General features: G+C 53.0%; 1 protein-coding gene across 1 annotated transcript; it reads right to left on the reverse strand.

Moving 5' to 3' along the window:
* Positions 1-10,468: 10,468 nt before the first annotated feature.
* SLC9A1 (solute carrier family 9 member A1) lies at positions 10,469-57,433 on the reverse strand. The gene is made up of 12 exons (XM_028511837.2): positions 56,271-57,433; positions 23,616-24,076; positions 20,362-20,612; positions 19,283-19,500; positions 18,100-18,302; positions 16,006-16,095; positions 15,517-15,587; positions 15,248-15,421; positions 14,858-14,972; positions 14,602-14,703; positions 13,233-13,305; positions 10,469-12,606 (listed from the first exon to the last, which is right to left on the reverse strand). The coding sequence occupies exons 1-12, from the start codon at positions 56,620-56,622 to the stop codon at positions 12,269-12,271; spliced, it is 2,448 nt and encodes an 815-aa protein (XP_028367638.1). The 5' UTR covers positions 56,623-57,433; the 3' UTR covers positions 10,469-12,268.
* Between the last annotated feature and the right edge of the window lie 13,184 nt (positions 57,434-70,617).

Consider the following 70,617-nt stretch of genomic DNA (forward strand, 5'->3'; position numbering starts at 1 on the left):
ATAAGAAAATTAGTAATTCCTTAATATTACCTAATATCAGTCTTCAGATTTCCCTGATTGCTCCATAAATGTCTTATAGTGGGTTAGTTTGGCTCAAGATTCAAACAAGAGCCCTGACTGGTATTGCCCTGTGGGTTGGGCATGGTCCTGCAAGCCGAAGGGTCACCAATTTGATTCTCAGTCAGGGCACATCCCTGGGTTGTGGGCCAGGGCCCTAGTTAGGGGCATGCACGGGGCAGTCGGTTGATGTTTCTCTCTCTCTCCCTCCCTTCCCCTCTCTCTCAAAATAAAAATTAAAAAATCTTTAAAAAACAAAAGATTCAAACAAGAGCCACTCATTGTGTTTGGCTGATAGAGTCCTTAAATTTCTTTTCGCCCACAGTTATCCTCCTCTCTCACCCTCCCTCCCTTTTTCTGTCTTGGCACTTCTCTTGGAAGAAATGCAGTCACTGTCCCAGAATTGCCCACGTTCCAGACTTGGCCGCTTGAATCCCTGCGGCGGGTTTCACGTGTTCCTCCCCCATCCAACAGACCCTCCGCTGCTGTCATCAGACTCAGGGTTTCAGCAGCATTTCACACTGCCACCGTTTTCTCCTCGAGATGCCCCCCTCTCCTGGCTTTTCCGCTGCCTCTCTGGCCAGTCCACTTCAATCTCTGTCACCGTTTGCTCCTCTTCCAACCAACCTCGAAACGCTGGTGGGTCCTCAGGCACCTCCGTCCCTTCTCTGTCCACACTCTCTCCATTTAGATGCTGTAGGAATCATGCCATTTTATCTCTGGCTCACTCCGCCGAGCTCCAGATCCTTTAGTAGAGACTTACTTGAGGAGTCCACTTGGCCCTCTCACTGGCATCTCAAACTAAATGTGTGCTACAGGGAACTTCGGATTTCCTGCTCCCCAAACCTGTTCTCTCTCTAAGGGAATGGCACCTTCCCGACCCCCCCACCCCTACTCCACCACTGGAGCCTGGAACCTGGAGTTTTCCTTGACTCCTGCCTTTCCCTCACTTCTCACAGGCAGCCCTCGGCTCTGTCATTATACCTCTAAACCACACGTGTCTACATCGGCACTGTTGGTACCCTGGTCTCAGCCGCCATCATCTTTATCTGGGATTCTCTGGCCTCCTTACTGCAGATAAAATTTACACAGAGTGTGCATAAATCCTGTCTGTGCTCTTCAATGAGTGTGACAACACCCTCATCAAGATACACAGAGAACACTGCTACATCCCAGAAATTCCCCCTTGCCCCTTCCAGTCCATCTCAAATCCCACAGGCAGGCCCTGTGAGGGGCTGGAGTCTTACACTCTGTTTAGGCAAGGGTGGTGGCATGTTTCTGTAATGCTCCAGCCAATCCACACACCTTACTTAACACCACTTACTCCTACCAACAAGACCCATTTCTAACATGCAGTCTGCTAAGTGGCACAGCCTCTGGATGCATGGGAAATGAAATAAACCGAAGCTCTGCTGCCCTGGCTGGTGTGGCTCAGTGGACTGAGTGCCACTGGCCTTCCAAAGGGTCTCAGGTTGGATCCCCAGTCAGGGCACAAGCCTGGGTTGTGGGCCAGGTCAGCCCCCAGTAGGGGGCGCACAAGAGGCAACCACACATTGATGTTTCTCTCCCTCTTTCTCCTTCCCTTCCCCTCTCTCTAAAAAAATAAATAAATGAACAAAACTGAAGCTCCAGTAGGACTGGAGAATGGCCCTGCTGTCTATGCAAGGGCCAATAACCTCCACCCCCTCTTTCTCCTCTCAGTGTGAATTCACCATCAGAGCAACTGTCTGCCCCCGGAGCAGAGCTTAAACTGACGCACATCTAACATCACATTGTTTATACTCGAACTCAGATACTACACCAGCGTAGAACCAGTGCAGCAGGCTAGGCAAAGGGGCCTTAGGCGGCTGGCTGGTGGGTCTGGAAAGCCAGGGCTGGTGGTCTTCTGAAACGGTGAGTCTGGTTGGTGTCCTCCAGGGTGCACACCCAGGCAGCAGACATAGACCCCATTAGGGTGGCATCAGGAGCTCCTTTGGGCCAGGAAGGATAAACAGCCCCAAAGATATGTGGCCCCTTTCTCTCTCCCTGAAGCTCTCAGACATGCTACCCTGGACTCAGGGACTTCGGCTGCTTGGTTCAATTCCTATGGCCCTCCGTCTTGAAGTCCCTCCCCAGGACACCCTGAGGGCTAAGGAGGTGGGTTTCAGCTCTCCCCAGGTGTCCCCTCACACCCCATCCCTTCCCTGAGCACAGAGCACAGCACACAGTGGGCCCTCAAAAATGCTCCGTGATGGAAAATTGCTTTCCTCCTCACACGATCCTTTTACTGAGTTTATGCTGCGGGCAGAAATTAGGAATCCTGTTACAGACAAGGAGGTGGGTCTGCCCTGCCAGTGGGCCAGTGCTGACAGGACAGGAAGCACAGGGCTCTGGGCTTCCCTCTTTCCATATCAACGTGGACGCACGTGCGTGCGCACACACATGGACGCACACACATACCCACATTTGCATTCTCTGGGCCTATGCGCAAACTGGCACAGGGGCAGGTAAGCCTCGGTTTCCTTGCCTGTAAAATGGGGCTTCATGTTAGATGTTCCCCACTTGCCAGTGCAGGCCCACTCTTCACCCTTCTGCACTCTGCTCTGGTCGGCGGAGGCTGGCTTCCCCCAGAGCTGCAGCTCTCGCCGGGTTCTGGGACCTTCCCTTGCTCTCCAGTGGTAAAAGCCTCCTGCTGCTGCTGGCCCGGAGTGCTTCATCAGCCTTTTTGGTTCATTTAACTCTGCCCACCGCTTTGCAACAGTCCCTTCATCAAACCTTCCAAACACCCCATTAAGTGTGCTATTTGATTCGATCCATGACCCTGACTGCTACGGTAATGGGTACCAGGACGGCCCTGGGAAACAGATGCTTGGATGGGATTCTGGAACCAGGGACTCCTGGGCTGCTCACGCATCGTGATTAGTACATGAATAGCCTCTTTGATGGGGGTAATGGACAATGGCAACCTGTGGCATGCAGTGGCATCGCAGTTACCGACTTTATGATGATGGTGGCAAGAGACAGGCAGGTAACATACTGGGAGAACAAGTGCCTAGGCACTTAGTCACTATGGTGACGGTAGTGATTACAGAGACTGGAGTGGCCTTCCGAGGCTACATCCGATTGTCCTGGGAACCGCCCCCCCCCCCCAAAAAAAACAACAACAACACAGAAAGCCTTTAATTGAGCTTATACAGGGATATAATTCTCATTGCAGGCCTGGAGGCAATGAGAGGTGATGGGGGTGCATCCTGAGGAAAATTAGCAGCTCTGTGAGGCAGCTGCTCCCCATGAAACCACTGAGAGGTTTTTGTGCTAGGAAAGGCTAGTTTCCTTGGACTAAGGGCAGGGGGTACCGCCTTCCCCAAAAAAAGATTCAGGGTGTGTTGGGGTTTCTAAGTTCTACCCAAACATCCCAATCTCTTTCCTGGGGTCCCATGCCCTTCCAAATGGTGAGGTAGCTCCTCTCACTGGCTCTGCACCCCTGGGATCCTGGCAGCCAGGGCCCAGGCTTGGAGCTCTGCCACAGGTGCCCCGCGGCTCCCAGAGAGCAAAGATCCCTTCAGAGCCACCCTAGAGGTGTTCTGAATTTCTGCCCTTGCACTGAGACACAAGTTCAAGGCGTTCAATCTGTTCTAAGTCCACGTGGATCCAGTGGGACTACAGACCCATCCTGTGTCTGTAAATTAACTGGCAGAATCTCCCCGCTGATTTCCCGACTCATGGAGTGAGGGCTGTTAAGGGTCAAAGGGCTGAATGGAAGGCCCTGAACTACAACTACGCCACCAAAATAGCCAACCGAAAGAGCAATGCCACAGCCCTGAAGAAGTTTCAGAAATTAGTGCCACCATCAAAGGTCTAAAATCCATTTGGCTGGTGCAAAAACCAGGTGGACCTTGGAGAATCACCATGGATGACTGAGAAGTTAGCGTGATGTCAGTTGCAGCTGTGGTTCTAGACATGACATTTTTACTGGAACAAATCAACACAACTATTGGCCTGGCATACACTGTTGACACAGAATGTTTTTTTTATCCCCTTTCCACTAAGAAAAGATACCTGTGTATAGTACACACTTTTCACCCAAATTTTTTAGGGAAAAATAAGGATGCACATTTTACACGGGTAGTACTAATTCCATATCTATATTAATGTTCTTAATTCTTTTATTTATGCTTACGCATTAAAAGTGTAACTCTAGAAAGCAATAATGTTATCCGTATGCAAAATAATACCCTGGAATACAATACTTGGGTTTGTTTCTAAATATAAACATTAAATTTTAATTTAAAAATTAAAGACTGTTTTTAATTAGATTTAAATTAACTTCGATTTAATTTAAAAATTAAAGATCGTTTTAAAAGATTGTTTAATATAAAAACAAAAGATTGTTTTTCCTGAAAGTTTGGACCAAAAACGTGGGTGTGCACTGTACACAGCAAAACACAGTAATCAGAACTATTTGCCTTTGGGTATCAGGGACAGCAGCAGATCTTCGCCCTATGACCTCATGGCTGTGTCTCTTTTCCTGATTTCTGTCACATTATAGTCCAAAGGGACATTGATCATCTCAATGCAGTTCAAAACATTATGCTGGTCCGTTCTGTTGATGCCATTATGGTAATTGGGCCCAGTGAGCAGGAAATTGCAAACACTTTAGATTCTTAGTAGAACACATTTATGCCAAAGGAAGAGTGATAAATCTCACAAATACTGAGAAGCATGTTATGTAAACTTTTACAGTAAACATTTCAGAGTGTCCAGTGATCTGGGGCATGTCAGGATATCTCCTCTTGAAACTTTATTGTCCGCTACGAAGAAAGAAGCAAAACGTTGGATGGGACTCGAGTTCAGAGGCAACATATACATTTGTCAGTGCAGTTCCATGTATTTACTGGAAAACTTGTAAGACTGCAAGTTGGTGTTTTTTTTTAAAGATTTTATTTATTGACTTTTAGAGAAGGAGAGAAACATCGATGTGATGTGTGTAAGAGATACATCGATCAGTTGCCTCTCACACTCCCTCACCTGGAGACTTAGCCCACAACCCAGGCATGTGCCCTGACTGGGAATCGAACCTGTAACCTTTTAGTTCACAGGCCTGTACTCAATCTACTGAGCCAGACCAGGAAGGACAAGACTGCAAATTTTGCGTGAGGCCTGCAGCAACATAAGACTCTGCAGCAGGTCCAGGCTGCAGAACAAGTTGCCTTGTCACACGAGCTTTATTATTGGGAAGTGACTATGGCAGCAAAACATGCTAGTATGGACAAGTTCCGATAGGAAAGCCGAAATAGAGTTTCAGACCCTTAGGGTTTTGGATTAATTCATGCCCTCTCTGCCAATAACCAGTCTCCACTTAAAAACAGCTCCTGGCTCTTGACTGGGCGTGGTGGAGACTGAATGCCTGATTATGGGACCCCAAGTGACCCATGCAGCCAGAAGTGGCTGTTACCTGATCCATCTAATCATAAACTTGGACAGGCACGGTAGCATTCTGTTATTAAAGAATATGTATGAGATCAGGTCTGAGCAAACCCAGAAGGCACAAGGAAACTGCATGGGCAGATGGATCAAATTCTTACAGTAGCTGCTGCTTACAGTAGCCTGACTGCTTCCCCCTTAACCCGTGGATGGGGAAGTTGCTATGACCAGTTAACACAGAAGGAAAGGCACAGACGTGATTTCTAAGTGAGTCTGTGTGGTGCATTAGCATCAGGCCCAAGCGGACAACTACTGCATTAAAGCCACACTCAGGGTGTCTCTAAGAGGCAGTGATGAAGAGATATCATCTTAATGGGCAGAACTTCTGGTTACACTGATTGTCCGTTTTGCACGGGAGAAAAGATAAACTAAGGCACAGGCCTATTCTGGTTCATGGGCAGTGGCCAACAAGTTGGCTGGCTCATCAGGGACTTGAAAATACCAAGGCTGATGGTCAGGAGGTCTAAGGGCGGGATGCATGGATGGACTGCTGGAATGGGGCACAGGTAGTGAACTATTTTTAACCCACAAATTCCCTGAGAGGGCATCCATTTTGAAAGAGGCTCTCAGTAATCAGGTGGACGAGGTGACTCATTCTATAGATGTCAGCCTGCTATAGAAGCAGGCACCCTGGTTCTTGCTCAGTGGGTCACCATATAAAGCAACCATGGTGGCAAGGACGGGGGCTATTTGTAGTGTGGAAGGCAGAGTAATGCCTAAAAATGTCCTTGGGATCTGTGAGTATGCTATATTTTATGTGGCAAAGGGTGAATTAAGGTAGCAGACAGAATTAAGGTCGCTCATCAGCTGACCTTAGGAACATGGAGATTATCCTAAATTGTCTGGGTGGGCCCAAAGTAATCACAAGGGTCTTTAAATGTGGGGTCAAATGTGTGTGACGTGAGAGAGACTTGACTGGCCGTGACCGGTTCTGAAGATGGTCGGAGGGTGAACGTCAGGAATACAGGCAGCCCCTTGAAGCTTAGGGGCAAGGAAAACAGATTCTCCTCCAGAAAGGAACCCAGCCAGCACCTTGATTTTAGCTCCATGAGACTCACTTCAGGCTTCTGCCTTCCAGAACTGTAAGATAAATTTGTGTTGTTTTAAGCCACTAAGTTTGTGGTAATTTACGACAGTAGCCACGGAAAACGAACACACCTGGCCCAACCCATTCTCCTACCAACGCCGATCTGGCCACTGGCGGTGCCGAGTGCCTGAGCTGCCGGCGGCAAGGACCAGGCCGAGTTTTCCACGTGCTCACATTCCTCAGGGCAATGGTTCTCAAAGTGGGGCCCACGGGCCCCTGGGGTTCCCCAGGATTCTTCCATGGGTTCCGTGAGGCCAGCTCCACTTCCATACTAATGCCAAGACATTCTTTGCCATGTTCACTGTCATTCTTTCAGGAGCATATAGTGGGGTTTTCCAGAGGCTACATGACATGTGTAGAACAGACAGACCGGATGCTGAGGCAGATTTGAGAGTTGAGCTGTCTTCTCTTCAGCCGGATTCTAGATTCGCAAAAATGTCAAATAATGCTACTCTTCTCACGATTTTTGATCTGAAAGTTAATTTTCCGTTCAAATGTTATATTTATATTAACCTGAATTGGGTTTATTCATTTTAAGTAAATTAATATTTTAAAGCCTTAATTTTTAAAAAGATTTTATTTATTTATTTAAGATTTTATTTACTTATTTTTAGAGAGGGAAGGGAGGGAGATAGAGAGAGAGAGAGAAACATCAATGTGCAGTTAGTGGGGGTCATGGCCTGCAACCCAGGCATGTGCCCTGACTGGGAATCAAACCTGCGATGCTTTGGTTCGCAGCCTGCGCTCAATCCACTGAGCTATGCCAGCCAGGGATTAAAGCCTTAATTTTTAATTGAATGTATTGGTTAATAAAATTATGTTTCAGGTGTACAGTTGTATAATACATCTGTACATTGTATCGTGTGTTCACCACCCCAAGTCAAATTAAAACTTTAATGTCTGATCCATTAAAATAGATATAAACCACATAGACAGAAACCCTTTGTAATTTGAGTGTAATTTTTCAGTAATTTTTAATAGTATAAAGGACTCCTGAGGCCCAAAATTTGAGAGCCGCTGCTCTACAACGACCCACTGGCTACCTATTGGCAGGTTGACTGCACTGGCCCCTTCCTTCACAAAAGGAATATTTACTACTTCATGGCAGTAAATACGTATTCCAGACGGGAACTTCCCTGCCTGAGTGCTTCTGCCAGCACCATCATTTCTGGGCTTCCCCAGAATGCCGAGCTCATCACTGTGCCACCTGCTCATTGCCTGTCTTCATTTCAGGGTGAAGGGCCCAGAGCAGCGGTTTCGCCCACGGAAGGCACTGGACCTACTACGTGGCCTGTCGCTCGGAGCAGTTGACTGCATGGAACAATGTTACGGGGCCAGCCGGGAGACAACACCCGCAAGGTTAGTTGTTGATGGGTTAGATGCAGCACGAGCTTTCAATCAATGGCCAGGGCACAGCTCCACCTCTCACAGCAGGAACACAGACGCCCAGGGGCCACCGTGTGGAGATGGGAGTGGCTCTTCTCACTGTTATTCCGAACAGCCTGATGGAGAAATTTGTGCTTTCCATCCCCTCAACTTGGTGTTCAGCGAGTCTGGAGTCCTTGGTGCCCAGAGGAGGAATATTCCCTCCAGGGAACACAGATGTGGTCTCCTTAAACTGGAAGATCTTCTTGCTGGTTATTTTGAGCTTTGTAGGTTGCTGAACCAAAAGGCAGAGAGGGGGTCAACTGTACCAGATGGGGTGACTAATCCTGGTGACCAGAAGGAAAATGCAGGCTGGGCAGGAAAACTATGTCTGGCATCCAGGATTTACCGGGTGCCTCTCAGATCTCTCATGTCCAGTAATAACCATCAATGGGAACCTTGGCCGCCTGACGAACCTTAGGTAAGAACCTGAGTTGCTTACAGATAACGGTTTAGGGCACCCCACCAAGTAGAGAACCCGAGCAGCTGAAGTGCTGGCCGCTGGGAAGAGGAGCATGGGCGTGGAAGGACTCGTGATTGCTGCTGCTTTAGCACTTGGGACCAGATGCAGAAGGGCGGGGGGGGGGGGGCAGGGGGAGCTTCTGCAGCAGGTTTTTGTAATTTCCCCTGCTGTCTCGCTGAAAGAGCCCTAGCAACTGACTAACGATGTAAGTTAGACTCAAGGTGACGATGACTGAAGGCAAGGACATGGTGAATATGACAAATAGGTGGTGACCGATGGGACTGTTTCCTCTGTTGGGAAGACCGTTTCTCCCCCCATCCATTAAAAAAGTAGAGGTGAAACTCACATGACATAAAATGAAACATGAACAGTGAACCAGTGGCATTTAGTACCTTCGCAGAATTGTGCAGCCATTACCACAACCTATTTCCAAATGTTTTTCATCGCCCTGAACTGAAATTCTGTAACCATCAGGCAATCGGGACATGGGTTTTTCATCTAAAGGGCAAGAATGGCCCTGGCTGGTGTGGCTCAGTGGATTGAGTGCCTGCCTGTGAACCAAAAGGTCACTGGTTCAATTCCCAGTCAGGGCACATGCCTGGGTTGCAGGCCAGGTCCCCAATGGGAGTGGTTCAAGAGGCAACCTATCAATTTATCTATTGCATATCACTGTTTCTCCCCCTCTTTCTTACTCCCTTCCCCTCTAAAAATCTTTTTTAAAAAGACAAGAATGGATGGTGGGGGACAAAAGAAAATGTTTTATTTGGATATCCTGTTTCCCCTCTACCCGCTTCCCCCTTGCTCCATCTACTGGAGGGCTGACCCGGGTGGACCGAACTCAGTCAAGTCACTCAGATGCCTGTCCTTCTGGTTTTCAGCTGGGTGTGGCCAAGGACAGGCACCAGCAGGGTCGAAGTCAGAGTATTCACCCGATGGGTCCCTGCCTGGTAGGGACTGTGTCCTTTCCCTGAGGTAAAACTCCCTCCTTGCCTTTCAAGTCTAGGAGTTGGATGGCCTCCTGCAGCGTGAGCTCCCATCCCTGGTAGGCCCCCTGAACCCTACGCAGACCCCTGTTACAGTCCTAGTTGAAGGCTCTTCAACACCCCTTTGGGCATCCCATCCATTCCTTTGTGGGTCACCAGTTGGTATAGCAATGGTGTGGTCCTCCCTACAGTCCTTTGGTACTAAATACTTCAGCTTTTGTGAGACAAACCAACGCTATGCAGAGGCTGCACGAAGGAGATGCTTTCATGGACAAGCCAGGTTCCAAGGGTGCTGGGGCTGTGTGCCAAGGGCCCACTGCCCTCTGGTGGTCAGCTCCTGAAAACGCAGGAATCCAACTTTGGCTGAACTAAGCTCACTGGGGGCCTGCACTGTGCTAAGCCCATTACACACTGAGCACATTTTATTTAGGAGTTACTGTCTCCACTTTATAGGTGAGAACTTTTTCATCGCCCTTTGGTTTGAATAAGACAAAATCTTAACTTTGGACTGCAGGGCCCCTACCTCGCCTCCCCTCCCGTCACCCGGACGCAGTCACACCAGTCTCTCAGGTTCCAGGGGTGCTCGCTGTGCAGCTCACAATTAGAATATGTGGGCAGTCTCTAAAACCATCTTCACCTAGTCAACCTCAGCTCATTCTCTAGTCCTCCCCTAGGATATCACTCAGGAGAACCCTCCTCACCCTCCCCTCCCACCCCCAACCTTCCTTCACTGTCATTCACACACATCGGGTTTCTCCTGGTCTGTGCGTGTGACTAATGTCGCTCCTCCCTGGAGGCTGGAGGCAGCTGAAGCTAGAGAGTGCTCCGCTTTGTGTCCGGCTGTATCCCTGGTGCCTGGCGTGCAGTGAGCACCGCACCGGCAGCTGACGCAGATAAGGCGCTTCTCCATGCCGGCCACTGAGCTAAGTCCTTCAGGCCCCAGGCCACCCTACTCCCCAAAGTCCCTGTTCCCAGGAAACAGCCCTCAACTCTATCAAAAACTCACATGGATTTATTAGAATATGAAAAAGTTTGGTTTCTTCTGTATAGGCAGCAGAGCAGCAGCAGCTGTGGTGGCTTTGAACATGGTTGTCAACGTCACCTTTGCAATGGTGACTCCTGCCCAAACCAGCACTTGCATGGAGAGGGGGGCAGATGAGCACCCACTGCCTAGTGCGCTGGGAAGAGGGGCGCTCTGACTATTGCACAATCCTGGGGGACTGCCCTGGGGAGGAGGACAGACACCAGTAGTCCTAGGCCTGGCCATGGGGGCTTGGGGGTGGAAGTGTGTACCTGGGAGCAAAGGCTTCTGGGAGCCCAGGACTCTGCCCATCCACCAGCCCTGGCCGGGCAGGAGATGCTCAGTGGAGGTCTTCTCCCCTGAAGACAGCTCCACAGCAAGCTGGGTGCGGTGAACATAAGAGGGAGAGGTTCCCGGGACCAACAGAAGGGGTGAGAGAAAGAACAGGCCGGCAGGAACTGAGGGTCAGGGCCAAAGGCAAAGAAGGCCCAGCAGGCCCAGCATCCACGAGTCAGAGAGAACCATGATTGGGGTTAGGGTGTCACTTCTGAGATCAGAGCCTTGGGGCTACCATTATGAGTCCAGGAGGCAGAGGACCGATTTGGGGGAGTTTGGGCACACAGACCCAAATGAGAAAGGGTAATTCTTTGGAGGAGGACCAGAGCTGCATTCAGCCTGGGTTTTTAAAAAATGATTTAAAAACAGGAATGGCCTCTGTGCAAAGAGATCATACATGGACGTGTGAACAACCAAAAATAGATAAAAAGCCAGCACTTCCCGGAGCCCCAGTCAGTCCCTCCCCTGACAGCAGCCTCTGGAGGGCTCAGTGGTCCCTACTGGAGCAATTTAAAAAGCTGAGTCACACCATGGTCCACAGAGACCCAGCTCCACACAGAGAAGCTCAGAGATGTAGTTCTAAGTACGGGCATGTCAGGGTGGCTGGCCAGGATGACAGAGCTGGCAGGAGGGTGGGACAGCTGTGGGTCACCAATCCCTCCGCCCGTCAAATATCTGCTCCCCTGCCCTGGCCAGCATGGCTCAGTTGGTTGGAGCATCTTCTGTAACCAAAAGGTCACCGGTTTGATTCCAGGTCAGGGCACATGCCCAGGTTTCAGGCTTGATTCTGGGCTGGGGTGGGTGCATGCAGCAGGCAGGAGGCAGCTTCGACGTATCTCTCTGTCCCCCCACCCCCCGCTCCCTCTCCCACCCTCCCTCGCTTCCCCTTTCCCTCAAATGAGAAAATTTAAACCTTAAAAAAAAAGTCTGCTCCCCCTAAGAAAATAAAAACCTTAAAAAAAAATGTCTGCTCTCCCTAGCCTTTCCCCTGTAAATGGAGAGCCTGGCCTGGGCCAAGAGAGGCCTGGGCTCCTTCGCTTCCCAGGTGGGGCCAAGGCTGAGCCAGCGGCTCTTTGGTTAGACACTAAGATTGGTTTGAAGGAGGAGGGTGCTGGAGAAGGAGGAGGGTCACCAAGCTCTGGGGAACTCGGAGAGGCCCTCCCCTGGGGATGGGAGAGAGCCTGGATAGGAAGGGGCAGGGTCTGCCTCACAGCCCAGCAGTTCTGCCAGGTGAGTTGGAAGGCAGTTCCGGCGGAAGTGAAGGTGCTTCCCAGGAGGCGGGGAAGCCGTGCTGTGGTGGGCCCAGCTGCCATGCGGTCGGGGGCGGGGCGATCCAGGTCAGGAAGGACGAGGGGAGCCCCCCAACTCCCAGCAGCCCCCTGCTCTGGTGGGAGAGTCCGTGGTGGGACAGGCACCGCCCACGGGCCACAGCACTACTGCCCCTTGGGAATGAAAGGCTCTCCCTCCCCAGGCTCAGGGTGGGGGCCTGGGTCACTGAGGCAGCGCTGTATCCTCTGGGAGCTGGGGCTGTCGCTTGTCCCAGGGGTGAAAACGTCATCAGTGCCTGGGGAAGAGGGCTCCTTGGTCCTCATCACAATGCCTCCGTCGTCGTCGTCCTCATTCTCATTAGCCACTCTGGGGTCCCGGTTCAGCCCAAGGACCTTGCCCTTCAGCTCCTCGTTCACGAGGTCCACAGACTCGGGCGACTGTGGGGAGGCTGGGTCGATGGTGATAACAGGCAAGTCGGCCTTCGGCTCATAAGCCAGTGGATCTGGGGACCAAGAGCGAGGCACAAGTTGGCTGCTGCCCGAGAACCTCAGCCCATGCCGGCAGCTCCCACAGAATCTCCCGTGAGTGGAGCAATCCTGGTGAGTCTCAGGACCACTCCACGCGGACTTGAAGGGCCCTCACCAGGCAGTTCCTCTTCCCTGCAGGCTGGGGTCTCGGAGGTAGGACTGTGTTCCTCTCCTCAGACCAGGGGCTCCCACGGGTGTTCCTCCTCAGACTAAGAATTAGGGCTCCTTCTAGAGGCACCGTCGGCCCCCAGGGACCTGGGCCTGACAGAAGGCCTGCTCTAGTTTCCTCCCTGCATTGGTGATCCCAGCGGTGCAGACCCCTCCTGCCTCCCTGCTGGGCACCCAGCTTCCTCAGTCAGCCATGCGTGGAACAGCTCTGTCCCTGGGGGGGGCAGCAGGGCCGTCCCCCCAACTCCACCTGAGGTGGGAGGAGCTCAGGACTTGGGAGGAGGTCAGTGAAGGAGAAGCCTGTCCTCCCCACTGGCTCTCTGAGGCCTGTTCCTGCCGGAGCCTTATCTCAAAGGGACAGTGGCCCCGAGCGCCCAGCTGCAAGGCCCCTCACCAGGCCCCCCCACACCCCCCACCCCATGCCCTGCCTTACCTGAGCCGATGCGGGCCCGAGACATGGTGGGTGAGTCCAGTTTGTGGGCCGGCACTGTCAGGTAGTTGTTGATCTGACAGAGAAAGGGCAGGCGGGCGTGAGCTGGGGCAGCCCCTCCGGGTGGCACCGGAGGCTGGCGGCCACAGGCAAGTGAGGGGTGCTCTCCCTCTCGACAGTTCCTCACTAGGCTGTGTCATGCTGACACTGAGGAGGCTCGGCCCAGGCCCTCCGCAAGCCATGCATCTCCTGGGTGGCCCGACACTTCTGCACTGCTCTGCCACTCTGTGGTGACACTGCCGGGTCCCTGGCTCTAGCCACACCTGCCCCTAAGGTGCAGGCCCACAAAGTCAACTCAGGTGTTGGACACCTGGGTCCTGGATGGCCCCCAGGCATCTCAATGCAATGTGCTGAAAATAAACTCAGTTTCTTATCTTCTCTCATCACCTTGCTCCTCCCTTGGCGTCCCCCCTATCACAGCCACCACTCCCAGCTACCCCAGCCAGAAGGCTGGACATGATCCCTGACTCCTCTTCCTTATCCCTCAACCCACCTCAAACAGGTGACCAAATCCGGTTAGTTCCACCTCCTAAATGGCCCTTGAATCTACCCACTCCTTTCTGTCTCTCCCTGCCACCACCCTAATCCGGGCTGTCCAGACCCCTTCCCGTCACTCCCTCACTCAGCACCGTTCACAGCTCTCTGTGCCTGTAGAATAAAACCCAAACCCTTACGCCATTAACAATCTTCCCTTGAAAGCCGAACCCTCTGTTTCTAAAATGGGCCACATCCTGTGACTGGGCACGTTTTTCCTCCTGCCCGGACCTCCCTCCGCCCACACTCCCTCCACCATGGCTCTGATTCCTAAGTTTATGCTGACCCCGTCCCTGTTCAAGGTACTCAGGGTCCCTTGCACGTCCTGTCTTGCAAGGGTCACCGCATGAGAAGCCCTCTAAGGGAGGGATCGGGCTGATCCACCTGGATTCACAGAGGCCTAGCACTGAGGGACCACTCAACAAATGTTCCCTGAATGAATGAATGAACGAATGGGGTGAGTGCGTGCCTTGTTTTGTGATTTTGGGTGGCTCTCTTTCCCCATGGGTGTTAGTCTTCTCAGAAGAAAAAGAGAGTTACATGGAGGTGCTTCCTGGGCAGATGCCTGAGGGCACGGTGAGGAGTCTGGCCTCTTCACTGGTTTTAGTGGGGAGCAGGGCTTTCTGGAGCCTGCGCTAGGGGTTAGTTTTCAGAACAGGTGGAGGAGACGGAAAAGACAGACTGGAGTGTTCTATCTTCAGAAGGGCTTGGTGGTGGGGGTGCGGGAAGAGGAAGAAGCCAGAGAAAGGAAGGAGCCACTTCTGTCCTGGACACACACCTTCTGTTCCAGTTGCCGGGCCTTCTGTCTCCGGAGCAGCATCTGGTTCCAAGCCTCCTCGTAGGGGTCTGCCACCAGCGTGTGTCTGTTGTAGGACCGCAGCTGTGGGAGGAGCAGCTGTCAGGCAGGGCAGGACCCAGAGGCGGGGCCTGGAGGGGCTGGGGCAGGTCTGGAAACATGTGGGGCAGGGTTGGGGCACACGGGGCAGAGGGGCTCCTGTCCTGCAGGGGAGCCGGGCAGGGAGCAGCCCCCTTACCCGCTGCCTGGTCTTCTGTAAGTTGTTCCTTAGGATTTTGCGAATCTCCTCTTCCTTGTCCTTGGAGAGTGCAGGCAGGATGCGCTCGGTGGGCAGCGACTTGGGGTGGATGTTCCTGGGACAACACAACCCAGGTCAGATCCCCAAGGGAAGTTCCTGTGACCCTGGAGCCCTCTGGGCTGGGTCAGAGGGAAGTCATTTTGGGGATGGCCTGGGTGAGTGGGCAAAGCCTCAGGTCCTCAGTGTGGCCCTGCAGTTCTCATCAGCCCTGACAGGATGACAGAGGGGCCATGCTCACTGCCCCTCCCCCCCAGGTAGCCTGCTCCAGGTTGGTGTTGAGGGGCTGGTGTGTGGGTGCAGGAGCCACCAGGGTTGGCCATTAGCACTCACTGCATGGAGACGGTGGAGACAGCCGAGGGGATCTTGCCCATGCCTCCACTTTCCACCAGCTCGATGGCCTGCTTCATCTCCATCTTGTGGTAGAAGGCGATGAGCTGGGGCTCCTTGGAGCGCTCCCCAGCTATCAGACACTTCTTCACATACTTCTTGTTAAACCGGTTGAGCCTGATGGCGGGGAGGGAAAACGTGGAAAGACCCAGTTCCTGGGAGACCCTTACCTGCCCTTCCCCACCCACCTGCCCACCAGGCCTGCCACCTACTTGTCCTTCCAGTGGTGGTGGCCGTAGTGGCCACAGATGTCCTCGATGCCTGTCAGAAGGTGGTCCAGGAACTGAAATGGGCCCAGGACCAGGTCAAGCCTCACTACTGGGCTCCTTCCCTACCAAGACTTCTGAATAGGCCCCCCACCTTCAAACCTAGTGCTGCTCTGCTCAGACGAACCCTGTAGTTCCAGGAGCAGCCAGGAGGTGGCGCCTACACCTCAGCCATCCTGAACCCCAGTGGCATCTCAAACCCTCTGCCACTGGGGAAGGGCTGACCTCCTTTCTCCAAACCCATCTGCGCCTGATACCCCCACCTCAGGCTCCCAGCTGTTCATGCCACATCTCCCTATGACAAGAACTGGTGACCTCAGGAGGCTTAAAGACCACCCAGTCCTGGGACAAGGGAGAAGGGGCTGACGGAGGGCATGGACGCAAGCCCTAGCTGCTCCCCGAGACTTCTGCAATCGAGGGCCCAGCCTCTAGTACCTGAGTGTGGATCTCCTCGTTGATGGAGCGCTTTGTTTCTTGCTTTTTCTTCACGGCCAGCAGGTCCACCAGGGGCCGAATGGTCATACCCTAAGGGGCAGGCAGGTGTTAGCCCTTTAGTTCTCCTACCCTGGCAAGGAGGTCACACCCCCTGCCCCAGGGCCCGAGGCTGGGATGCCCTCTGCTCTGAGGCCCCCAATCTCTCAACATCCATGCCAGCACTTCTATAAAGGCAGGTCCCCAAGACCTGCTCTTCTCGAAGACACAGCCAGAGATCTGAGAGCCTATCCAGCCAAATGACTCACACTGGTCATCTAGCTCAGGTCAGGGGTCAAGGGCCTGGATTTAAGTGCGAGCTCCACCACAGGCATGTTCTATAACCCTAAGGAAGTCAGGTCGGGGTAACAGGAAGAACTGCCTGTGCTCTGCCCGCCCTGCGGGACTGTGGCCAAGGGGCACCTGGTAACGGCAGCACCAGCTAATTTAACTGCACAATCACCATGTGTCAGAGCCGGCTGTGTTTCACTTGTATTAGCTCTTTAACACCTACAACAACCATAAGAACAGGTCCTTTTACTGTCCCCGTTTAACAGATGAGGAGACTGATGTTCAGAGAGGTTAAGTGAGTGCCTAAGGTCTCAGAGAGCTGGATTCAGACTCAGGCGGGGAGAACCCTGCTGTTCAGTGCCACTCTGTTGGAAACGGACTTGGTAAACCATTAGCATATACAACGGCAAAGTCAGGTGATAAAATATTTGAGATGGAAGCTGAGCAAGAGGAAAAAAGAGGCCGCCCCCTTTCCTTCTGAAGGACAGAAAATAAGTCCAGCCCCAAGAAGTTTCCTCTGCATTGTTTTCTCCTGAGAAGGCAATAATGTTCGCAAGGATGAGTGTCAAGGAAAGACGGAGGGGGCGGCAGGGGTGGCAGAGAAACGAGGCCCAGACAGAGTGTTTTCTTTCTTGCCCCAGGTCACAGATCGGGCAAGGTGGGACTCACACGATCCCAGGCTGGGCTTCTTTGGGGACCACCAGAGGAGTCGGGGTGGGCTCCCAGCTGAGCCTGGGTCATGCAAATGCACAGAAATCACTGGCAAGCAAGCTGGAAGGATCCTTCAGGATCACCTAGTCCAGCCTCCTCACTTTAAAGATGGGGAGCTGAGGCCCAGAGATGGGAGGAGGGTATCTTCCAGGGTCACGAGGCAGCAGCAGAGCTTGGGCTGACTCTGGACCTCCTGCTGCCTGGCTCAGCAGCCTTTCCTGTTCCCTGTGAGGTGTTATTACTCCCATTTTACAGACGTAGAAACTGAGATCCTAAAATATTGGATCGCTTCCCTAAAGCCCTCCAGTGAGCACTGACTGTGGGCCTGCTGACGGTACCCATTTCTCTCCCTCTGGTTTCCTAAGTCAGGCAGCGTTCTGGCTCCTTTACATTCTGACTGGTCAGCACCATGGCTCATTAGCACAATCCCCTCATGCCCTGGTTGGGCAGCTCAGCTGGTTAGAGCGTTGTCCCGATATGCCAAGATTGCAGGTTCGATCCCCAATCAGAGCACACACAAGAATCAACCCATGGCCCTGGCTGGTGTGGCTCAATGGTTTGAGCACCAGCCTGAGAACCAAAGGGTCACCAGTTCATTTCTCAATCAGGGCACAAGCCCGGGTTGTGGGCTAGGTCCCCAGTAGGGGGAGCACAAGAAGCAGCCACACACTGATGTTTCTCTAACTTTCTCCCTCCCTTGCCCTCTGTCTAAAAATAAATAAATAAAAGCTTTAAAAAACATTAAAAAAGAATCAACCCATGAATGCATAAATAAATAAGAGGATCAACAAAACAACAAATCATTGCTTCTCTCTCTCTCCTCCCCTTCTCTCTAAAATCAATACATTAAAAGAGTATTTTTTAATATCACAATTTCCTCTTAACAACTGAGGAAACTGAGGCCCAGAAAAAGCGAGTGGCTTGCCCAATGTTGTGAAGCCCAAGTTACTGGTGGAGCTGGGACTAGACCCCATGGCCCCCTCTTGGATCACGTGCTTCCTCTTGCCAGCGGCAGAGTCAGGGGCCCTGGCAGGGCAGCCCCACCCTGTCCAGCACCTGCACAAAGACGGTGAAGAAGATGACGGTGATGATGGCAGTGAGGAACAGGTCGCACATGGGGAAGTGCTTCTTGTCCAGGAGGTAGCCCAGAGAGAAGGCGATGGCCCCTCGCAGGCCGCCGTAGGCGATGATGAACTGGTCCTTAGGCGTCAGCTTCACAATGCGGAACTTGTTGATGAACCAGGTCAGGCCCAGCACACCTGCCGGGGAGCGGGAAGAGGAGGGGTCAAGGGTCAGGCCACCCCCAAAGCCTCCTGGCTTCTGCACTAGGGACTTCTGTCTGGAGGACGCCTCCATGATAAGCCCATGCAGCTCCCTCATTTTCTGGGTCCCTCAGACCAGGGAGCTCTGAATCCCTCAATCCAGGAGCTGGGTGGATCCTTAAGGGGGCCCCCAACCTGGATGTACGTTAGAGGCATCACAGAGGCTTCTAGTGGCCACAGGGTGGGAGGATGGTCGGGAAAGAGATGAAACGGGGCGACACTCATTGAGTAAAGGATGGGTACATGGGGTCTACTCTTCTCCAACTGGAAATTTCCTGTAATGCGAAGTTTAAAGATGCAGAGGGATGGGTGCAACCTCAACTGTCAGAAGCAGAATCTATGGGGGACGAGGCCCAGGTTAAAGGGATTTTAAAAAGTACACCAAGGAACTGTGACACCCAGTCAGGCCGAGGACCACAGACCTAACCGCAGAGAGGAGGCGGTGAGATCCAGGGAGAGGGAGGCCCTGAGGTGAGACGTGTCTGCAAAGCGTAAGCAGGACCCAGGGGCCCGAGGCCTGGTCCTTCGTGCAGACCAGGCGGCAGCACAGGTTTGGAGGAGCTGCCCGCAGCTTTGCAAGTGCTAAAGTCACCTGTGCCATGGGACAGCAGGGAACACTCGCAGACCTGGGCTGTGGGGGCCTCGGTCCCTTCCTCAGGCCTGACAAGCCCCGAACCACAGGGTACCTGAGGCCCCTCCACTCTGACACACGGTGCCTGACTCGTGAGAGCGGGCTTCTCTCCTTGGCGCTGTGGAGAGGACTGGGGAAGCCCCTGCTGTCCGGCTGTGCTGGGGGCAGCCAGGCACCAACCCAGGCCCCTCCACACAACCCACCACCACACACACACACACAGCACCCACCCACCCCAGCCCTCCACTCCCACACCCCTCCCCTGGCTCGGGCCCGGGGACCTCACCCAGCACTCGGGCGATGAGGCAGAAGAGCAGGGTGCTGATGACAAAGGTCCAGTTCCAGTGGTGGGAGCCAGCCACGGTGGAGACACCAAGGAAGATGAAGATGAGGGTCTCGCTGACGCTGCTCCACATCTTCAGGAAATACTTGATGGTTGTGTGGGACTTGTGGGAGATGTTGGCCTCCACGTAGGGGCGCATCACCACTCCCGAGGCAATGAGTCTGGGGTCAGGGGAGGCGGGGTTCCGGGTTCAGAGTCAAGCTGCACCTTCCCAGGCCCCCCCGCACCCCCTGAACACCCCCACTGCCAGGGAGGCTAACAGCTGCCCGCTCACTGGGCTCTGCTTGTGGGCTTTCCACGCCTGTTCTCACGGAAGCCTCTCACTCAGCCCCACAGACATATTCTGGTATTTCTCAGATGAGGGAAAGTCAAGTCACCTGCCCACTGTCATGCTGCTGGCGAGGCACAGAGCTAAGACTCAAGCTAAGGTCTGGCCAACTCCAAAGCCTGTGCCTAATAAGAAATCAGTTACACATGTCCGTGGCCTAGGGTTTATACTCCTGCCCATCCCCAAGTGTGGTGTCCCCTTAACGCATGGGGGTCCCCACAGGGAGCAGTCTGGAGCCCATACCCAGGCTCCACTGGCCCAGCTCTCTCGCCATCATCCAGAACCCCCCAGTCCAGCCCACCTCTGCACTTCCTAAGTCCGTGCCTATGGGAACCCCTTGCCCCTCACTGTCTCTGACGTCACGGGCCAGCTGAGGGCTCAGGCCTCCTCACTTCAGTGGAAGCCTCAGGCCTCCTTGCTGGGGCTGCCGAGGGGAACAGTGAACATGAGTGCCTGCGTCCAGCCCATCCCAAGGGGCCCCCTTGGAGACACATGAAGGAAAGAAGCAGCAAGGCTAGACTTCCAGAACTTTAAACTCAGTGCTTCCAGGGCTGGGCCTGGGGCCTGGGGCCTGGGGCGTGGAGCTTGGGCCTCCTCCCTGGAGTTGGAGCTGGGCCCTGGGGAGCTCCCTGGTGACCCTGCAAGCCCAGGGAATCCAAAGTGGGCGGCCTCCCCGTGTCAAGCCCAGACTCACGCCATGATGCCAGACAGGTGGAAGAGCTCGGCTGACAGATAGGCCATGTAGCTGTAGAGGAAGACGAAGAGCGGCTCGATGACACGAATGTGGGAAGTGAACCGGGATGTGAAGGCTGCGATGACCCCGTAGACCACGCCCACAAAGACCCCGCCCAGGGACACCACGAAGAAGCTCAGGAAGCCGAGGACGATGTCCACGATGCCCACGCGGTCATAGTTGGCAAACTCCTCAAAGAGGTGATACAGAACCTGGGGAAGGTGTGCAGGCTGGTCGGTAGGAGGGCGGGTCCTGCCCGAAGGCTCCCCTGGGTCAGACCGGGGTGACCCTGTCCCCTTCAACGACCACAGCCACAAGAAGAGGCCACGTGGTAACAGAGAAACCCTAGTGCCGAACAGGTGCTCAGAACCACTGGCCAGAGGGTCTTGCGTGGGACCCAAAGGACCACGCTGGGCACGAGCACAGGTGCTGAGGCCAGCCTCCCTGGGCTGGAATTCTGGGTCTGCCGCTTCCTAGCGTACACACTGGGCAAAGTGCTCAATCTCCCTGCGCTAGCTTTCCTGTGCAGAGACGGCGTAACAGTGCCGCCCGCACAGAGCTGTAGTGAGGGCTAAGGTAGCTGGTGGAGGCACATTGCTGAGAACCGTGCCCGTGACAGCGCTGGCTGCGGCAGGCACCACTCCGCCTGCCTCTCCCATGCTCTGTCCGGGGGCAGGTCACGTCCCTCCCTCCGCACAGAGCAGGGACAGTCCACACGCTGAACTCCAACAGGACTTCCTAACCTCTGACACTTTCTGAAACTACGTAAGGCCAGGCCATACCCTACTTGGACTCTCTGGAGGTAGGCCCCAGAACTCTCTATTCAGCAAGTGCCCCGGGTGGTTGCGAGGAACAGCCAAGTTCAGATGCTATGCAGCGAGAGGCTCTGTAAGGCTCCCCCACCTCCAGGACTGAGAAATAAACAGTCACTCGAACACCATCGTCAGACGTCTAAGCAGCACGTCACACACTGTAGGGCCCTTTGACGACGACGGTCGTCCTGCTCGACACACAAGAGCCCTATGAAGTGGGTGGGCAAGGAAGCCGCTCCCTTGCGAACTGCAACTGAGGCTCAGAGAGGTGGAGCCACTGGCCAGAAGGCTCGGGCCCAGAAGCAGCAAAACTGGGCCTAGAACTTGCTCCCTGACGGAAACTGGCGGGGTGTCCCTGGAAGGTGCAGCTTTGTGGTTCTTCCCCTCTTAGGTGCTGGCGCCCTGGCCTATTCCTGGACAGCTCTGCCAGGAAACCAGCCCGGAAGTTTCCAGGCCCTGGGGCTGCTGGGCATGCCCGAGAGGGGACCACCCAAAGCTCCCAGTACCTGGGCAGCACCTGAAGGTGGGGGTGGGGTGGGGGGTGACTTGCTCTGAGACCACGCAGCTCTGGGGCAGCCTTCAGGTTCCCTGTCCGGGAAACGAGGCGCTTGCATCACACCCTGAGCTCCTGAAAGGGCCTGAGCCGGGAGACAGGGCGGGACAGTGGCAGCCAGCAGGTGTGTTCTCAGCCCCAGGCCACCTGAACTCGCTCCTGGCCGGAAGAGATTCCTGGGTCCCCAGGGTTCACCACCTGGGCCAATGGGGCGGGCAGAGGACGAGGCCCCCCTCTCTGACCTGGCATCGCTGTCACTGGGACGAGGGCGGCGGCGTAGCACAGTGGGAAGCATCCGACTGTGTAGCTCTGGACCCTGGCCACATCACTTATCAGAGAACGTGATCTTGGGTGAGTTAGTTAACCTCTCAGGGCCACAGTTTCCTCATTTTAGAAAAATGGGGACACAAGAGTGCCCACCTCACGGAGTTTCGGGGCAGATGAGAGGAGGCAATACATAGTTCTGACAGGAAGTGCTCGACGAACACCAGTGACTGCTACGGCCACTGCCACTGCTGTGGTGAGGCGCGGCCATGGCCCACGGTGGCCGGAGTGAGGTGCCCACTTAACACACCACTCTCGCTGCCCCCTGGTGGTGCCAACCCAACACCCAGATCCAACCGGAGGACTTCATCCACCGCCCAGTGCTTTCAGACATCAGTGAGTGTGACTCCTGTAAGAACCCTAGGAGGACGGCGGGCTAAGTACTGCAATCCCTGTTACGATGGAGAAGCTGAGGCCCGTGTGGAAGCCCTGGGCAAGGGGGCTGCTAAAAGAGGCCGGGACTGAGGCCTGCCTGCTCCAGCCAGGCTGCTGCTCGACCAGCCTCCTGAGGAGCCAATGAAGGCGGGGGTGGGGAAGAGGAGGAAGCCAGGGCCGCTGCTGGCAGCCGACCACCACTGGCTGTCTGTCTCTGAGGTGCAGCTTCCTGAGGGCCGGCGGGTGGAGGAGAGGGAGTGCGTGTGCAAGCATGTGCTGAGGGTGCACATGTGTCCTTGTGTTTCCTATGTGTGCAGCTGCAGAGGGGTCCGGCTGGGAGGGGGAGAGGGGTGTTTTCACAACACAAGGTGGATGTGCACATACACGTATCTGCTTCCTGAGGAAACTGCTGGGAGGAAGGACGTGTGCAAGCACATACAGAGCTGCCGTGTGCGGACCCTGCTCTGGGGCTGTCTGTCCTCGGCCCTGGGGGGAAGGCACTAAGTCCTCTGCCACTTTGCAGCTGTCAAGGTGAGGCCCAGAGAGGTACAGTCGCTTGCGTAAGGTCACACAGGAAGCAAGTGGCCACCCCAGACCAACCCAGTTTACTCAGTCACATTCTGGAGGTTTTGGGGGCAACGTTCCTTCCACAACCGCTGCCCCGGGACGCTGCACAAATCAAGCTCTAACTTAGAGACACAGCCAACACGAAAAGTGAAACGCCCGTTCCAGACTAAGCGGTCTATAAAGGGTGAACTGAGGTACAAAGCACATAAGTCATTTAACCAAGATCCTATCCCAATCCAAGTCAGGGACGGAGCATGTGCCCTGGTGAGGCCCGGAACTCAGGCCCTGGAGTCAGACTGACCTGGCTTCCAACCTTGGTCCTGTCATACTCGAGCAAGTTATTTCGCTGCTTTGGGCCCGATCCCCCCTCTACAAAGTGGGGACACTAAGCACCCGCTAAGGCTGCCGTGAGGATGAAATGAAATCACCCACGTGTCATGCCCAGCGTGATGCCCGGCACACAGCAAGCAGGAGTGGACACTTGCTGGGGTGTTACTATTATTAGCAGGTGGATGTGGGTCAGTCTGGACTTGGACTCGGGTCTGTGTCCTGTGTGTACATGCATGTGGTCCCCAACCCCTCACCACAGTGACGGCGTCATTGAGCAGGGACTCCCCAAACACGAGGATGTGCAGCAGCTCGTTGATGTGAATTTCCTCAAAGACGGCCAGCACGGCCACGGGGTCCACGGCCGAGATGATGCTGCCGAAGAGCAGGTTTTCCAGGAGGCCGATGTTGTTGATCTGCTCGCCGCCCACCAGGCACACGGCATACATGAGGCCGCCCAGGAAGAAGGCGTTCCACAGCGTGCCCACCACGGCGAAGATCAGGATGGTGCCCAGGTTCTCTGTGAACTGCCGCAGCGGCAGGAAGTAGCCCGCATCCAGGATGATGGGAGGCAGCAGGAAGAGGAAGAAGACTTCCGACTGTAGGAAGGGGGGTGTCTCGCCCACGCCCTTGATCAGGCCCCCTACCAGCAGCCCCACCACGATCAGCAGGCAGCTCTCCGGGACGATGCTCGAGATAGTGGGAATCACATGGAAACCTGAGGAGGGCGAGAGAATGGGAGGCTGTGGGCGCGTGGGGAGCCAGGGCCGAAGGCTGGGGACAGGCCGGGGATGAGGAGAGGAGCTGGTGCGAAGGCACAGGCTTGGTCTCAGGGGGCTGCTCTGTTAACTCTCTAACCTCAGCTTCCTCTCTGTAAAATGGAAGTGATAACACCACAGGATTCACAGGGTTGCTGTAGAAGCCGAGTGACAATGCCTTTAAAGTGCTTTTTTCCAAGGATGTACAGATGCTATCTCTGTCTCTGCCACAAAACAGCAGAAAGCAGCAGCTCTGTGTGCCTCTCAAAGGCAGAAGTTCTATATCCATCCCCGAGGCTCCAAGTACCCAAAGGTGTTACCTATACCTGAACCCAAGCCATCCGTCATTCCTGGCACAAGTTCAAGGAGGCAGACGTGAGCTCAAGACCAGGCATAACTTTCTAACAATTCTGTCTGAGGGAAGATAGTGAGTTCCCCGTCATGAAGGTGTGTAAGCAGAAGGCAGACCACGGGTTGGTGGAAAAGTGACACAGGAGATAGAAGGAAGCACAGAAGAATCAAGGAATATCAGTGCAGGATGGAGCTCGGGGTTCATACCACCTGGGGTCTGCAAACCCACGGAATGCATGCAGTGACCTCCAATCCCAGACTTACATGCTCTCCTGCCGAGCCCAGAGACCTGCTTAAGGGGCCAACAGCAATCAATCATTTTTCATACGAGACAAAACCTACTTGTCACCTGTTTCTAGCCCAACCTCACCTACTTTAAAGATGGGGCAACTGAGGCTCGGAAGAGAAAGGACTTGCCCAAGGTCACAACAGGAAATCAGTAGCAGAACCAGAACAGACTCTAAGGGCAGACCTCCCAGCTCCCATCAAATTTCCAGTTCTGCACATCAACCTTCCCAGTCCTCTCCCCCTGTCAAGGACTGAACGTGCCCCTCAGCCTGAGACCCACCACCCATCTCCCCACGGCAGCCCTGGCCAGCAGCAGCAGCAGGCCACTCCGCAGTGGCTCGCCTTGGGGCTTTAAGTCCAGAGCTGGGAGGTATAAAAATCCCCTTCAGAGAGAGCTTTTCTCAATGCTAGGTTTGGCCCCAAGTTCCCTCTGAGTTTCTGGGTAGTTTTTTGGGTGGGGGGTAGGTGAAGGCCTTTGCAACTCTCTGCATGTTGAGTACCATAACCCCCAGGATCAGCTTGGTTAAGAGGGTCAGGCACTTTGCTCAGGTGAACGTTCCTGCTTTCCTCCCGTCCCTGTAAGCTCCGAGCAGGCAGATTCCCTATCTGTAGACAATTACATTCCCAGGGCTGGGGACACGGTAGGTGCTCAACAGTATCTATTGATTTGAAAATGCAGAGGGCTGGGCCACTGCCCACGTGACTCCCAATAGCCAATCTGACCAGGTCTCTGCTCTCATTACTTCTGAGCTCCTCAGGAAGGAGGAGGAGGAACATCCCTCCCCTTATCCAGAGCTCCTCCTACTCTCAGCTACTAATCTGGAAAGTGTCAGAATAGCTATAAGTCAAGACTCACACTTGAAATACCATCTAGGCCCAGAACCTTGGCACAGTGCCAAGCACCCAGGAGACACTTACATGTTGGGGGTGGGGTGGAGAAACACATCTCCATTCTAGGCCAGGAGAGGACCCCAAAGCCATCATGTACATTCTCCTGACTTCAAAACAGACCTGCCCAAGTCACCTCTTTGGCTGAAAAGTCCCCCAGTCTTTGTAGTGCCCACCAGTAAACCCCCGGTGTTCACGTGGCTGGTACACTGGGAAGGGTGAGGTCACGTTGAGTCCAAGTCCCTTGCCGTATCAGTTAAAGTCCAAACGCTCAGCACTGCCTTCATCATTTGGCCTTGCTCGTGTCCCATGTTCCCCACTGTCAGTCATTACGTTTCAGCCTTGCCAAATCCTCTGTAGTTCCCCCAAACGAGCCACATCCTCTTTTGCCTGCAGATCTTTGCATGGTCTAGTTTGCCTCTTCAGAACTCCATTCCTGTATCTCTACTCCTAGTGTGTGGCTGACATCATATCCTTCCGCCTGCCTCCTCCAGGAAGTGCTCCCTGACCACTCCCGTCTGTCCAAGTTGGGGCAGGATTCTTTCTTCGATGTCTCTCATAATCTTCAATCCACAGTTGTCACCCAGATTCCTCTCTCTCCCTGGCACCCAACAAGGTCAGACAACCCATGTGTAAGTGGTGCAAACAGGACAACGGTGCCCCACTCCCAGAGGATATAAGACGGCATGGGGGGTTTAGAGGGGCAGAGCTCTTCCTCAGGCACGAGCCAGGTACAGAAGCTTCTCAAGGCCTGGAGTCCTGCTGCAGCCAGCAGACCTGCTTGTCAACACCCTACCCCCACCTACCCTAGAGCTGAGCACCGATAGCCGCCTCAGGAGAAGGCAGAGTCTGCAGAGACAGCCCAGGTCAGGCAGATGATAACCTCCACTTCGACATAGCACGTTAGATCTTTAAAATGCCCACAGAGCTTTCCTGGCCCTAAGAAGTGCCGGAGAGTGCACTGGAGACCCAGACACAAGCCACAGCCACAGGGAGGGGTGGGGGGCATGTGAAACAAGCCAGGAGCAGTGACAGGAAGAACGTTCCTTACTCCTAACGGGGCACCACGAGCCAGGCTGTGTGCTGGAAGCCTGGCACACATCATCTCTTTAGTCCTCACAACAGCCCTGTGGGGGTAGGCCTTGCCCCCGTTTTGCAAAAGAGAAAGCTGGGGCTCAGCAAGATTAGGTGGCTTCCCCCGAATCGAAGGGAGGAGTTCTCCTGTAGCTCAGAAGGTCTCAAACTTATAGCAGACACAGCCAATTAATCCTTTACTCAAGTGCATGTGCTTTTTCTGAGCCAGGCAGGGGCTATGCACCGGGGACACCAAAGTGGCTCAGGGTTAGAGCCGCTGTGAGGAGCTCATGGAGATAACCGTGCTTTTCCCAACCTCGGGGCCTTTGGGACATCAGGTCTCCACCACTAGGTGAGGAGACAGCTGGCTTCCTATTTGAAAGAAAACCTGGAGCTCACAGGAGGCAGGACATGCACAGGACACCCGGACCAGGTCCGGGGCCTCCTGGCTCAGGCACAGTGCAGTCTCTCCCAAGTAAGGCAGCTCCCACAGGGCCCGGGGCTGGAGCCATGTTCTCAGAGTGGGCCCCGCAGGTCTTCCTGTGTTGGCCTGCCTCTCAGTGGGCAGGTGGACCTCTGGGCCCTGACAGGCAAGGAAAGGGGAGGGCTGAACGCAAGCTGAGGAGGCAGGTCTGGGATCCACTCTTGGCTCCTCACCCATGGGAGAAGGGCTTCCAGGGACAAGGGGGTGGCTTCTGTGATTAGGTGGGAACACTCAGGGAAGGGGCGGACTGCAGGCCTGTTCTGGCTTGCCCCTCTCTCTCGCCCCTGACTCCGCCATCCCTACCCTGCATCCCTTAAGCGTTTCCTCAAAGTGCAGGGAACTCTGCTGACTCGAGGTGTGATGAAAGGGGCACACCTGGGCCCCCTGGGCCCCTGACAAAAGCCTGGCATTGAGCTGAGATCCCAAGATGCAAAGAAAGGAGGCAAAACTTCCAAGGCACAAACTTGTTGTGGGATGATGTCACCAGCAAGGAATCAGGGTGGGGCAGCATCGGAATCAGATCTAGAGCTGTGAGAGCTGGGACAGACCGTTGGAGAACACGCAAACCTTCCATTACGTGGTTAGGGAAACTGAGACTCAGAGCCAGTGACCTGTTGATGGCCACGTGACCAGTCCCACCACGAGCGCCCCTGAAGCCCCAAGTCCAGCGATCTTGCAAACCGCACGGCTCTCTGTGAGGGCGTCCAGCACTCCCAGAGCATGGGTGGGAGAAGGTATAGGACTCAGCATCTCGGAGCCACAGGGCAACGCTGCTGATACAGCTGGGGCCTGGCTCCCCTTTAAGTGATGAGGCTGGGGGAGGGAAGAAGTGTTTCTTATTCTGTCCAGTACGGTGGTAGTTGGGCAACAGGCGGTGCTAGGGAAACACACATACACTCTCACTCTCTTACACATACATTCACCTCCACTCTCACTTTCTTACACACAAACCCTGACGAGACACTTAACCGAACTTTGAATTGGTGAGGGGCTTCCGGCTCCCCTGCAGCTTCCCTGCTCTTGCCCGTGCCATGTTTCCTTCACTTTTCCCCAGATCGGCAGGGCCCCATCCGCTGAGACTGGAGCAGATGCAGGCAGGCAAGGCCGCTCCACGTGGCCCGTGGCTGCCAGGGTGAGCAGACATCCCTGATCCCCTTTCCTTGGCAGTCAGGAGGGAGTGCCGGGGAGAGGGGCCTCCTTGGCCCACCAGTGCCGGGCAGCCAGGGGCTCAGGGGCCCACGAGGGGCTCTGCCGCCCTAGTTCCAGGTCTGAGGACTCTGGGGCTGCAACTCGGCCAGGTCCCAGGGGATTCCTGGTTGCACAACGATTCCATTTCTTTCACTCCCTCTTCAACTGCCCCAGCAACTAGGCTCAGCCACAGCAATGAAAGGCGATACCTCCCGACGCAAGCCCGCCCGCACTCTGCGGTTCACAGTGGTGCGCTCTGACCCTTTTTAACTCATGTGCACCTACCCTGAGGTCTGGGAGGTCATGATCACCATCCCCTACATTTTACAGATGAAGAAACCGAGGCACAGAAAGGTTAAGCAACTTGCTTAATGTCAAGTGGCTGGTAGCTGATTCAAACCCAGGCAGAGCCTGTGTTCTCAGCCACTCTTTTTCCCGGTTTTATTCTTACTTGGTTTCTAAGGGGAGCATCAGTGACCAGGACTAAAGAGGCCCGACGCGGTTCCCAGAGGGTCAGACGTGGTATTTCTTTCCATGAGCTCTTCTCCAGGGAAGTCTCACCACTCCTCCCCTCCACTCTGGTGGCCTAGTAAAGACCTCGGGGAAATCCTATCTTTTAGACCTGCCCCCTCCAGGAAACCCTCCCAAGTTAACCAAGCCAGAAGAGATCAGTTCTCTCCTCTAAACTCCTAAGGCAGGAGGCGGGAATGACCAGACTGACCCTTGGGGTAGGAGGAGCTCTGATTCTTCTCAACGTCAATTCTTCCCACGGCGAACATTAGCCATGACAACCGGGGAGAGAGAGAAACCAGACTCGGCGGCCACCTTAACAGGTTCACAGCCAGACGAGCAGAGACACAGACACGCGGCAGTAGCCACTCTGCCCTGGGGTCCAGTCAGGTCCGGCCACTGACTGACTGGGGGCCACGGGCAAGTTGCATTGTATGCCCTGCCCTCAGTTTCCCCGCCTGTGTAAAAACCTGTCTCGGAGGATTTCTGGAGTACAGCAGGAGATAATAAAGGTCAAGAATGCCACACAAAGTTAGCAAAAAAAAAAAAAAAAAAGGTGGCTGCTATTATTAAAATTTCCTTCAAAACCTAAGTATAAAATGAATTATTCTACATTATCATGGCCCGTTGGCATGTATCTGTCCATCACTGGGCTTTAAGCTCCCTAAGGGCGGGAACTTCCTGGAGGCATCTGATCTCCGGCTTCCAGCATAGACTAGGCATTAACTATTTGCGAAATGAGGTAAAACTAAGTTTTACATGTGAAGTGAGGGAAAGAGGAAGGAGGTGGGAATGGCTCTGAAATGTCAAGAGTAGGTGATGCTCTCAGAGCAGGGGACCATTTGAATTGGGCTTTGAAGATTCGACAGAAGTTTGCTGGAGAGAGAGAAGCAGGAGAAAAGCCATTCTTGGGTCTGTATCCTCTAAAGAGCCCAGAACAAATACGTGCACAGAGCAAACGGATGTGTGGGTAATGAATGAATGAAACAAAGTAAGAAAAAGATAAATAGGAAGGCAGGCTGACTTTACCGAGCTCTCGCCAATACCCAAGTATGGGTGCTGTCGTGAAGAGCGAATGAAACAACACACGTGAAAACACTTGGCACAATGCCCATTACACGTGTTTTGCATCTTGGTCCCTTCTCTGTCACTGGGGTGATGACGCCGCATCCAGGGTGGCCATAGAGTCACTGAGATCATTTATTTAGAGCTCTTAGCCCACAGGAGTCACTCAATGAATGACAATTCTTTAAGAATGCAAACCAGTTGAGTCATGTTAAGATACAACCTCCACTAGAGAGAAGAAGAACACGTACCGGACGCTCGGGCTGTCTGAGGCAAGGCGCCACACTTGGGCCTTTCACGTAACCCTCATTTCATCTCCTGCTCTGACCCCTATTTGATAGACGAAGAAACTGAGGCACAGAGAGGTGAAACAACTGGTCCAAGGCTACCTAGCTGGGAAGCAGCAGAGTCAACATTAGAACCCAGGCCTCCTAATTGCCAGTTCTTTAGGCCACGCTGCACCAATGAAAAGTAAGCCTCTGAGATCAACAGGCAGGGAATTCAAGTCTGCAATGTGCCTCCCCCCCACAAACAGCGGTAAAACAATCTGTTCTGAGTACCTGGGTAGGAATCGTTCCCCATGCTGGGGTGGTGGGGGGCGGGGGTTCAGTCTCTCTCTGTGTGCCTTCCCCTGTCATTCTTCCAAGCACCTCTATTTCTTGCTTGCTTCAATCCATACTTCGGGGAGACAGGGTCCCACCCTCTGGGAATATCCAATCTGGCTGGGAAATCAGCTGAAAAGCCGGCTGAGAACACAAGCAGCGCATGCTGGGCCACCTGAGGCATGGGAAGAGGAACACTGGACCAGGAGGCCACAACCTGGGTTCAAGACCTTGCTCTGCCCTTTAGTGACCTCTAGGCAAGTCATTACACCAAGGACGGGTCCCGGTTTCCTCAGGTGCAGACGAGTGGGAGTCCAAGGAACCAGGGACCTGAAGGTGGGTCCGCCTGAAGTGGCAGGCAGACCTCAGTGACAACTGATGATGGAGAGGTTAGGGGAGAAAACCCACATGGGCTGGAGGTAGCCCAGCAGCCGAGGCGACCTGAGAGCAACAAGCACAGAGATGAAGTGCCTGCCTGCCAGGACCCTCTCGGAGACCCAGCGGGAGAGGCTTCTCCAGAGCAGTACGCCATGATCAGGACTCAAGGTCAGGGAGCTGGTCAGGCTCAGCACTAACCCTGAGTACTTAACCTCCCAACCACATGGATGCCTGTGTTCCAGTTGCCAGATGTCCCCAAACCCCATCTGTACACACACAGAGGGGAAACTCTTCTTTGCCTTGAACTTCTACCCACTTTTCAAAAACCAGTGCAGGTGTCACCTCCTCCGGGGAGCCTTCCCGAGCCCCCCAGGCTGAGTCGGTGTCTCTCCGAGACGAGCAGCCTAGAGCATTGCGGCTGGTGCTCTAGCATCAGCACCAGCTTGGCATCCGGGCACCTGGCCCTGGGCCGCACGAGGGTGATGCTCAGGAAGAGCACGTCAGGGAATGGTGGGAGCTTCCTAAGGCCCATGGGATGAGGCTGGGTTTTGAGGGCAGTGGACTGGTGGAGGAAGAGTGTGAGCAAGTGAAAACAAATCTCAAAGTCTCCCAAGGGCCCTGAGCCTCCAGCCAGCTTGCAAACGAGGGTGCAGTGAGGGAGACGCAGGAACGCCGCTGAAGCAGGCCTGCCGTGCGAGGGACTGAGTCAAGGGCCTGAGCTGATGTTACGAAGCTCGGAGGGCCCCCGACCGTCAGGCCTGGCCCGGAATGCTCCTGACCTAGTCGTGAGCCAGGTCCTAACTCCTTCCCTGCCTTTCAGTCCCACCAGCCGCCCCCCCTCCTCCCGGGTCTCAAATACCCAGTACACTGGTCCCTACCCCACCCTACCCCCCTCACCCTCCCCTGAGCTGGGGCAGCACCTCTTGGTACCCAGTCTGGCCTCCTCAATCACCTAAGCTCTCCATAAACATTTGCTGAATGAATTTCGCTCCAGCAGATTCTCCCCACCCCCACAGGAAAGGCACCTGGGCTGAGAGTCCCCGTGTAGTGTGGCGGAGAATGACTCACACAGGAGGCAGGGCAGGGACAGGAACCAGGAACCAGCAGTAAACAGTCCCTCCGCGCTGACAAGATGCAGAGCCCAGCAGGCAACAGCAGGCCTGGCGAGGGACAGGTTTCCAGGCAGCCACCAGGGGTGGCAGCCCAGAGGGGTGGAGCGCGGCCTCGGGCTCCAGAGTCTGCTCTGGGTCCCTCGCAGCTGGCCGTGGGATACACGCTGGTTTCTTTCCATTTCTTTCAAAATGGAAATATATTGCTTCAGTGATTTTAAATGGAACCATGGTCACTTAAAACGTTTTTCTAACAGTATATAAGCAGAAGAAGACCTCCCAGTGACTCTCTGTTCCCCACACCCACTGTGTACAAGTATCGCCCCCAACCCCCAAATCTACGCTGTGAACAGTTTGGGATGCAAAATTCCAAACTTGTCTGATCTGTAGTTTTAGAATTTTGGGCACTGCTGCAGCTGCTTCAATGAGGCAGAGACACACGAAGCACTTTACCGCAGCACCTCATTTCATTTTCTCAGCAACCCTACTATCCCCCCCCTTAAGATAAGTAAAGAGGACGTCAGAGGGACGGCCACTTACGTGCTCCAAGGAGCCAGCGCGGCAGAGCAGTGTTTCAGAACCAGGTCGACCCACCGTCCCAACCCCTGGGGAGTGACCTCCCTGTCTTCCAGGCCTTGCCTGGGCCACGATGCACTGAAGCGCCGGCCCCCACAGGAGCACTCGGGTGAAGGCAGGTTTCTTACACTGAGCTCTTCCACTAGAGCCCCAGGCAGGCCTGGCCTCCGGCTGGCACTGAAACCAGACGGCCTCAGCTCCCACTCCCCCTGCACCTTCACCTGACCCTGTGGGACAACTAGCAGCAGAAAAACCTAAATCACATCGTTTGCAAAGGAGGCCCTTCTTGGCTCCTCGAATTTCCCCATGGAGCGTGGAGAGGGTGAAAGCACAGAATGCCTGAGCTGGAAAAGAACCTGGGATTAGTCTGGTTTCAAGCCACCAACCCCTTCCTCCTCTTGGGCCCAAGGAGTGGGGCTCCCTAGCTCAAGCTCCTCCTACCCCCCCACCGCCAGCCAGCTGCTCCCTGGCCCTGTCTGTGACTTCCTGCAGGCAGGAGCAGGGGCTCTGAGCACCTGCCCACCACATACGAGTGGAAAAAACAAGAGGCTTGATAAAAAAGGTTCCATCTCAAGAAACTTTAGAGCCATGGGAAAGCTGGGTTTTTCTTTTCTTTCCTTTTGGTGGAGGTAGGGTAGAATTTGCAAAATGCAAATCGCAAAATTGAGTTTTTCAAATACCTGTTGTTCCTAGTATCCCTTCCAGGTGAAAGTCAATTAGCTTAGAAGCCTAACAACGAATTAAATCCATCATCTATAACTTGAGCTTGGGTGTGATACCATCATACTAAGGGAGGTGGAGTACCGAGAGGTGGCCATAGGAAAGCAACACAAAGAGATTCTACCATTTCCAGGACAACCGCCCTGCAGAAAGCGAGTCAGGCGTCCCATTTTCAGCTGCTGCAGAAGAGGGAGGGGGAGCCACACAGGGAGAACGACCTCACTCAGGCGGGGCTGCCGGGTGAGAAGCCAGAACAGCCATGCAGGGAGGTGCGGGCCCTTCTACTGTTCAGTCGGCTTCGGAGTCTGTTGGGTGCTTCCCAGCGCTGGGCTGGCGATGAAGACCGGGGGTCAGACACTCCTCATAGATAAGGGAAGAGATTCTCAGATGACAGGACTTGGATTAGGCTTAAGGAGGTGGAGAGGTGGGCATGGGGTGACCCTTAAGCTGGTGTGTCTGGGTGAGACATGGGGTGGACCCGCAGAACGGCAAGGGCACAGGGGCAGAACTCTCATCTCCCCACCTCCGCACCTGTTCCTCCTACAGAGGTCTCTCTCTCTCCTTAGAATCATTCAGTGGTTCTGGCCCCCCACCCCGGATTCATCCTGACTCGGCTCTCTCATACCCCATAGCCAGCCCGGGGGCAAACCCTGTGGGCCCCACCCACTCCCCCCGTCCCCTGCTACCTCTGCTGGCCCCCCTGCTCTTCCTTGAGCACGAACACAGTTCCACCCTACGGCCTGTGCATTTTGTTGTTCCCTCCGCCTGAAACTCTGCATCACGTGGGTGAAGGGCAGACTCCCCCCACGCCTTCCAGGTCCCTACTCCAAATGCCGTCTCCTCAGGGAGGTCTCCAAGCCTCTCTGTTGGCTCCCCTTGCTTTATCCTTGTAGCCCTCACCACTCCCTGACAGTCTGCATGTGCCCACTGGTGGTCCCCCCACGCAGAACGCAAGCTCCTCCAGGGCGGACTGTCACGATCACCGCTGTACCCTAGCACCTAGAGTTGTGCCTGGCACACGGTAGGCTCACAATCAGCGTCTGCTCAACGGATGATCATCTCCTGCTGCAGTGACCTCACGATGTCGTGGGATCCCGAGAGACCACAGATATGAGAGCGTGGAGCAGCCTCCGACCCCCTCAGGGAGGGTCCCTGGGGAGCAGCTTTCCCGAACTACCTGCCAGGGCAGAAACTAGTCACGCTCAGTCCTGCAGAACCCAGGACACACGGCCCCACTGAGTCGCACTGCTCGCACTGTGTGCTTGGCTGTTGTCTCCCCTGCCACACCACTTCACGAGGGCAGGGACCCTATCTTAGTGCGCCTTTGACTCTCCAGCACTTAGCACAGAGCACGGCACACGGCAGGGATCCAGACTTGTTCATTGAGTCTGCCTGACTATCCGACGGCAGAATTCCCGTCTGGTTTCCTAATCTGCAGAGTTTGGCACTCAGCTTGTGTGCCCTGAACGCTGGCTGCACTGGCCTGGACCTGAAGGAAGGGCTGGGGTTGGGGAGGCGAAGCGGCAGCATGTGGAGAGGCAGGACAGAGGAAGGAGTGTGGTGTAGGAGAGGATTTCTATCGGGTGCAAATGGCACTGAAGGCTGGAGAGGAAATGATTACTCAGGTGGTCAGTCAGCAGCCATTCCTCTGGTCCTCACTAGAACCCCGGGCAGCAAGCAACAGACGAGGAAAAGCGTGTTCAGGGGGGCCCACACATTCACCCGAGATCACGTGGGTGGCCCAGAGCCAAGTCTCAAATCTGGGACTGCTGACTCCCAGTCCAGTGCTCACCCAGGGCCAGATTGTAAAAGGCCATGAATATCCTTAAGAGGGAATTCTGAGTCAACCTGGTAAGCCAGGCAGAGCCACCAGAGGGCTCTGACCTGGGAGTCCCGTGAAAGCCGCCGGCAAGCACCTCAGGGAGGACGTCCAGGGAGCTGGCGCAGGCGCCCGCCCCACCCCCACCCCGGCTCAGCACCCTGGGGTGGAGCAGCTCGGTCCACAGCACGGTCATTAAATCTAGGCTCCAGGGGCAGCTGGCACTGCCTTCTGAATATTCTAGCAGGATGGGTGAGCCTTCCCCGCCCCACCTCCAAATGCCTCAAGAGACCATAAAGCTACATTCCTAGAGAGGAAGGGCCTGAGCCTCTCCCAGGCTGGGGACCAGGAAGCTTGAGTTCCATCCAGTCTAGACCCCGCCACAGACTCGCCAGGCACCCTGAACAAGCCCTTGCCTTTCCCTGGCCTCAGCTTCCCCATCCCCAGAGGGGCGTCGAAAGCCTTTCCAGCTCTGAAATCTCACTGATGACCTCTGCGATTGGACAAGGCCAGGCTCTGTAACGTTCTCACCACCAAGCACAGCGTCTGGGTCCAGAGGAGTCTCCGTGCAGAGCGTGATCACGCAGGGAGCACAGGGCACTGTAAAGAGCCCTGGTCTGCTACACGGGAGCTGGCTTCTGTCCCAGTTCTAAACTTGAACTTCTGGCAAACCGTGATCTCTGACAATCATGATACTGCCCTGATACTGCCCCGAGCCATACCCTCTCCCTCTCCAGCATGAAGATAAGCAGCGCTCAGGGGCCAGGGCAGCTGTGAGAAAGAAGAGGGAATGGAAGTTAAAAAAACACTCAGAAAATCAAAAACAAGCACCGAGAGTTGCGGGGATCATGGCAACAGCTCTGCCTTGAAAGAAGACACTAGGGGGACAGAGGACACCAGAGCTGGGTTACACAAAAGCAGAGCAGGAAAATCACAACACTGTGGGTGCCGGGTCCCCTGCTGCAGCAGAGGTCCCTCGCTGCCTGGCTCACTCTGGAGCCTCAGCCCAGCCCCACTGGGAGGAAGACCCACTAGCCAGGCAGCGGCCTGTCCCAAAGGCAGCTTCTCTCGGAGGCTGGGCAGCCAGCACCTTGGGGACTGAGGTGGAGGGCCTGGGCCTGAGCCACAAGGTGGACTGGTCCAGGAGAGGCGATCCCACGTGCAGGCTGGGAGATCCTGAGTGAGATGGCTGGGAAGGGAAACCCTGAAAAAACAAGCCAGTGCATTCGCTCAGGGCTCTGTCCTGAAGTGTCCACTCAAACTCAGCTGTCAGACAGGGGAGGCAGGGAGCCCTGTGGTTCACAGAGAGCTCGGCCTTGAGAACGTGGCGGCTGGTTTCCCGGCTCTGCCATCTACTAGCTATGTCTTGTTGGCAGGTACTCACCCTCTGCGTCTCCTTTTTGCACTGAAAAGTGAGCTCATCATCGTTTCTATCTCAAAGGGCTGTTCTGAAGATCTGATGAGACCACATACATATCTGGAGCAGAGCGCTGCCAGAGAAAGCGCACAGCACAGAGCACGGTCCCACCTCTGCACCCCCGCCCCCGGCCCAGGCAGGGCCCGCACGTGGCCAGGGAAGCAGCCAGCGTCAGGAGACTGGCACACTCGGAGGCAGCCCCTCTGAGGCAGAGCTCGGTGCCCTCCCTGTCCCTGTCATCATTGGCTCCAGGCTCAGCCTCGGCCCGCACAAGTATCCAGAGGTGCTCAGGGAAGCTGCGGGGAGAATGGAGGGAGGCTGAGGAGGCAGGAGCCCTTTGAAGCCCCACTGAACAGACTTCTTGGCCCCAACGAAATCTGAAAAACTTCCTTCCGGGCTGCCTGAGCACAGGTCACAAGAGCCGTACAAGTGGCTGAGCCATGCAGATGCAGGTGCCCTAAAACCTAAGCAGCAGGTTCCTGAGGCCGGCCGGGTGCCGCAGGCACCCATCTCCACGCCGGAGGGCATGTCCTGCACGTCTGCCCCACACATCTCCTGAAGACAGCCCAGTGGCTGTGTGTCATGCAAGGTGGGGACACAGAGCGCACTGGAGGGCCTCTCCCTGCCTCCTCTCCCCGTCCACTAGGGACAGTTTGTCGTCTCAAGCCTCTAGGAGCCAGAAGACACACTGAGGAGATGGGAGAGCTGAGCATGCCCAGAGAACGCTGCCCTTTAGAGGACACTGCAGAGAAAAGATGAGGACACGGTCGGCTGCAGGCCCCGCTTCCGGCGCCAGGAGGGCGCAGGGCTCCAGCAACAGCAAAGGGCGGTCAGGCCTCTCCTGGGGCAGAAGATGGGCACCAAGAAGCCACAGGAGGTTAGAGGAGGCAGGGCCTTCCAAGACCATTCCAGGGAACATTTGAGATCATGCTCCCCAGCATACGTCATCAGTTTGGCTCAAACAAACTCATAAAAACTCGATAAATAAATAAATAAATAAAGTATCCATTTCACAAATGCAAAGAAGCCCAGAGAGGGGCAGGGACTTGGCCGAGCTCACACAGCAAGGCCGTGCCTCAGACTCACAGCCAGGACTCTCACTCCAAAGCCGGTCCTCTCCCGGAACAACACGCCACCCCTCACCCACTCCCACCTCTGCTTAAACTGCCTCTGATGGAGCCCTTCGCTGTGACGCTTCACACGCCTGAACTGCGTGACTCTCCTAGCAGTTCTCTGATGCAGGTGTCCCCACCCTCATTCTGCAGCTGAGGAAACTGAGGCAGAGAGGGGCGAAGGGACTGAACAAAGGCTCCACAGCTGCTCTTCTGACTCCAGAGCCACAGCCCAACCCTGCTTCCTCCAGCTCTGAGTCCTGACTTGCCGTCTGCTGTGTGGAGACAGGAGCCCGGTTCACTTCGGGCTGTCACTCATTTCCCATATGATCTTGGGGGTGAGCCGTGCACTCACACTAAACCCCTGATTCCCTCGAAGACCCCTAGCAGAACCAATACGCCCTCATTCTGTGAGTGCTCTGCCAGCAGGGGAACCAGGAGCCACATGGCACCCTAGCGAGAAGGAACGGAACTCTGACAGAACACCTCCCACGGCTGGGTCGGGCCTGCAGAGCCCCTGCTTACCACCTGTGTGCACCGCCTGGGGGAGACACGGCACAGCCCTCCGGCCTCGCACGGCAGCGTGAGGAGGGAGAAGGATCACCCAGTCCTGTGCGTTCTCACTTAGCCTCAGCAATGCCATGAGATAGGCACTATTTCCATTTTCCAGAGGAGAAACTGAGGCTCAGAGCTCAAGAACTTGCCCAAATGGCACACAGCCAATGAGCAATGAAACTGGTACTCGATCCCAGGACCGCCTGAGCCCAGAGGCGCAGCTCTGCCCCATGCTAGGGGAACGCCTGTAACCGCTCCCCGCTGCTGCTCTCCTCCTCCAGGCGCAGGTGCCCAGTCTGGCTCGGACGTGCTGTGCACGAGAGCCGGGCTGGAGGCTGGGAATCCGTCAGTGACTGAGCATGGCTTGCCCGCCTACGCCACAGAAGTCCCTGACCTCTGCCCAGGAAGGAGCAAAGAAAGCCTCCACCAGCACCTGTGTCCACCTGGGCAGGGCCCTGCATGTGGCACAGAGGCAGCGAAGTTCGAAGCCGTAGGAGGAACGGGAAGCAGCCTCTGCAGGCAGGACAGGACAAGGAGGGCCAGGACCTCAGGCAGAAGCCCTGGCTCTAACCAGCTCAGTCACTCGGCTTCCTCACGAGACTGCATGTTGATGACGACGGCACCCACTGAGGGCTCCTCAGTCCTCACAACGGCTCGGTGAAGGGCACTGTCACACCCACATCCCAGGTGAGGAATCTGAGGCTCAGAGAGACGAGGTCACTTGCCCAGTGCCACCTAGCTGGGTAGCTGGTAGTGGCAAGGCCTAGGAAACTGACTTGAAACTGAAAGGTACTGGTCCTCCAGGATATTTCTCAACCTCCTGACTTTATTTAAGCCAAACAGACAACACATGCCAGGGAGCAAGATCTCACATGCTCCGGATAGCTGTTTCCTCGATTCTCCAAAGAACGGGCCTACCTAGAACGGTCTCAGAATGCTCAGAGGAGCAGGCTGTCGTTGTGACCAAGGCAGTGGAAGGAACGCTGTCCCTGAATGCCCGTCCCTGCACTGTTCTAGCTCTGGGCCTTGGGTGTGCTCGGCCACGTGAGGAAAGAGGACCAGGTAACCTCGAATGGCCCTTTCACGCCGGCTTCCTGATTCCAGGCTGCCCATTTCCACCACCTTCCCATGTGATAACTTCTGTGACATTACCGTTCACAGCCACTAGCACATGTGTCACTCCACAGCCTCACCCTGAAAGCAAAGACCAGACTCGGAGCCACTCCCCAAACCCTGCCCTGGACCAACAGGGCACTTCCACGCGGGCCCTGCCTGCTTCCCTGATACCACTGCCGCGGGCGTTTTCCTAACGAGCTTCGGTTCCAAGGGAGGTGGGAACCAGAACCCGGGAGCCACTTCCGCCACCGTGTGCCTGGTACTGCGTGCGGTGGCTAAACACAGGGGACCGTGGAGCCCGCCTGGGCTGGTACAGTGCAAACCTTATCACGCCAAATTCTTCCTGGGGAGGAGCACGGTGAGTGAGGCATAAGCCTCAGCCCATGCCGATTAGGGTTTGGTTTCCGGATTCTTGACCTCAGCTTAGGCCATAACCTCACTGAACTGGGGGAGTCCTCTCTCTCCTTATGGAAGCTCCGAGGGCACAGGGTAAGGAACATGAACACTGAGCTAAGAGAAGTCTAAGAGACTACTCAAATTCAGGCCATCGTCCACCCAAAAGGACAGGGGGCAGGGGTGCTAGTCTGGCCGCTCAGGGAGAAGGACTGAGCTCCATGGGGCTGGGAGATCCACAGAGGCCCAGGTTTGGGGATAGGGAGGGTGCTGTGGCCTAGACTGGGGCAGCATGCCCCTCCCCATCCAAGCCCTCCCCCCTCCACCCCACCTTCCTGCTTCCTCATCCTCCGGGACCGGCAGGTGGCGGGCACAGATGACTGCCTGGGATTTCTCGTCACCCCTGTGGCCTTGGCCAGGAACCGGAGGGAGACTTGGCCTGGGAAATTTTCTAGAGTGTCCTTATTCCCTAGCAGGGAGTCCCTGCAGATGAAATTGGGCCCATGAGCACTGACCAGTGTGGCTCAGTTGGTTGGGCATCGCTCCACAAAGCAAAAGGTCACCAGTTCGATTCCCAGTCAGGGCACATGCCTGGGTTACGGGCCCAGTCCCCAGTTGGGGCGTGTGGGAGAGGCAGATGATCAGTGTGTCTCTCCTTCTCTTTCTCCCTCCGTTCCCCTCTCTCTAAAAATAAATAAATGAAGTATATATATTTTAAAAGTGGGTCAGTGAGAGCCAAGTTCTGGCCCAGGGAGACCGGGAAGCTGCAATGCCCACGCCGTCTTTGGTTAGGTTCTGGCCCCGTCACTCGCTAGCTCTGCGGCCTTCCCTGATGTGCAGGGTTAGCTTCTCAGAGGCCGCTCTCGCTCTGACGGCCCCTGATTTTACACAGTAACAACCAGCACACTCACATCACTTTCCATTCTGGATTTAAACCTCATGGACACCCTCTGAGGTGGCCATGGGTTCTCCTCTGTTAAAGATGAGCTCAAGAGCACACCCAGACAGGGCACAGCAGAGCCAGGACTTGCACCCGGGGCCCTAGAAGGCAGAACTTGCACCCAGGGCTCTGGGTTCCCAGAAAGGAAAGCCGGAGACTGATGCTGCCAGGCCCGGGCGGAAGGCCCTGAGGGACAGGTTCGGTTGTTCAGTCCAGCCTATCCCTCTCAGAGTGGCTCCTTCAGTGCTGATAAGCGGACTCATTCAAAAGATCAGATATTATGAAAAAAGCTGCAAAAGAGTATGAACAGCATTACTATTAAAAAACAGTTTTTATGAAATAGGATTTTACACAACTGCGGGGAAAAGTCCAGACAGACATGACGAACTGTGAAGAGTGGTCAGCCTTGGGGGCAGGGGGATGAAAGGGATGTGACCTGTGGTTTTTTCTGTGTGTGCTTATGTCGTGTTTGTGTCTTTTTTCCTTTTTACAAACAAACAAACAAAAACAAAATCTGGGGGGAAATTTTTTGAACACCTGCTCTAAATCAAAACTCAGCACTGAACACTGTATTGTAATAGATGATCTCATTTAATTTTCACAAAAGCCCTATGAAGTACAAGAATGTTCATAGCAGCTTTGCCCACAATTGTCAAAAAAAGGGGACCAACCCAAATGTCTGTTGATATAAGAACAACCCAACTGTGGCGTATTCATACGAGGTGATGCCGCACAGCAGTGGAAAGAACACTCCCTGCTACATATTCGATAAAGAGGAACCTCACGAAGATGCTGAGCCAAAGCCAGACACAGAGGAACACCTGTTGTCTGATTCCAGTTATGCGAAGTTCAAGAACAGGTACAGCCAACCGATGTCAGAACTCCGAATACTGGTCACCTTGGGAGTGTCAGAGTGCACAGTAGGAAGGGCAGGAGGCGGCTGTGGGGGTGGGGGGTGGACACAGACGTCCTCTCTCTGGACCTGGGTGGCTGCCGATGTGGATGCATACATTTGTAAATAGTCATTGAGCTTATGACCAGCACTGTATGTATGCTATCTCTCAATTAAACAAACAGGGGGGGAAAGGTTTAAAAAACATGCAGGGGAAAACTATCTCCAGGAAAAAATGATGCTCACAGGTCAGGTACTCAGCCTACAGTCGGTCGTACAGCTGGCGGGTAGTGAGGCTGGGATTCAGTGCCAGGTCTGATGACCTGAGGCCACTTGGATGTCCACTGACTCCTGACTGTCCCAAAGGATGCCGTGACTCTCCACCATGGGGCACTGCACAGGCAGCCTATCCCTGGGTTCAGATGTAAGGGCCTAATTGCTCCTCACTGCTCATCAGGTGCTGTGGTCAAGGCACCTGCTTATGCAAAGTGGAGCCTGGCGTCCCATAAGCCTCAGCACACTGACAGCTGCTGTTTCACTGTCAAGGCCAAACAAGAGCAGAGCCCAGGCCCACACTAGAGCTCTGAGCCTGCTGGGAACTGGGTCTGAAGGAGCGCTCTACCCCAGGAAAGGGCCTGGTGCCCACCCACTTGCCGGAACGGGCTCTGGCCCACAGTGACGGGATTTCAGATGTGGAAGGGCAGCTGAGTGCAGAACCAGACAGTGCTCTGGCCACTGGGCCACACTGCCTCGCACTTTCCCATTGGGCCCCCAGCCCCTGTTGACTCAGAAAAGCCATACCCTGCCAGCCAACCACACCCCTCTACCCACCAGGGACCGGGAGTAGAAGAGCTTTGAGGAACCTGGCTCCCCCCGAGCCACCCACACTCTGCTTTAAACTCCCAGCCTGCCCAGGCCCCCCTCCTTCCCCCTCCAAAGGGAGCCATTCCTGCTGCTTGGCATGTGTCCCCCTCTCCTGCTACATCCTCCCCACTCTCCCCCCAACTCCTACTCAATCCTTGTCCTGAACCATTTCCTGCAGTTTCCCATCTGACCAGTTTCTTGGGGAGGATAATTATCCACAGAGGGAGGAGGCGGAAAACTCCCAGAGCCAAGAATACCGGGAAAACCTTCATCTATTGCGTTGTCCACCTGCCAGGAGAGACCTTGCCCTACACACAGGCCCATCATGGTGTTGCCCCCAAAACCGCTGCAGTCCATGCTCATCTCCATTGAATCAAGAGGCCTTCCCGATCTGTCCCAAAGCAGGTCTGGGCCTCGTCGCCACTACATCTAAGCAGCAGTGCCAGAGCCAAGAGCCGTCTGTCACCAGGGCCCACGCTGCCTCCCTGTGTCACTTCAGCCTGCCGTGTGTTTTAGCTGTTTGCATGTCTTATCTCCCACGCAAAACTGGCAGCACGGAAAGGGTAGGAAGCTCCACCCACACAGCAGTGCTGACACATAGTAGGTGCTCAGAGGCCAGATGAAGAGAAGGTGGGACCCCCAGAGGCAGCCACCTCACCCCTGCAGAAGGAACAGGGAGGGGACTGCTCCAGATGGAAATGAAATGTACGGGAAAGGAGGACCATTTACACCCTTGGAGAAGAGCTGTGGCCTAGGGGTTGGGAGACTGACCTAACCCCAGCTCTACCACCACCCACTGTGGCCTGTGGGCAAGTTGTTTCCGCTCTGGCCTTCTGCTTCCTCCTGTGAGATGAGGGGGTTGGGCCGGGCTCCGTCACTGGAGCCAAACATTTCCGAGCCCTCACTCCATGGCACTGTCACTGAACCTCCACAGCTCTGCACACCGAGCACCACACAGCTGCAAAGGCAAGAGCCGGGCTTCGAGTCCAGGCCTTTTGACCCCCAACCCCCTCATCTTTTCCACTGCACCTCCGGGACTCCTCACTCTGTCTCTGGGATCCCTCCCAACAGTAAGGGCTGACGCTCTGACTCGAGGCTCGCCCTTCCTGGGGCTCACAACTCCCTATGCCACGTGGGGCCACAAGGTTCCTCTGGAACAGCCATTGAGGTCCTGGAGCTGGACAGCGCTAGCCTCCCACATGACAGGTCTGGTGACTGCCTGCCTGCTGGCGCTGGGTTGGGCAAAGGAGGGGGCAGGAGTCCAGCAGAGCCTGGCACCCACTCAGCCCTTTGTTTCCCCACGGACCCCCATCCCTCCTGCCCTCATCCCCTCCTGCCCCACTCCTGCAGCCCGTTCACCCCTTCTGAGGAACAGCTCCCCCTGGCCGGAGCTGCTGTCCCCCCAGCCTGGGCAGAGGTGCCTGTTTAGAAGCTTTGCTCTTGATGCTGTCACAGACCCAAGTGAGGAGCTATGGGCCAGGGACCTGCTTTGCTTGGCTCTCTGTGGCCAGTCCGAAGCCAGAGTCAACCCTCCATCTCTGACTCCCAGGCTGCTCTGCATGCCCCACCCCCAGGTCAGATCACATCTCCTGCTCAAAGCCTCCGACGGCACCACGAAGCACCCGGAATCTAACCCAATGCCTAACGCAGGGCCCATGGGCCCAGTGCGGTCTGACCCTTACCTTCCTCTCCATTCTCACACACCTCCGTCTCTACTCCAGGCCCCTTGAACACACACTCCTTAGGCTCCCTGGTCTTTGAAAGGCGGCTCCTTCTTGTCATTGCTCAGCTCAAAAGCCATCTCTTTAGAGAGGCCTTTGCTGACCATCCACAGTGGCCAAGCTCAACCCCTTTTACCTCTGTGACTTTCTAAGTAAACTTCTGCATATAGTTTGAAAAAAAATAGCGAACCTCTCTCACATTTATTGTCTTCAGGACACTTACCTGCTGCCCAACCAGGTTGTGCCCACCCTCTAACACCCCACACTGGCGAGTGAGCGCTGATACCAGAAGCCTCCTCGTCTTGCTCCTGGCTGTGCCCTGAGTACCCAGAACAAAGTTTGACGTGGGCGTGGGGCATGGGGCTGGTGGGGGGTGTGCTACGCATTAGACTGGTGGCCGGGGGCGCCCACTTGGAGAGGTGACATCTGATCCAGGGCCTGAATGAGAGCTGGAGGGCACGGGCAGTCCTCTGGGCTGGGGGAAACAAGTGCGGTGGCCGCCGCCTGGAAGAACAGGCCTGGCAGGGAAGGCTGGTGTGAGCAGAGCAGGGGAAAGAGCAGCAGGGAGTGAAGTCAGGAAAGGTGTAGGCCACTCCTCCCCTGGATTTTACCCCAAGTTCATCAGGAAGCGACTGAAAGGTTTTCCGCAGGGAAGCACCATGTTCTGAATGATCCCTCTGGCTGCTCTAGGGGGAGCCAACAACAGGCAAAGGGGGTGGAGCCAGGAGACCATCGGGAAGGCCACTGGAGTCACCCAGGCTGGAGATGCTCAAGCCCTGGACGGGGGGAGCAGACATGGAAACAAAACCAAGGGGCAAACTTCAGCCCACGAAGCCGTGCTCTCCTTCAGCCCTAGAAGCCCTGGCCAAGTCTGCACTCCTGCGGCTGGAGTTCCGGGTACTCAGGAACACAGCCGGCCGGACTCCCCAGTCTTATTTCTCACTGACCCCCAAGCCTCCGCTGGCGGGGCCTCCGCTCAGGTGCCACTCACACCCGCTGCTCAGAGTCTCAGCTGGCATTGCGACCTCGCCTGATCTGCCCCCTCCCCTCTTACGAAAGCCTTGTGACCGTTCCTGCACGAAGGACAGTGATGTGCTATCTGGAGCCCGCAGCACAAGGCCAGGCACTCGGCAGGTCTCGATCAGCAGGTCCCGATCAACGGTAGCTCCGTCCTACCGCCCACCTGTAGCAATGCCTACCCTGGGGACTCGAGCCCCACAGACAGGCTCAGCTTCTCTGCCCAGCCAGGCAGGCGAGTGAAATATGCTCGGGGATGAGGTGGAGGGGTGAAGAACACCCCGATATGTTTCCAAAAGCAGTCAGTGGCTCTGCACTCTTCACATCTCTGCACCTTTCTCCAGCTCCTCCCCCCGTGTGAGGTGTGAGCCACGCAAACTTCTGTTCAACCTTCAAGCCTCAGCTTAAAGCTCTGGGAAGCCTTTCCTGATCCACCCCCGTGCCCCCCCCACCCCGTGCACCCCCAGCACTGGGGGCCCCTGCTCCACACTTCACAGCACAGCACAAGTGCCGCCTTGCATGTTGGCCTCCCCCACCTCCCCCACCATGAGGCCGTGATTGCATTTCCTCATCTTTCCACCTTCGGCGAGGCATTTATCGGGCACGAACCAGTGTTCGCTGAGTGTGGATCGCCCCCTCTCCCAACCAGTGACCGAACTCAGACACTTCAGCTCCCGGGCTCACCAGTCCTGGTGACACTCAGCCCTTCCCTGGTGCCCCTGGCCCACACACCTACAGCCACCCTCCACGGCTAGACTCTGTTCTCCTCTCCCCTTCCTTAAATGCGCTAGGGCAGTAGCCACACCCACTTCTGAGTGCTTATGACGTGCTCAGGCCTTAAAGACGTTCCCCCATTTGAAAGGAGAAACTGAGGCTCAGGTAAGGGGGTGCAGTTATGAAGTGGCAGAATCTTCTGCCCTTAAGACTGGCACAGTTCGCCTGGCACCTCGTCATCACTGGGTCTATTTTAAAAATCATCATCTGTTCTGTAAAATTGTAACTTGTATAGCTACATGTCAAGTTGTCACACAAAATGGTGCTTTGCTCATTAAGTGTTTCAAGTGGTAAGTCTCGCTGCTCCAGCTAGCTGGTGCAATGCCTGTCAAGTGGGAGAAACACTATAGGATGTGGCACGGGAAGCCCTGGGTCTGGCTTTAGCGGTGTCACAGTCAGGCCACATGACCCTGAGCAAGTCACCTAACCTCTCTGGGCCTGTACCCTCATTGACCCCTCCCCCCAAAAAAAGAAAGAACAACAGCATCTCCCTAAAAGGTTTCCTGATACATATTGGAAAGTGCTCTGCCCACACCAGGGGCAGACTCACTAAGGGGAGAAATACTGTGTATTGGTAGCCACCTCACCCCGCACTCAGCACAGCGCTGGACACGTCGCAGGGCACCAGTCAGTCTCACTGGCAGATCACTCCCAGGTGCTGGGAGACTCGGGAGCCAGAGAAAACAGGCCCGCGTTTCTCTTCCTCCGGGATCCGAGAGGGGCCCCTAAGCGCCACCTTCTCATGTATGTTCGGGATGTGCCAAACTCGGTGTCACCCATCTCACAAGAGTACACTCCCCAAGCCTTCCTCACATCCCTGCCAGGTGTCACCCCGTGCTGTGGATGATCAAATTGAGACTCGGAAGGAAGGGGAGTGACTTGCCCGAAGTCGCGCTGCTGGAAGTGGCAAGGCTGAGATTCCAGGTGAAGCCTGTTGGGCTGCAAAGCCTCCGCTCCTCACCACCCCGTTTCCCGGGGGAGCTACTCGCTCCTATGCAGTGCACAGGTCCCGCTCCGAGCAGAAGTTTCTGGTTGTGCCCAGTGAGACCTATTTCACTCAAGCATCTCATCTAAATCCCGGTTCACCCATCACTACCACAAAGTACCCTCCCCCCAAGTAAGGTCTTTCTGCCTCCTCTAAACCCTCATGGAATTCCATGTGCACGTTGAATTGCAGCTGCTTCCTCCTGCCTGGCTGCCCCGTGTCTATACTGCATTTCTCAAACCAGTCCCTGAGCTCCTGGGAGACAGCGGTTCTCCTGCCGGTTCCACCAGCCAGGCAGGCCTGGAAGGGTGCTGCTCCCCTCCCCCACTGAGGTGTAACCTGAGGCTGGGGTTGTGCCCGGCTGGGTGAGCTGGCTCCCCCGACGCTGGCATCCTGCCTACCTGCCTGCCTACCTGGTACAGCGTCCAGATTCCTGCAGGCCCTGACCCAGGACCCAGGAGAAGATCTCGTTCCCTGGTTTGATGGCAAAAGATTCTATAAAAAGCAGAGCACCCGGGCTCAACATCGTTTTGTGATGGAGTACAAAGGCCTGAGGAATTCGGTGGGTGAGGGGAGAAGCCTCTAGGCTGGCTCTGAGGTCCGAAGCCTTGCACTTGTTTCCCCCGCAAGGACTGGTGTGGCCAGGGTCAAGCGGTTCCCCTGCCACTAACAATTCTCCGATAAGTACTCCAGCAGGAAGCTGCCCTTCCTTAGCCTTAAAGGGCCCACTAGAGACTCACCAACGCTTACACACCAACATCCAGGCCGAAGACCATAGTCCCTCCTCTTGGTCCAGCTCTTACCACCTAGAGACCCCTGGGTCAGTTAACAGGACACAGGAAGCCCTCCCTCTGCCATCGGTTCACATGTGGCTCTGGGCACAACCTCTCTGGGCCTCAGCTGGAAACGACAGGCCTGGACCAAAACATCTCCACTTACCCTTCGGGCCCTGGGGCCATAGGCTGTGGTAAGGTTCTTTCTACCTCTAATATTCTAGAGCTAGAGTAATATTCTCTACTTCTACGTCCAAAATCAGGGTGAGAGCGGAGATGGGGGGCCCTCGGTCCAAGAAACAGCAGAGGCCCATTGAAGTTGCCTGACGCAAAGCCCTCAAAGCCTGTCCCCTTCGGGGGCAATGTCCTGCCTCTGCTGCCTCAAAGGTAGCTGCTCCACGTAACAGAACCTCAGAGGTGTGTTTGGGCCCCAGCCACTTTAGGACAAGGGCAGGGACCCGAGCTATCTGCAGGGCTCACCGCAGAAACGCAGCAGACCCAGGGGGCAGAAGGAACACAGAAGCTTCCCTGCTGCAGCTGCCTGAATCCCCAATCCAGAGAAGTGTTTCTGTGCTTTCCTTAGAGTCACCTTCCCCTTTCATCCCCCAGGACACAGCCTACTTATTCTGACCAGGTTTCTTCCCCTGACCTGGGAGTTCTGCAGTTCCCGGGCAAGCCCCGCTCATCCCAGGGTTAGTACCACTTTCCCCAGGGAAAGTCCTTCATCCTTCTTCAAATTCATGTAGCATGAAGGGCCGAAGCTCTCAACTTTTGGGGGACTACGGATCCCCCTGGAAATCTGTGGCTATTATGGACCGCTCCCTCTGATGAAAGTATACATATATAAAAGTCTGCAGATCATTTTGGGGGTCTACACATCCCCTCAACTCCATCATACACTCAGGAAGAGTCTTAACATATCTAGACCCTGGGAGAATGGCAGATCACCCAATTCATTCTCCCACCGAAGCTGGAATCCCTTCTAACAGCCAGCCCCCCTGAATGATGTTCTTCTCCCCCTGGCCACCCACTACTCAAGACCACCTCCTTCAGGAAGCCTTCCCGTATCTCTCCTTGTCCTCGTCCTCTCTGATCTCCTCAGCATCCCAGCCTGAGCCACACAATTTCCCACCTGTGCTTTCACCCTGTGTGTTGTCTTACTTCCCCAGCAAGAGAGGAGGCTCTCTGAGTACCCATTTATTTCATCCCATAACCCCGAGCTGGAGCTGGAAATGACCATGATCCTGCACTTGAGGAGCCTGTGCTTTGAAGCCAGGGATCATTGACAGCAGTGGCCCATCCCCCAAAGGACAGGGCTGTGTAGATACCCCTCCAAGGACGTCACAGTCTGCCCAGGCCTCACCAGAGCAGCCTGCCCCCCCCCCCGCCCCTCTGACTGCCTTTCCAGCTGGCAGGTCCCAGGGAGCCTTTCCACAGAGGAAACTGACAGACAGGGGAAACTAAGGCCCAGGAATGCGAAATGACTTACCATAGGTCGATACGCAAGAAAGCAGCAGCTCGAAGACTAGGACCCGGATCCCCAGTTCCCAGCCTAGAGCTCCTTCCCTTTACACAAGTGGCTTTACGAGTACTAAGCTCTGCCCACACACTGCCACACTCACACATGCACAGAGACGTTCTGAAAAGACACCGAAGAAATTCGGCACGGCTGCCCTCGGGGAGCGCAGCAGTGGGGGTGGGCGGAGAAGTGAGGAGGGAACTTCTACTTCCAACCGTAATGCCCTGCTGCACTTTTGGGTTTTACTTTTATTTGTTTGGGGTTTTGTTGTTTGTTGTTGTTTTTTTTACCATGAACATGTTTTACTTACTCATATTATAAAAATAAATCTGCCACAGAAAGGAGATTCTGGCCCCAACCCACTCCCAACACACACATAAAAACAAAGAGAAGCCGTAAGTCAACCTGTCCAGGTGCAACTATAAATTAACGAGACTACCTTCTTGTGTGGTTTATGGCCACGGGTCTCATTAATTCACAGTCACAGCGTGGCTGATGGCTGGAGGAATCTTCCCGGGAAAAGCTTAATTCAATTAGGACTCTCAGCAGCTCCCCAAGGAAGCTCTGGTATTCTGCTTTTACTTAGGCAAATCAAGGGCAGACCAAACAAACCCAGACTTGCCCAGGGAGACCCCACCCAGCCCAGAGATGATGCCCTTGCAAGACCCTCCATTAGAGCCAAGCTGAAGGAGGCTGGGAGGGAGGGAGGGAGGGAGGAGGCAACAGCAACACACGGACGGACGCGTGGAGCGTCGCTCTGTGCCACTCTCCAAGCTCAGTCACACGCCCTGGCCCAGCACTCAGTCTGGCCACTCGCCTCTCCAGCCCTTGCCCTCCCTCCTCAGAGCAGTCAGACTGGCTTCTTGGTGCCCAACGGCTTCCTGTGGACCCTGTGCGTACCTAAAAGTCTGTCAAGCACTCATTCATTCCTCAAATATTTAGGAGCCCTTACTCTGTGCCAGGCTCAGAAAGACTCTGTCCTCAAGGGGCTTACATTCCTGTAGGCATCCGTACTAAGAATAGTTCTCTGTGTCCCGCCTGCTTATCTAATTCTTCTGTATCCTTCAATACTGGCTCAGGTTCCACCTCCTCTGAGAAGCCTTCCCTATCCACCCCTGCCCTAGGGGACTGATTATTCCTTAGAACTTTACTTCTGCCAGGAATCCACCCAGCCCTGCACACAAATCAGCCACTTTCTCCTAAGTAGACTGGAAGGTCCTAACAATGGGCAGGGCCAGGGGTTCACACTTTCTGGTTCCCTGATGGGCTACAAGTTAAATGCCTGATGGGTAATTTCAGCTGACCTGCCTCTTCCACCCTAGCCTGAACAGATGAATTAATTAGCTGCTCCCAGTCCTGGCTGGCCAGGGCAGACACAGCCTCTGTGAATTTTGCCTGGCGCAAGGCAAGTGCCATGAAGTGTTAGCTATTTATAATTTTGGTGAGCCTGTGGGCTCTGCCTGACACACAGCTGTGGTGTCAGCCCTCCACCTGGTCTCAAATAGGCTGAGCACCGTGGAAGGGCCGGTCTGGGCTCAGGGGGGTGTGTGCCCCAAGAGCCCAGGAAGGGGAACTAGGGAGAACAGGACTTATCCTGAGCCTCACTCGGGGCTGTTTAAGGACACATCTTTTCAGGAAACAGCTTGCTGGGGTAAATTAGGGAATTCCAGATTTGCAGCAAGTCAGTATCAGAAGTCAGGGGTCAGGTCTGGCCTAACAGAACCCCAAAACTGGCCCCGCACGTTGAATGAGCTTTAGGGAGAAGAAAATGAAGTCAACGTGATCCCAGGGAAGGGGGGCAGCCCACTGATCCAGGCCCGACCCAAAACTTAGCTCAGTTAAAATTAGATTAGCCCATAAGATTAAAAATACCCACACGTAATCATGGGCTGCCTGAAAGTATCAGTTAACGTTTATCGGCATTTAAAGAGATGGTTTGGCCCAGTGCGGTGTGTGCAGACAACCTTGGGGAGACGTGTCTGACTCAGACGTTTGCAGGGGGAGTGCTTGCTGCAAAACTGGGCCCACACAGGCGATGGATGACTCAGGAATAACCCAGGTCCAGGGCTTGCTGAGTGAGACTTCACCCCACCATGGAAGGAAAGGGGGCAGGGCCTGGTGGGGGTGGGAGTGGCCGTGATGGGAAGAGGGAGGGAAGGGGGAAGGCCTGCCTGCCAGCTGCGTACAGGCCGGTGTTCCCAAAGGGAGCCTGGGGCCCCTCAGCTCCAATCCCCAGCCCCTCCTGTGTTTCTCAAGCCAGCCACCCCCGAGAAGGAATATTTGTTTCACAGTGGAGGGGGGTCACAGTTTTCCCTCAAATCCAGGGAATGATCCACAGAGAGCAGCCAAGACTTCTCTATTCAAAATAATTTGAATAGGAGATGGAGGGGACTACCAGAGGACAAGGGATATAGGCCCAGGCTCACAGCGAGACTCAGGTGCACCCATGTGGACTCACCAGGACAGAGAATGGGCCCAAAGCCAGCACAGGACCCTTAGAGTTTTCTCAGGGCAGAGAGAGGGCTCCCACCATTGACATCAGCCCAGTCCCTTGAGAGAGTCCTCAACTCCCCAGTGCAGGAGCAGTGAGCTGGGCACCTACTCCGTGCAGCGCCGTGTGCATCTGCCAAGGGGAATGTGAGGGGCAGGAGATGTAGCTGCACCTCCGGGAGGCTATGCAAGAGTCAAACAGAAAATAAACAACAATTCAGCATCACAGCAGATGACCTCTTTGAGCTGTTTCCTCATCTGCCAAACAAAGATAGCCTTTATCTCATATGACTTTCGTAGGGATTAAATGAGATCACTTTTATAAAGTGCCTGACTCTACTCTGGAGATACTCAATAAATGGTAATTCTTATTAAAACACACACACACCCAACAGAAGAGATGTCACAGGGCAGGCTAGGCCTGATGCCAAAGCCGTGGATAAACAATAAGGGAGATGGGTTCCCGAGGGGAAGTGAAAGCCACTGCTGGGGCTGGAAGGGCTGACAAGACCACTCGAAGGGGCCGGAGTCTGAACATGCCCCAAAAGCTGCTCTAAGCGAGCTGGGCACCACGCTGGGCGTCCCCACACTCACTCTCCACACGGGCCCCAGAAAGTAGGGACAGCATGTCACCTTCCCGATGAGGCAAGTCAGGTTCAGAGGCACGTGGTGCCTGGCCCAGGCTCTCCAAGCATGTCCTTCCTCTCCCCCAGAGCTGGAGAGGCAGGGCGGTGGCTGAGGGAAAGGCGGGCCTCGTGGGCGCAGCTAAACGAATGCAAGCAATGCGACCCACCCAGACCCTGTGAGTGCCCCGGGGCTTCTGAAGACCCACGTCCTACCTGAAGGCTCCTCCTCGCCCTCAGCTGACCTGCCCTCCCACTGTCCTGCAGTCAGCTGTTTTCCCAACGAGAAAAAGGTCACCTGTTTCTTTTTAGAAAGGTCCCATCTGGGCTTCTTGAGACAGCTTCAAGGTGACCTTTAAGTTGTTCCTCTCTCCTTTTGAGAAGTGGGAGGGAAGAGTTCTCGTCTTATTTTTACAGGAAACCAGTGGCTGGCTCTGATATCCTGGCCTGGGAAGTGGGCACAATGACCCCCGTCCTCCTCCCCCATCACTGACCTATCCTAGGAGGAAATGTCAGGATACACCTTGAAAAGATCAAAACAAGCTGAGAGATGTTTGTTTGCCTCTGGTCAGGAGACAGGATGAATACCTGTTTTATGGGCCCCCAGGCCTCTGCCAGGAGTTCCAGGTCAGGGACAGGGGCAAACAAACCCAGTGGGTGCCAGTGGTGAGCCGGGTTACAGCGAGGCTCTCCCTGGGAACTGGACTGGGAGCCAGGTGAACCGAAGACAAAGCAGAATTCACGCAGGGTCCACATCACGATGCTGGTGCGGGTGGGGAATGCACCTGGCCTAACGCTTGGGGTCACTCTCACAGTTCTCTAGTCTACACCCCCTCGGGCAGCCACCAGCCCCTCCCCACCAAGGAAAAGGCAAGAATGTCCGACTGTCAGAGGGAGACAGAAGGCCCAGAGGAGGGAGTGACTTGCCTCCTCGCCCACTGAATCAGTTACAGGAGAAGCCAGAAGCATCAACTCTGAAACCTCAGCCCCAACCCCACCCCTCCCACACGCATCCCTGAAGGCGTCTACCTGAGGCTCTGCTCAGCGATAGGTGGGAATGAGAACTGCACCCAGCCCTCCCTATTCTCAGAGGAGTGGTGCCTTGCAAGGGAAACAGCTGCCACAGATGACAGGATGAGGGCTCCCACATAGTTCCTACCCACACTGGGGCAGAGGGAATGGGCAAGACCCCAAAATGAACTCCTAGGTTCTTGGGTATCCCACAGTGCAGAGGGAACATGGCCTTAGTCCCCGACCCTATCTCCTAAGTCAGCTGATGCCATCTCCCCTCCAACTAGGACCGACTCCAGAGGCAGCTCAAGGGAAAGGACAAATCAAGTCAGTAGGACACACTCCGAGCCCTGAAACCTTAAGGAAAGACACCCTGCGGCAGCCCAGGGTTGAGGGACAGGTAACCCTCGGCCTCAGAGGAAGACTCTGGGAGGGTGAGGAGGGGGGATGCATTGCCTTCGGCGGTGAAAACACCATCGGGGCAGCCGCTACTCGCTGAGTGTTTCCTGTGGGCACAAGGGCCACTTTATGTACGTTCATTTAGTCAGTGGCACATCAGTGGCGCCGTGGCTAGATATACTACTTCCTCATTTTATGTATGAGGAAACTGAGGCACAGAGAGGGTAAAAAAAGGGGGTGGAGTGGTGGAGCCCTTATTTGATGCTACATTGCAAAGGTGAAGAAATAATGGGCTTTCACTTCTGCCGCCTGAACAGGGACTCCTGAGATCTCTCGGTCACCTTTCTCTCTAGTTTCTTCCCCAGGGCGGCCAGATGCTAGGACTCCTGTTTTCAGGTACAGAAAAATGCCCTTCTAAGCCAGAAACGCAGACTTTCGGAGCTGTGAAGGCCTTCAAGATCATGTCCAACTCTCTCATTTTACAATGGGAAAACTCAGCCCCACGGCGGAGTGCCTTGCCAGGGTTGCCCAAGTCAGTGAAATGGCAGAAATGCCAAAACCAGAAAGGGCCACAAAGACCAACTGATAGGTGGAGACAGGGGACTGGCCTGAGGTCACAGAGAGAGGTGGGGTGAGATGCCAACGTTTCTAGCTTCTAGACCGATACCCTTGCCACGGCACCATCTCTGTCCTCCTGCTGCCCGACGTCCCCAGCACAGGTTCTGGTGGGGATGAAGCAGGCCAAGCCTGACTCCACTGGCACTAGAGATGCCAGGCCTGTAGGGCCCAGAGCAGGAGTTCTGTGGTCATGCTGCCATCCCACCAGAAGTCACTGAGACCTACAACGTGTGAACCAGCCCCGAGGCTCCACCACAATGCCAGGTGTGGCTGGGAGGGGGCGTTGGAGAGAGGAGGGCCATGTATAGATGGTGCTTGTGAGGTCTCTTCCTGGTCTCACACAGCAAATGGCACATCATGGTTACTTTGGCTTCTTACAACAATTAAAACACAGGTTTTATGACTCAAATGATAAGTTCAAAGTTAGATTCTTGCCAGTTTCACAGGTGGGCAAAGACTTGCACAAAAAGGACCCAGCTTGTTCAAGGTCATGTTACTTGTCAGAATCAGCACACACGGCTCCCCAGGCCCAGTCCTTGACTTTTTCCAGGAAACTGGCTGCCATTAGGGTATAGGTGTCAGTGGCCCAGGTCTATGTACAGGCCAGGCCCTGCTACTGTCACAGCACCCAAGCCCTGCACCAGGACGCCAAGCTCCTCAATGTGTCCAAACAGAGTGCCCTGCTGCAGCGCGTCCCACAGCCTGCCTCACACCGACCTGGCACTGCCACTCTGCGCCGGCACGTCCTTGGGAAAGCTGCAAGGCTTCGGGCCAAGGGTCACAAACTCCCCAGACCCAAACCATCAGAGTCCCCGGCCCCCATGCCTCCCACAGACAGCTGGGGCTAAAAAAGCAAAGGCAGCTTTTAAGGCCGCCACCCCCCTCCTTCCAGGGACTTCTGGGCTATGCAGGCTGCAGGGAGCTCCATCAATCACCTAGCAGAGCAGAGAGCTCAGGCCCAGCAGGGAGACCCACCCTCTGGAAGGGGACAACTTTCATGTTTCCTTCTCCCAGAAAGAACATTTATTTCAAAGTCTCTTCAGACCAGAACACCCTGAGCCCCTGCACCTGTCCCTCTCCTGCTTGTTGGGAGGCAGACCACCAAGGACGGGTCAGCCCAGACACCACCTTGAGACACAGCCAGGTGCCAACCTGGAGGTGAGCTGGCGTCAGGCCAAGCTTCAACCGCCTCCATTCACCCTCCACCCCCAAAACAGACTGCAGAAATTCCACGACCTCCTGTCCCATAAACTGTTTAAAGAATGGCATTCCTGGGCCAGACACTGACTCAGGGGCTCCTGACCTGCCCGGACAGGCAAAGCTGACAGACAATATTCCAGAGATAAAGGAGGGTGAAAATGTTGGACCCCTCACACTTCTAGGTGTCCAGCACACTGATCCCTCACTAGAATCAAACTCCTTAGACAGGCCAGGTAGAAATATACTCCACCATGGAACACCGTCCCAATCAGCGTGTGACTGCGCTGGTTGCTGTTGACGGAGCAGACTGTGCCACTTGCTGGGAGACACTCCTTCCTGCGTTACACGCAGCTGGATGCCTGGCTCCCCTCAGGGTCTGGCCCAGCCAGAGGAGACTCTCGCCAGGTCTGGCAGCCTTCCTGAAACTCCCTAGTATCAGAAGCACCCCATGCTCTAATTCTGCTCTTTCCCGTGCACGATGTTGGCTCCAATCTTGGGAGGCCGCAGACCACAGAGGCCACAGAGCTCAAGCTTGAGAAGAACCAAGATGGCACGATGGAAGCTGCCCACGTTACAGGAGGAGTCCGGACCTTCATTCCTGCCTCCGGTGGTGAGGATAAGGATGGGGCAAGACGCTCACCAGGCTGGTGGCCACGAACGCATCGGAGTTAAACTGGACTTACCTATTTTCATGAGGCAGGCCAGCAGGATCCAGAGGGAGATCTCGAATGGTGTGCGCACATGTGTGTAGTCAATGCCCAGGACTGGAAAGGGCTTTCGGGTCTTCTTGCCCTCTGCAGCGTTGGAATGGTTAACAGGGTGGCTCTCAGGGGTGAGCTCTGGTGGGGCGGTGGTGACATCCCCAATTGAGCGTTCCCGTGGCGGCTCTGAGCCTCGGATGGTGCTGGCAGTAGGGCTGGGCTGGAGGCCATGGCTCCTGAGAACAGGTAGTAGCCCCACCAACGCTACTACCACGAGCAATGAAGGGAAGATTCTAGGTGGAGATAGGCCACAGATGCCAGACCACAGAAGCATCCTGCCCCTCCCTCAGCCCCGTAGGCCTTGACCCTTAGCAATGTGAGAGTCAGACCTGGGACATAGGTAGCAAGGGGTCAGCAGGTGGGAAGAAAGACTGGGGTAGTCTCTAGGAAAAGTTCATGTTTCAGAGGTCTTTTTGTAGAAGCAGTCCTCTGAGGGCGGAGGGAGGCTGGGTTCTCGGTCTAGCACTCCAAACTGGGGAAGAGGGACAAGGACCCAGGACGGACCACAGGAGGAGACCAAAAGGTCTGAACTCCAGGCCAGGGAAAAGGAGTGGGAAATCGACTGCACCCTAGGGCAGAGAAAGGGACAGGATCGGTTGCACCCCAGGGAAGGAAAAGGAAGAGGGAAGGCTGGGACTCTTGGCTGAGGAAAGTGACTGAGGAGCGGGGACTCGACGAAGGGGAGCAGGGAGCCTGCGATTATGGAAGGGATCAGAAGGGGGTGGGACCCACTCCAGGAAAATGAGAAAGGAGGCTGGGAGATTAGGTTGCGAGGAAGAAATGAAGCCAGAAAGCAGACGGGAGCTTCCCCACCCAGAGAAGCGCCGGGGTGCAGGCGCGCCGGGGGTAGATTCCGGGGAAAGGGAGGGGAGAAGAAGGCGGAGGAAGGCGGCCTGGCGAGAGCGCGCCTCGGCGCGGGCTGGGGGCGGCTCGCGGTGGGCCAACAGCAACACGCCCCTCCTGGCGGCCCCGGCGCGGCTCTGCACTCCGCCCCGGCCCAGCTTCAGCTTCTCCGGGTCCAGCTCCAGCTCTAGCTTCCGCGCCGGGTGCAGCCCCAGCGGAGGTGGACTGATACCTTGCTGAGCCGGTCACTGCCATTTATAGGCACCAACGAGCATCCAGCGTAAGCAGGCTAGAGGGACCTGTCAGCACCCTCTTGGTGCAGCGACCCCTTGGCGCCGACGGAAGGAAGTATTCCGTAAGAAGAGAGGAGAGCCAGAGAGGATGGCACAAAAAAAGTCCTGAATCTGCAGAGATTCTATCAAACAGGGGTAAATTGCTTTACTAATTACACAGCGCTTGAACACCCACACTGCAGTCTCATAAGGCTTCCCAATAGTTTTGTGAAGGATTTATTATCTTACGAATTTAGTTACCAGGTGACCTTGAGCAAGTTACTTAACCTCCCTGTTCCTCACTTTTTCGTCTGTGAAGTGGAAATGGTAGTAGTACCTATCAGACAGATACCGGGATGACTAAATGAAGTAATCTGTGTACAGTGTTTAAACTGAAGCTTGGCACATAGAACTACTATTAGTGTTTCAGTTTTTCTCATGAGGAAATGGGTGAAGAGAGTTCCTTAGCTAGTATGTAAATAACTATGTTAGTTTGCCAGTGTTGCTTTAACCAAATACCACAAACTGGGTGGCTTAAAAAAAAATTGTTGTCTCATATCCTGGAGGCTGGAGGCCTGAAATCAAGGTGTTGGCAGAGTTGGTGAGGTGGGGGTTTTTTTGTTTTTGTTTTGTTTTGTTTTGTTTTCACATAAGAAGAGATGATTTTTTGTACACATTCAGCCACAAATGATCACAGAACCAGTCCAGAATGTCGCAGGTCCAGGACAAAGGGTCAAAAGGGACTGTTGTAAGAGCAGCTTGAGTCTCTCAAAAGGTGGTTGCGGCGATCAGATGGCGATGTATGTTCTACATCCATCCGCAAGTTCTCCAGGGCAGGCATGCAGTCAGACAGTTTGTACCAGTGTCCCTGGCCTCTGGCTTCCCTCATTTCGGCTCCTATGGCTCCCATGGGTACACACACTAACAGTTTACTTGGACCTCTGCCTCATCTTTCTTCTTTTGCGCTTCAGCCTGTGCATTCACCTCTTCCTCCGCGTGGCTCTCATGGCGGAGAGGTTTCTAAGAAGATGGCGCTAAGGCGGAGAGCCAGAGTTGGTGGTTTGCTGACAATCTTGCATGATCCTTGACTGTGGCAGCACAACCCCTTTCTTCCCTCTGCGATCTCCCTGTGTCTCTGCTTCTGGGTCCAAATTCCCCTTATCATAAGGTCACCAGTCAGACTGGATTAGGGGCCCTTCCTAACAAACTCATCTTGACTTGATCATCTTCAAAAACACTACCAAATGAGACCACCTTCACAGGCACTGGGGGTTTGAACTTCAGCATCTTTTGGAAGACACGATTCGACCCATAGTAGTAGCAGAACTGAGATTTGAATGTACAGTGGTGGTTGGAATCGGTAGGATGCCAGAGGCCATGGCTGTACACTGGAATCATTGGAAAGCTTTTAAACACCACCATTGCCTGGGACGCGCCTTCAGAGACTTGGATTCAGCTGTTCCTGGGAAGTGCCCAAACATGATGGGTATTTTTTTCAAAAGCTTCCACAGATGATTCTAATGCACAGTTAGGGTTGAGAAATATTGAAATTACTCAAATGCCATCCCTACTTTGCAGAAGATTAAATCAAGGCCAAGCAGGTCAGGGTGACTAGCAGAATGATTTCAAAGGGTTTCAGTTCAGTTTAGCAAATGTTTACTGCGCCTCTTGACAAGCCTCCGTGCTGGGCTCTGGCAATACAGATACAGGACATGGGGAGGAAGGAAGTGGCAGTGAGTGGGAAGGGGCGCAAAATAGACACAACGAGGGCTTCTAGGGTGCTGATCATGTTCTATTTCTTTACTGGGTGGTGGTAACAAAGGTTACACAGATGTAGTTTTGTGATAACTCATCAGACATTCACGATTTGTATACTTTTTAAAAGATATGCTGTCCTTGCATGAAAAGGTACATTAAAATACTGGAGTCATTGACAGTGATGGAAGGTGCCGACATCAAACTGAATTCTCTCTACCTCACATCCTCCTGGCACAGGTCCAGTCACTTGAGAGATGACCAAAGAGCCTAGAGGAGCCTTCAGAGAAGGCCAAGGGTTTTGCATCACCTGGGAGCAGGTGAAAGGAGAACATCAGTTACACTGGAAAGAACCAAAGAGGGGAACAGCATTTAGGACAAGGATCGGAATAATGACGATAATGCCTCACAATTGTTCAGTCCCTTATGGTTCACCGCCCAGTGCCCCAGGTTTATCAATAACCCAAGTCCTGGTGCATAGTAAGGGCTCATTTTCATTTTATAGGTGAAAAACCAGGACTCAGAAATGAAGCCATTTGGCCAAGGCCACACAGCTATCAGGTAGCAGATCCAGAACTTAAGTCAGCTTTCTAATAAGTGAATCAGAACTCTTTCAAAACACCACAGGTTCAGTGTTGAAAACAAGAGAGAGGGAAGAGGTGGGGCTAGTAGAGGGACTTCCCACAGATAACATGGGGCCAGAAGCCTGAGACTTCTAGTCTTTTCCAGTCTTGAGGACATTCACTATTGTGCTCCCATCCTCCCTACCTTCTGACTCTCCCTCATTTCACCCTCAGTGACCCCCTGGCAGGTAGCAGATCCCACAAGTGCCAGCCCTGAGATCCTCCACAGCCTGGCGAACATTGTAACATGACAGAACCAGGAAAGAGCTCTTGCGAGAAACTATCTGGGACAGCCCATGACCAAGGCTCAACCCAGACCAGGGAGTAGAGCATAAAAGTTAAGTACAGGTGCTGCCTGATGTGGATAGCCATTTTACCTAGGTTAATGCCTTGGCTGGTGTGGCTCAGTGGACTGAGTGCTGGCTTGCAAATGGAAAGGTCACTGGTTCAATTCCTGGTCAGGGCACATGTCTGGGTTATGGGCCAGGTTCCCAGTTGGAGGTGTGCAAGAGGCAACTGATTGATGTATCTCTTGCACATTGATGTTTCTCCCCCTCTCTTTTGCCCTCCCTTCCCCTTTCTCTAAAAATAAATAAAATATTTTTTAAAAATCCCAGGACCACCACTAACTAGTTGTCAGACCTTAGATAAGTCAATCAAACCCCCTGTTCCACAGTCTCTCTCCATAATGTGAGGAGCATGCCAGTCTTATGGGGCTATTATGAGGGTGTTCGCCAATGCCCTTAGAACAGCGCCCCAGCCTGTACTGCATACATTTACCTGATTAACTACCATGAATGGACTGTATGTCAACCTCTGTCAGTGACAGGGAACCTCTATCATGAGTGTAATGTGTTATTTTAGAAACTTTAACAACGAGGTCTTCAGCTCACACTCCCTTCCAGTTACTGCCAAACTTGAGAGAATTGTCTATAATGTATGCATCACTTTTCTCCTCTCAGTCTCTCTAATCCAGTCCAGTTAGGTTTTCACCCCCATATACCGTACTTGATTTGCTCTTGTCAGTGTCACTGGCGACCTTTGTAGCAGAGGAAATGTCTCTTCCTCCACCCATTTTAGATTCTCCATCTGAGGCCCTATAAATTAGACTGATCAAAGACAGGCCAACAAGAAGAGAAAAACAGGCTCTGGCTTGTGTGGCTCAGTGGACTGAGTTGCGGCCTGCAAACCAAAAGGTTGCTGGTTCAATTCCCGGTCAGGGCATATGCCTGGGTGGTGGACCAGGTGCCCAGTTGGGGATGTGCAAGAGACAACTTATTGATGTATCTCCCACTCGTTGATGTTTCTCTCCCTCTCTTTCTCCCTCCCTTCCTCTTCTCTAAAAATAAATATTTTTTTAAACACGAAAAACAGAAGTTCGTAAACATACATTGCAAACCCAGAGATGAGTGACTCAAAGGTTTAGTTAGATCTTGGGCTTACATAGCATCTTAGCAAAGAAACAATAAATTTTTAGAGAAGTGACAAGACAAAGGAAAAGGACCTCCCTCTAGGGGTGGCAAACTGTGGGAAGGCAAATATATGGGAAACTCAGTAGATAAAGACTAGTTAGTAAAGTTTGTTCTATAGATCCCTCTCTGGTGCCGTCTCCAGGTTAATAAGGGTCTAAATTTGTCTCCTGTGATTAACTTGTTTTTCCTGGTAGAGAGGAAAGGAGGGACGCCTGTAAATTTGTGTCCTGCTTTTATGCAAACGGGGGAGGACAGAGTGTTCTCAGATCTGCTTGTTTTCAACTGCCTTCAGCTCAAAATCATCCTTGGGCTAAAGCAGTGTGTTTTGGGGTGGCATTTTCTACCACCCTACACCTTCGTGTTGCTCAGTCAAATGGCCAAACCTCAGTCCTTATGTTTCTCCACCTGTCAGCAGCCTCCACATGTTGGATCACTTTCTCCTTCTTGAAATGCTTTCCTTGGCTCATCAGACCCCACTCTCTCCTGTCCCTCCCTCCCACTTTCCTGGCTGTTCCTGCCCAGTCTCCTGTTGCCGAACCCTCCCCCTTTCTTCTCTTTCTGTTCCTCAGTGACAACCTCCCAGCGGTAGGGCCCCAGGGTTGAGTTCTCACCTTTTCATGTTCTGTATCTATATTCATTTCATCCTTTCTTGTGGTTTCAAGTAACATCTATATTCAGACAACGCATAGATTTTTATCTTTTCTGCTCTAAACTTCAGACTGCCAGCCACATCCAGCTGATGACTCGACACGTCCACCTTGTTGTCCGAGAGAAATCTCAGATTCGGCGTGAACAAAGTGGAACTCCAGGCCTTCCCACTCCCTCCTTGAGCCTGCTTCTCCCACTCTCTTCCCAGTCAGGTGACAGTCCCTTCATCTCCCACTTACCGAGATAAAAAACCTGAGTCATCTTGGACCTTCTTCCTCCCTCCCTCCCTCCCTTCCTTCATTTTTTTATATGTTCCAGGTACATCACATTATAATTGCCATCTGTACACACTACAAAGTGATTCCCCCCAAAAGCCTGGTCATCATCCATCGCCATACAGTAACCCTCCCTACCCCTTTCGGTCATCCCCAGCCCCCTTCTCCTCCGGTAACCTCCATCCGTTCCCTCCATGCCTTTGTCTGGGGTTTATTTTGCTTACTTGCTTATTGTTTGTTTTAGATTCCACCTATGAGTGAAATCATATGGTATTTGTCTTTCTCCTTCTGACTTTATTTCACTTAGCATAATACCCTCAAGTGACATCCATGTTGTCACAAATGGCAAGATTTCTCTCTTTTTATGGCTGAGTAGTGGTTCATCGCATATACGTACTGCCTCTTCTTTATCCATTTATTAATTGATGGGCACTTAGATTGTTTCTATATCTTAACCATTGTATATAATGCTGCTGTGGACATAGAGGTACATATATTTAGAATTAGAGTTTTTGTATTCTTCAGATAAATGCCCAGAAGTGGATCATATGGTAGTTTTATTCTTAATTTGTTGAAGAATTTCCATACTGTTTTCCATAGTAGCTGCACTAATTTCCAATCCTACCAACAGTGTACAAGGGTTCCTTTTTCTCCACATTCTCTCCAACACTTGCTGCATTTTCCTAGTAATTAGTGATGCTGAACATCTTTTCACATACCTGCTGGCCATCTGTATGTCTTCTTTGGAAAAATGTCTCTTCAGATTCTCTGCCCATTTTAAAATCAGGTGGCATTTTTTATTATTGAGTTGTGTGCATTCTTTACATATTTTATATATTAACTCCTTGTCAGATGTATAATTGGCAAATATCTTCTCCCATTCAGTAAGCTGCCTTTTCATTTCAATGTTGGTTTCATTTATTGTGCAGAAGCTTTTTAGTCTGATCTAGTCCCACTTGTTTCTCTTGCCTTTGGACAGCTTCTTTCTTGTTTTCAAGTCAGTCCTCAGCAAATACTATCCATTCAACCTTTGAGATATATCCAGAGTCCAACCACTTCTTACCACCCCCACTGCTACCACTCTGGTCTAGCCACCACCCTTTCTTGCCCAGATGACTATAATATCCTCTGAGCGATCTCCTCTCAACAAAGCAGCCACAGGCATCTCTCTAAAGCTAAGTCAAAAGCTGTCACCCCCAGCTCAGACCCCTCCAAGGTCCTTATTGTGACTCATGAGGCCCCACCCAATCCACATTGCTCTGGCCTCATCTCTGACTCTTCTCCGTTATCCCCTCTGCTTTAGTGGCCCTGGCTTTCTTGCTACTTATTTTTCAGACACTCAGAGTTTGCTATTTCCTCAGAGCCTTTGACCTTGCTGTTCCCAGTGCCTGGAATGCAGTTACCCCTAAGATATCTGTATGGTTTGCTCCTTCACTTCCTTAGGGTTTTTGCTCAGAAGTTACCTCTCAGTGAGACCTTCCCTGACCCCCAAGCCCTCCCATCAAAGGGAATAACCCTACTCTACATTTCCTTTTTCTTCTCCTTCTTTATTTTTCTCCATAGCTCATTCACTGCCTGATATACTACATATTTTTTATGGACTGCGTTGCTCTCACTAGAATGTAAGCCCCACAACCGCAGGTATTCAAGGCAGAGAGCACAATGGTCAGTAGGACACACTTGGAGCCAGGCTGCCTGGATTGAATGCTGCCTCTACCACTGCCTAGCCATGTGACCTTGGCAAGGTACCTAGCTTCACTGAACCTCAGTGTCTTCATCTACGAGATGCGGGTAATAGTAGAACCTATGTCATAAGGTTACTATGAGAATTAAATAAGTTAATGCATATAAAGAGCTTAAAGTTACACCTGCTATCGACTAAATGCTTCATGTGCTTGCTATTATTATTATTATTATGACAGAATGCTTGGCTCATAGTAAGTCCTATACAATTGTTAGCTTTTATTGTTCTGTATCCTGAACATATATCTGCTGTATCCTCAGAAATGAGAACAGCGCTTGGCACGTAAGTCATTCAAGAATGATCTGTTAGATGAATGAATTAGGATATAGATATAGCTATAGAGTGTATATATGTGGTCTTTTGGGGTGCCTTTTAAATCTATATCAATGCCATCATATCATATATCCTTCTTCATCTTTACTTTTTCACCCAGCATTATATTTTTACATCTAGTCATGTTGGCATATACAGATCTCATTTTTTCCTTTTAATTAACAGCTCTGTGGTAAATATTCCATCATATTAATATATTTCAATTTTAAAATCTCTTTCCCTCCCTGGCTGGTGTGACTCAGTGGATTGAGAGCGCCAGCCTGCAAACCAGAAGATCGCAGGTTTGATTCCCAGTCAGGGCACGTGCCTGGGTTGTGGACCAGGTCCCCAGTTAGGAGTGTGGGAGAAGCAACCTACTGATGTTTCCCTCGCGCATCATTGTTTCTCTGCCTCTATTTCTCCCTTCTCCTCTCTCTGAAAATAAGTAAATAAAATCTTTTTTTAAAAGATCTGTTTATTATTTTCAGAGAGAGAAACCACTGTGTGGTTGCTTCTCGAGGGCCCCTCACTGGAGACCTGGCCAGCAACCCAGGCATGTGCCCTGACTGGGAACCGAACCTGTGACCCTTTGAATCGTAGGCTGGCACTCAATCCACTGAGCTACACCAGCCAGGGCAAATCTTTTAAAAAATGAATAAAATCTCTTTCCCTATTGATAGACATTCGAATTGTTTCAATTTTATGTCATTGTAAACAAGGCTGTATCAAATGCCCTTGTACATATCCGTGGTGCATGTGTGCAAGAATTTCTTTCCCTCTATACTTGAAAGTAGAATTTCTGGATTGCAGGGTTTGTTCATTCTCTGCTTCCCTAGACTAAATTGTTTTCCTAAAGTGCCTTTTGCTCTTCCCCCTGCAAGCATGAGGGTACCATTTTTCCCATGGCCCCCTTAACACTCGTTTGAGTCAGAGTTTTTATTCTTTGTTAATTTAATGAGTAGAACATAGTATCTCATCGTTTTTTAAAATAAACTTTTTACTTTGGAATCTCTTTAGATCTACAGAAAAGTTACAGTAGTCAAGAGAGTTCCCATATACCCCTCACTCAATTTGTCCTAGTGTTAACAGTTTACATTAGTGTGGTAGATTTGTCAAAATTAAGAAGCCAATATTGGCTTCTTACTATTAATTAAACTCTAGACATTATTCAGATTTCACTAATTTCATTTTTCTAGGATACTACATTGTTACACTTAGTCCTCATGTCTCCTTAGTCACCTCTGGTCTGGGACAGCTTCCCGACCTTTCCTCGTTCCTATGACCTTGGTAATCTTGAGGACTGCATTCATCAGGTATTTTGCAGACCGTCGCTCACTTTGAGCGTATTTGATGTTTTCCTCATGACTAGACTGGGGTCACGGGTTTAGAGAAAGAACAGCACACAGGTGAAGTGCCCTTCTCATCACGTCCTATCAGGGGGCAGGGGCTACCCACACAACTTGTGACCGGTGACGTTATTACCCTCTACCACTGGGTTACTGTGGTGTTTCCAGGTTTCCCCACTGTAAAGTTACTGCTTTTCCTTTTTCCCTAGTCCATTCTTTGGAAATGGAATCTAATCACTTTAATTTGCATTTCCCTAGTGTTAAGAGTTCCTCTTAGGAGAATTGACTGTTTATATCTTTTGCTTAAATTCCAACTTGTTTGCTTGTCTTTAGTTCTCACCAATTTCTAGGTGTTATTTATACAGAAAATACAATTGTCTGCTCCCAGGGAGCCATTTCATATTTTAATTTTGTTTATATTGACTTTCGCTATATATGAGTTTCTCTTTTAATTCAATCATATTTAAACGTTATTCCTTCTACTCTTGGCGCTTTTTGAACCACTGTTAAGTGCCCAGCATGACTCAGCAATCCCCAACAACCATCAGTTCTAGTGACTGTGCACGGCTACCCCTTCGCCCGCATACCTTCCCTACCCTTCCCCCCAAACAAGCGTCTACTCATCTGTAATGCTATAAACCAAATGAAGCGTCCTCTGCAAAGCCCTCTCTAGTTCCCCAGGTAGAATGAGGTGGTCGCTCTCTCCATAGTGCTCCCACACGAACTGACCCTGTCTTTATTACAGTGCACATCACGTGCTGTTATTTTGCTCAATTGTGTGTGTGCTTCTGTCCCACTCGATTGTTATTACTTGAGGAGAGGGACACCATGTAATTCATCTCTGTAACCAAGCACCGGGCATGATGCAGTTACAGAACAGACCCAGGGGTGGTGGTGAATGATAAAAAGGATCCCCCTTTTTCTCCAGAGGTCCCCCCCTACTAGGTTTGATTTACCCACCACCAGAGGAAAGACATCTCTCAATGCCAGAGATTGGTGAAAAGGAAAGGAATTATTTATTTAAAAGTTATACACACTTAGAGTAATGACTTAATGTCTTCATTAAAATACTAAAGTTCTTTAGAATTCCCACAAATGCACACAGTCATTCCTTCACCCCTTTGCCCAGTCTGGGGTACCGTATCTTGGGAAAGAAGTAGAAGTCCGTGGTTCAGGCTCCCGGCACCATCAGCTGTGTTGACGCCACGATCTCCAGTTAATCCAAAGCCATGTGACACCTTCTCATGGCCCACCAACAAGAGTCCTTTCACCCCTTTTCTTCCAGGCAAAGTCTCTCCTGCTTCCTAAGCCACGTGGCAAAAGGGAATACCCCAAAGCCACGTGGTCCTAACAAGACACCCAAGCCGAGTGGTTCCCGGAAAGGTGCCAAATGGCTGCCGAGCCTGGGTTTAAGTCCCAGCGCCAGTCTTCCTCTGCAGCCTCATTTATGGCTCCTTCTACAATTGGCCACAGCTGCCAGCACTCCGGGCAGGTGTGGCCCTGTGGAGTGGAGCCACTCTCCAAGCTCTTTTGGACCCCATTATGAATCCTTGTTTGGGGCCCCCCCTCTTGGCTGCACCCTGCTACAGTGCTATCGATGTTTATCGGATAAATGGATGAGGCTACAGTCTGCACAGCAGTCTTCCGACTTTTTGCTCTTGTGCCCCTTTCAGATTTGTCTTTAAACTCTAAACCCCCTCTGTATTTGTGAAGATTTCAGCAGGAAACAAATGGCACACTCGAGATACTTCAAGGAGGTTGTATACACAAAGGGACTAATTTAGAAGTTGTGGTCAAGGTGTAGGAAAATTACAAGGGGCCACGCAGAAAGCAGGGATGGGCGCCGGTCAGGCTGTTCCCACACAACTCCTCTGCCTTACGAGGAACACCAACCTTCTGTCCAGAGACAGAGCCAGACTGACTTGAGTTGGGAATCAGGGGAATAGAGATGCTGACCTCACTTTCTTCCCGCCCTCAGGTTTCGCCAAGATTCCCCCCTATTGGCCGAACCCAAGCCAAGGCCAGAAGACACCTTCAAGTCAGCCAGTCAGGGGAGGGTCAGGAGGAAGGAAGGTGGAGACTGGACCTGCAAGTCCACAGGCAGGATATCTAGCATATTTTTATTTTATTTTAATTTTTTAATTTAAAAGTATTTATTTTTAAAAATTGTGGTAAAATACATATAATATAAAACTCACCATTTTAACCATTTACATGTATACTCTAGTGACATTAAGTATGTTCATGCTGTGTTTCCTATGCATATTTGTTTTGTTTTTAAAGACTTTATTAATTTATTTTTAGGGGAAGGGAGGGAGAAAGAGAGGGAGAGAAGCATTGAGGGAATGTTTCTCTCAATGTGTGAAGGAAACAGCAATTAGTTGACTCTTGCACCCTGCCTTCTGGGTATCCAGTCCCCAACCCAGGCACGTGCCCTGACTGGGAATTTACCAAGACCTTTTCGTTCAAAGGTGGGTGGGCACCTAGTCCACTGAGCCACACCAGCCAGGGCTCTATGTGGCATATTTTTAAATTGACAAATAAAATGTATATTGTTACAAAGGATATACTTCCTAGAATATTATGAGTACTAATATTTTAAATAAAGCTGTTCCATCATCAACTGAATGCAACTACCATTGTGATTTGATACTGTCATTCATTTCAAGAATATACTGAAACAAGTGCTACTTTAACTTGAAGGTATAGCTACATTTTGCTTTCTCTCACAGAATGTTACCCTGGGATGTTATATTTTATTCTTGAAAGTCTGTTATTGATTACCTAATTCATATTTCCACAGAAATTTATATATATGCATATAATTGAAATTCAAATTATTTTTATATTTAAAAACTTTTAAATTTCAATGGACTCTAAAACAAAATGTCTTTAAAATTTCTACTGGATTGAAGTATCACCAGTATTATTATTATATTAGTACACAATTGATCAAAGCAACATAATATATATCTTTTGATAAATAGTTATTAAACAAACAGTAAAATGATTGGAAATGCATCTCTTACTGAAAATAGATACTTTGCAATTAGTTTATATAAAATATTACTGCTGGAATGAGGCTGGATTCAGCATCAATTTTATATCTATTTTTTATTTTTATAAATAGAATCACTGAGAAACCATGTTCACACAAATAAGTAGATGAGAATGGAGGAAGTTTTGTTACAATAAATAATGTCTCAATTATTTAAATTCTTTTTGAGTTACAAGCCATAAAGTCACAAAGTGACCTATCATTAAGTTATTTTTAATGACAAAAAAATTAGAACCTTCTTCAACTTTATTGAAAGCAAAAAAGTAGCAGCTGCCAACTTGCAAAATGCTTTATTGTTCAGTCATTAGGGTCCTTCACCTTTGGTTGGTGACCCGGAGGTTTTTATTGCTGGGGTAATGTTGTGAGTAAGAGCCTGAGTTGGAGAAGGTTCTGTAAAGTGCGAGCAGGAGAGGTGGAAAAGGAGAAGTTGGTCCTGGACTTCAGCGTGTATTCTCCAGAAGCTGGGTCTTAGGAAAGGGCACATGTAAAGTTTGAAGATCTGGATATCAGTTAAAGAAGTTAGCAAATTGCCAAGCTACCGAATGTACTGAGGGGTTGGTAGGTGAGTAGCGTGTGGGGGGGGGGCTCCTCCTGCAAGGCCCCCCCAGCCACCATGGATGAGAATAAGTCTACTAAGACATGGGTAGGAAAGGTGGCCAATCTCTCAAAGGAGAAGGACCAAGAACCTATTCCTCAATGGGCTTTTATTGGGTTCAATTCTGCACAGGAATACAGGAAAAGCTCATCAATTATTGTCAGGCAGTAAGGATCAAACAATAGATAATATACAAAGAACTAGAAGGGCTTATTCTGAATCAGGGTTAGTTAGCTAAAGGGCTATAAAACTTCGGGAAACAGACTCCTTTCTTGCTCGGACTCTTATGAGAAAATTGAGAGCATTCTTAGCAAAGCAGGTTTCACAGGGTTTTGTGCATTCTTTCTTAGGCCTGATTCCCTAAGGGTGGGAGAACCCACCCTTTCGAGCACAGGGCCGCACTGCCCCCCGTCATTGTTTCAGGCTTAAGTCAGGCAGGGGAAGTAAGACAGCCAAGAGATTAGGAGACTTCTTGCAGACAGAATGAGGACTCAGGCTATGTCAAAGCCAAGGGTCCATCACCCCATTTTTCTATAGCCCCCCAAGTCCTTCCCTGGAAGCCCCTTCATGACCATGCCTGTCTTAGGTCATTCCTCCCTTGAGGAACCTTACACATTGGCTAACCAGTCATGCACTGGGGGCCGGGCAGGGTGAAGTAAAGTGGGCAGAGGCAGTGCTCCTGCCAGGGGGATAAGCTTTGTCTCCTTAGTGGCACAGGGTCCCAAGGTCTGTCACTCAGCCTTAGCCATCGGGGGTTACAGCTTCTGAAACCAGGCAGGGTGGTTCCCAAAAGAGTAGTGCTGGAGGCATTCAGATTTACTTTCCAGCTGTGGAGGGACAAGAAAGGCTTCAAGGATAAAAGGCCTGTGAGATGCTTTTCAAGTTCTGTAGGATTTTGGCAAAAGAGATAGAAACAGGTCATTCCAGATGAGAAGCCAAAAGGCAAATTTGAGGAATAACACTTTGGTAGAAGTAAAGTGGAGGTATAGGCAAAGAAAGGGAGAAAAGGCTGGAGACATAGAATCATAAACTCACAAAGCTAAAATCTACCTTACAGATCACCTAACCCAACCCCACTGCTACCATCACCACTCCACCAAAATCCACTCAGTGCTCAAATACATCCGGTCATGGGGCGCTCACTCTGTATAGAATATCTCTGTCCAATAGGAAATACAATAGGAGCCACACATACATAATTTAAAATTTTCTGACACTACAAAAATGAATAGGTGGAATTAATTTTAATGTTTTATTCAATTCTACACATTCAAAATAATAACTTTCCGACATGTAATCAATATAAAAACTGTCAAGATACTTTAC

Source organism: Phyllostomus discolor, chromosome 5 (assembly GCF_004126475.2).
Source record: "Phyllostomus discolor isolate MPI-MPIP mPhyDis1 chromosome 5, mPhyDis1.pri.v3, whole genome shotgun sequence".
Taxonomy (NCBI): domain Eukaryota; kingdom Metazoa; phylum Chordata; class Mammalia; order Chiroptera; family Phyllostomidae; genus Phyllostomus; species Phyllostomus discolor.

Bases quoted from the DNA above. Each gene is read 5' to 3' on its own strand.
- SLC9A1 (XM_028511837.2), bottom strand. From the start codon at position 56,622: ATGCTTCTGTGGTCTGGCATCTGTGGCCTATCTCCACCTAGAATCTTC. The intron at 15,588-16,005 runs GTACTAGAGGCT...GGCCCATTTCAG, and splicing joins ACGAGGAGATCCACACTCAG to TTCCTGGACCACCTTCTGAC. The intron at 13,306-14,601 runs GTGTGTGTCCAG...TTTCTCTGTCAG, and splicing joins CCCGGCAACTGGAACAGAAG to ATCAACAACTACCTGACAGT.